Source organism: Pinus tabuliformis, chromosome 5_2, assembly GCF_031772625.1.
Source record: "Pinus tabuliformis cultivar Carrire ecotype Pingquan chromosome 5_2, CPIR1, whole genome shotgun sequence".
NCBI lineage: Eukaryota > Viridiplantae > Streptophyta > Pinopsida > Pinales > Pinaceae > Pinus > Pinus tabuliformis.
This window is the reverse complement of record NC_142306.1, coordinates 886521907-886593995: the sequence shown is the minus strand read 5'-3', so window position 1 is coordinate 886593995 and position 72089 is coordinate 886521907.

Below are 72089 nucleotides of genomic sequence, written 5' to 3'. Positions count from 1 at the left end.
GTAGTACACAAGTCGACGTTTAATCCCCACGCTAGAGTGGCACAACATTATAATATAGTGGAAGATTTGGCCCAATCGCCATCCGCTATGTCGACTCTTCAAGTATTGCAGAATTTCCCATCCCAAAGGTAGGCTTTGTTATCAGCCATTAGTGGGATTGACCCAAAGGATTCCAATCTTGTATCCTTCGACCATAAAGGATATGATCCTCAATTACCAGCTCAACTAGATTTCCTTGTTCAAGTGAAAACCCTCAACAAAACTGTTCATCGAACAATTATTGATGAGGGGGCATCTACATGCATTATGTCGATGAGTTGCTCGAAAACTTTAGGATCTCTAACCTTGTCGCGATCTTCGATGACATTAAAAGCATTCGACGGAAGGACATATACCCCATATGGTATTCTAAGTAACTTGAAAGTTGAACTAGGAGGGAAAACGGTAGAAATAGATGTTGAAGTCATCAATGGAAATCTTGATTACAACATACTACTAGGAAGACCATGGATATATGCTATGGCGGCTGTTGTGTCAACCTATTTTAGGAAGATTGCATTTCCCTTTCAAGGAGGGATTACAATCGTCGATCAACAAAACTTCTTCCCCAATGGTTCTCAAGTTACAGGAAGCATTCCCATGATCCATGGAAGCCCCCATTCACTTCAAAATATCAGAGTAGGCCTACTAAAAGATCCTATACTAATGGGAACATTCGCCCTTCCACCTCCAATCAACCTGGTGGAAGTAGCGTCGATAGGAACCTGCAATATGATATCTTCTAAAAATATCTCAGAAAACGATATCAACATGGATCATGCCATGGTTTTGCCCCCAAGTCCAACGGAAATATTGTAGCAATCAATGTTCCTAGCATGGGGAGCAAACCCAAATCAATGCTCATCAAGCGTTTGGATAGATAGGACTAAAGAATATGGTACTGTTATAGACATTTTTGTGCCTTACAACTCCAAGCATGAAATGTACATAAACCAAGGGCTCCTAAGTCCCTAGAAGTGTTGTTCTAACCCCTAAAGGAACAAGGTCAACAGATTATAGCTTCTCCCAGAAGTTCTCCACCAGAAACTGCTCAGAATAAGTCAAAACAGGATCATTTCAGCTGCTCCACTAGCTAGGTGCGTTGCATTGCACCTAAATACACTGTGAGGGTGCGTTGCATTTCAAAAGTCCCTTCTGTGGGGTGCGATGGGCGAGAAATGACAAATGGCAGTGTCATTCCACGAGGTGGAGAGATAATGGAAGCTTCCAGAATCTTCTCTTGTGACACTTGCCTCACTGAATTCGACCAAGGATGAGTAAGAGGCCTTCAGTCTCTAAGTGGAAGCAAGAACTGACAGAGAGAAGACACTAATCAAATCACAAGCTGACTCATCCTCCTTACACATATCTATATATGGATCCCTCATCTCAGAGATCCAGAGGCTGGAATTTTGCATATTGTAAGGAATTGCTGTTGGTTTTTGAGACAAAACATCAGAGTATTGGGTGATCTATGCTTTGTTTGAGGTGAAGAGGGGCTTCTTTGCTGGGAGGTTGATGCTGGGTCAGGAACCACCGGTTGTAACTCCTCCTGGATCTTTTCTTATTTATCAATAAAAACTATTTGAGTTTTTCCTCCATGCTTTTGTATCATTGATGCTAGTTACATTTGTATGGTTAACTTAAATCTGATCCTAAGTTGTTTATGAATATAGATCCATGTCTTTGTATAGTGTTCTTCTTCTGTGATCTTACAGGTACTTGGTGAAGCTGGGCAAGTAAGGGAACAGGTAGCTGGAGACTGTCAAAGAAGAGAGGGATTAGATCAAAGGATTAGCGCAAGACACAGGTTGGTTCTTTCTATTCCTCTCTATCTATAGTTCATAAAAGAAATACAAAAGTAGTTTTTCTCTATTTGTTTCTAAGGCAGCTGTCACACCTTAGTGGGATAGAGCAGTTCTAAATAGACACTTTTCCCTGTAACAAAATGGCGACTCCGCTGGGGAATGTCTAATTAGTTTGTTTGTGTATCATTCTTTGTTGTTTGTTTCATAAACTTATAAGTAGCATTCGAACTGCATTTGCCATAACAAATGCAAAGTAGACATCTGCTGCTTCAATCCATTCACTGGATCTATTTATGATTTAAACAGCTGATTCACAAACTATCTAATTGCCCTTGTGATAGCTCTTAGACCCTCCTTAGATCTACCCCTGATTGTGCATTACTGATTGCTTTTACTCGGCCAAAAACCAAAGACTGAACTGCAAACTGTGACCCAGAACCCGGACAGATTCTCATTTCTGGCCCAACGCAGGTACTGTTAAGAGATCCTAAATTTCAGCGCACTCCCCGAAAGGGCAACCTGCGCTGCATTTCAGATTCTCTGTGTTACAGGTGCGCTGATCAGACTAGCCTTGTGCAGCTGTGGTTCTTGTGCTTCATTCTTTCCAGTTCTATCTCTGAATTTTGCTGTCTGTGATCAGTATATGTCTGTTTAAAACCCCTTTTCCTTTCTGTTATTCTACCTCCTTTGTACAAAAGAACTGTAGATGTTTTTGTGTGTTTGTTGAGTCGTTTACAGTTTTCCATTGCACAATTAGAATAGTCGTACTGTCGTCCTTTGATTTGAATCTGTCGCAAGTGTCGATTTCAATCATAGGAGAAAGTTTGATTGCTATTGATGGTCGATTATACTGTTGCTATTGCCTTTGGTCTGAATTTGTGATTTTCTAGTGTCAAGAACAAGTGTTCATTTCAAAATCGCAAGGTGTCGTAATCATCTCTGTTTTTGATTTCGAAAAAGAGCTTGTTTATATTTGTCGCTTGAAAAGAAATTCAGATTTGTACATCAACTTTCTTTTTAGCATCAATACTAAGAAAGTGAAAACAAATACATGCATGTGCATTTGCATATAGACAGTCTGTTTGGCTTGATTTAGGAAAGTGCATTTACGGTGTACTCTTTGCTCTTTGTGAAAAGATTGTGTCTTTCTTTTTCCCTAGTAGCTAGGATTTTTATTGCACAAAAGAGATAAAAGTTTGTTTATCATCTTTAGATTGCATTTTAGGAATTAAATCTACATCTCGTGGTGAACCCAAAAGGAAAACTTCATAAGCAAGATCAACTTAAAATAAATTCAATGAATCTAACAACGCTTTGGAACTTAACGCACAACATTTACAGGTCTAGGCTAGAGACATATTCCGGCGTCATAAAGCTTGGTAACTGTTGTCCTCACTGATGGTTGGGTGATTCCTCCACATTGAGACGATAAGTGCCAGTATGAACTTGTGCTCCCACGTACCGTCGAGTATATTTTGGGAGACCCCTATAGGCTTAAATCCTTTATCCTTAGGAAGTCGTGTCTGCCACCTTATCGATCGCAATGCATTGAACACAGCATTCGGGAAGATTGACTGCCGTACCGTAAAAAGTATTCTGTAGTTTTGCGATTGGTTTGGTACTCCCTCTACCTAGATCTCCAGAGTAGTCCCTTTTGTTCCTTTTCAGACTCCTTAACAGAAAGGTCCATCTGAGCACTTATCACTTCAGGCTCATTAAAAATCGAAGGAGACTAGAGTCATCTTTTGTTTTTTCTCGACTCTTAAAAACTGAAAAAACAAGTTGTGTCAAAGCGTCTAAAATTCATTTAATTCGGAAACATACCTTCCCTTTATTTTAGTTGATCGAGTAATCCGCAATCGTGGAAGAAAGTCAATTGAAACCCTGTTGTTCGCGGAGGCTTACCAGTCAATCGTCTTTGTCTCCGGAATTGAAACCAGTACGGACAAAGCGAACTCGTTTAACCGGTTCCAAATCTCCTATCAAAGTTAGAACACGTGTTCCAACGACATCAGAGACCCCGGTTACTCCAAACATTTCTAGAATCCCTGCCTCTACAGAAGAAGTTCAACAGCCACAGAATGACAGTGATACTGATCCTAGTTTGAGAATAAACACTTGTGTTATCGAACCAGTTCCATCTACAACCGATTCGGAGAGTCTTACTCTTCAAACATCTGTCGCTGCCACACCTTCTTCGGCACCAGAAATATTCTACGGACCTGACGGTCTTCCCCTTCCACCTGGTCTGATTGCAATAGAAGAAATTGTAGAAGATCCTCAAACAAGTACTCCAACGCACTTTGGAGTCGGGATCACTCTATATCCTTCTTCATCAGAAGTTAGTCTACCACCAGCGGAAGCTCCTGTAGAATCGCTAGGTAATCTTTTGGATAGACTACAAATGTCTGAACAACCATCAACATCTAGGACTGTGTCATCTGACACAGCAATGGCAGAATTCCCTGCTATCACTCCGATAATGTTCGTCGGTATACCATCTGTCCCGACTAGCTCTCAGCCGCTAGAAGGAGCCCACTCAGGGGCTATTTCGACAGTATGGTCCGTTCCTGTTTGTTCATCCGGAATAATATCCGGAAACTCTTATGTTGAGTCTCAACAAATTGATCCATTTGGAGGTCAATTTGGGCAGTCCGGTCCCCAAGGGCAAACAATTCCCTTGAGTTCGGGATTACCACCGTATGGGGGCAGTATACCCTTTCATTATCCCCTCCGGGAGGATATCCATACGAGAGTTCACAACAACATTCAGGTTATACTGGAATTACCTTAAGTGGTTGGGTACCTATACTACCTCAACAACCAAGAGTTGTGTACTCAATGCAACAATGCATACCTATGTCGAATATCCCGACTACGCCGGCTATTGTGACGGTGTCGCAAGTTCAAGCGCTACCTGTTGTATGCCAACCTCAGGTTTCTCAGGTTGTAATGAAACAGCCCCTTGACCCTGTAACTCAACCACAATCGCCAACTGGTGGAGCGACATAGGTTCAAACGAGTACAATTACCCCTCATCTTGGTCAAACTGTTAGTATCGGGCAACAACACATGGCTTCACAACCATGGCTGGTGCAATACCAACAACCGCAATTCCAACAAGTATACCAAGGTTCTGAGCAGCAAATCTTTGCTAACAGTGGACAGTCGTACATTCAAAACGGTCAAAATCAACCATTTTACAATGGTCATGTCCACCAACCTTACCAAACATACCAGCAGCATATGCATTATGCCGGTATGCAAAGACCAACTGCTCAGGCAATCCCATCTTACCCTGGGTATGCTTCACCTAACCTGAACCAACAGTTACCCTTTGTGGCAACTTTAGAGTTACCTGATTTAAATCGATTAACGAACGATCCAATTGCTTATGCCCCTTGGTGGCCAGCGATTCCGCATAAACTTCCATCAGATATTCCTAAATTTAATGGAAATCTGGGTGAAGATCCATCGAATCACGTGATGACCTTTCATCTATGGTGTTCATCAAACACCTTAAATGATGATTCGATAAGACTTCGCCTCTTTCAGAGGACGTTAACGGGTCCGGCGGCAAAATGGTACATCGAATTGCCTATAGCTTCGTTCGACAACTTCAGTACCTTAGCCACAACCTTTTTAACCCATTTTCAGTTACCAATAAGGTACGAAACGGGAACAAAACTTCTTACCAACTTCAAACAGACAACGGCCACTCACATATCTGATCATATACATGAGTGGCGACGTCGTCGTAGGATGGTAAAAACGTACATCCCCGATCAACTCTTAGCTGAATGGTTTATCAAGTCATTACTGCCTTCCATCACGGAAGATGTGGCAAAGGGGGGAGTCATAATAGAAGAGCAAGTTATCGCTCGTGCGCAATATCTGGACTTGATTTACACTCAGTCCGGCACGCTCTACGATAAAATACCTGATAGCCCTAGATCGGAATTCTCAATTCCTCCTCCCCCTAAATCAAACAATGACTCTCATGCCGGCGATGGCGTGATTGGCACGACAGACACGAAATCGACAAAGGCTACATCCAAAAAGGCCCATAAGATTTCAGGTCAAAATGCAAAAGACGAACTTCTTGCTTCGGAAGTAAATGCCGTATCGACAAACAAAGGCAAAGAAACCAAACAACGAGGGAGCAAGAAAAAGGGCAAAGGGAAGAAGAAGAAACAGGAGGAATCATCACCTGAAAAATCTTCTTCAAACCCTCCTGGAAATAGGAAACAAAAAAATCCATGCTTTATATGCGATGAGGATCATTGGACCGCAGATTGTCCACACAGGGCTGAGCTTAAGAAATTCTTCAAGAATTCGAAAACCTCCGCAGTGTTAACTGATCCGTTTCCAAATCCAGGAACGAATCTGGTTGAAAGTGAAGATGCTTCCGGGTGTCAAGTGCTAATGTTTTCGGTTTCAAAACAGCAAAATGATGCTTTGATATCGACAAGGAACAAAGATTATGGGAATCCACAGCTGTCGAACAACAAGGATAAAGATCAACCAAGTAGTTCGACAACGACTTCGACAGAATTTGTGCCACCCACCATCCCTGAATTGACGATAAAACCACCAAAGGGAGTAGTACATAAGTCGACATTTAATCCCCGCGCTAGAGCGGCACATCATTATAACATAGTGGAAGATTTGGCCCAATCTCCATCCGCTATGTCGACTCTTGAAGTACTACAAAATTGCCCATCCCAAAGGCAGGCTTTATTATCAGCCATTGATGGGATTGACCCAAAGGATTCCAATCTTGTATCCTTCGATCATAAAGGATACGATCCTCAATTACCAGCTTAACTAGCTTTCCTTGTAATAGTGAAAGCCCTCAACAAAACTGTTCATCGAACGATTATTGATGAGGGGGCATCTACATGCATTATGTTGATGAGTTGCTGGAAAACTTTAGGATCTCCAACCTTGTCGCGATCTTCGACGACATTAAAAGCATTCGACGGAAGGACATATACCCCATATGGTATCCTAAGTAACTTGAAAGTTGAACTAGGAGGGAAAACGGTAGAAATAGATGTTGAAGTCATCAATGGGAATCTTGATTACAACATCCTACTAGGAAGACCATGGATATATGCCATGGCAGCTGTTGTGTCGACCTATTTTAGAAAGATTGCATTTCCCTTTCAGGGAGGGATTACAATCGTCGATCAACAAAACTTCCTCCCCAATGGTTCTCAAATTACTGGAAGCATTCCCATGATCCACGGAAGCCCCCATTCGCTTCAGAATATTGGAGTAGGCCTACTAAAAGATCCTATACTAATGGGAACTTTCTCTCTTCCACCTCCAATCAATCTGGCGGAAGTAGCGTTGATAGGAACCTGCAACATGATATCCTCTAAAAAGATCTCAGAAAACGATATCGACATGGATCATGCAGTGGTTTTTCCCCCAAGCCCAACGGAAATATTAGCAATCAATGTTCCTAGCATGGGAGGAAAACCCAAATCAACGCTCATCAAGCATTTGGATAGATAGGTCTAGAGAATATGGTACTCCTTTAGATCCTTGGTCGCGAGTGCATGTCACCGACGAAGGAATTGTCCAATCTATGGTAATTGAAGGAGCACCATGGAATGATTCCCACCATCGTTCTCTTCTTCTGGATTGTGGAGAAGATACTCAAAATGACCTTTATCATCCTTCAGTATTTGATTTTCTGTGAAATACTGTAAATACGGTGGATTCCGAGCGAAACTTGTCCAGCATTGAAGAGACTATAGCCATAAATATCTCGACCAAAACAGGTGTTGTAGATTATTTATGTTGGCAAATGTTGTTCTCCTTCAGAACTGGAAATATATAACGCTCTTTTTCGCGAATTCAGAGATGTCTTTGCTTGGTCATACAGTGAAATGCCAGGCATTGACTCGTGTATCGTTGAACACGAAATTAAGATGTATCTAGATGTCAAACCAGTACGACAACGGCTAAGACAGGTGCACCCCAAGAAAGCCGCTGCCATTAAGGCAGAAGTTGAAAAACTTCTCCATGCTGGTTTCATCTACCCGGTTCCTCTAACCGATTGGGTATCGAATATTGTCCCTGTTATGAAAAAACAAGGGACAATTAGAGTGTGCGTCGATTATAGGGACGTAAATCAAGCTTGTCCAAAAGACAACTACCCTACACCCTTCATTGACCAGATAATTGATGAATGCGTCGGATGCGAAATCTTTTCACTCATGGATGGATTCTCCGGGTATAATCAAATAAATATCCGCCCACAGGACCAGTCAAAGACTGCATTTATTTGTCCGTGGGGCACATTCGCATATCGAAAATTACCCTTTGGTTTAAAGAACGCAGGGGCGACGTTTCAGAGGGCAATGAATTATGCCTTCCATGACATCAAAAACATCGTTCAACCATACCTCGACGACCTTCCGGCTCATTCGTGAAAGTGGACGGGATTCGTCTCGACCCATGTAAGGTCCAGGCAATCATAAATTTGCCTCCACCTTCGCATTTGCTTCAGATTCAGAAACTCCAAGGGAAAGCAAACTTTCTGAGGAGGTTCATTCCAAATTACGCCGAACTTGCTAAAGGTTATACACGTCTTTTGAAAAAGGAAGTACCCTTTGTCTGGGATCAGGTTGCGCAAGCTTCCTTTGATGCTTTAAAAGAATCCCTAATGAAAGCATCATTAATGTACGCTACTGATTATCAAAAAGACTTTAACCTGTATTTGGCTGCAGCAGATACAACCATCGCAATGGTTTTAGTTCAAGAAGTCGATGGAATTGAGCATCCTATATATTATTTAAGTAAAAACTTAAATGATACAGAAAGCAAATATTCTTACGTTGAAAAGCTGGCGCTTGCAGCTGTTCAAGCGATACAAAGATTTCGACACTATGTCCTCTTTCGGAAAACTACCATTCTGTCAGATTGCAACCCCATGACATATATATTGTCGCGACAGTTGCTGGGGGGAAAATACTCAAAATGGATAGCAATCCTACAAGAGTTTGATATGGAATTTGTAAAATCCAAATCAAAGAAAGCTCTAGTTTTTGTAGAATTATTGTGCGATCTCCCATCGTCGTCCAACGATGACACATCCGAAGAAACAATCGTGGACGAAAATTTGTTTATGATATCTACAAGCAATGAGTGGTATGGGGATATAATCATTTATCTCCAAACCCAAAAATATAGGCCAAACACCTCCCACTCTGAACAAAAACGTATTCGATACCAAGCAAAAGACTAGATATCGTCGGTGATACACTTTACCGTCGTGGTATTGATACAGTTCTGAGAAGGTGCCTCCCCCATGAGGAGGCCGAAAAAATCTTGAATGATTGTCATTCAGGCGTGTGTGGGGGGCATCAATCTGGATATGCTACAGCACAAAAATTTTTACGAGCAGGATACTTCTGGCCAACAATGTTCAAAGATTGCATAACCGCAGTCAGAAGTTGCCATGCTTATCAAATTTTTGATAGCAAAACCAGAAGACCACCCGCACCTCTGCAGCCAATAGTTGCTGTTGGGCCATTCGCCAAATGGGGCATTGATTTCATGACATGTAACCCCACCTCGACCGGGGGGCATGGGTATATCATAGTCGCAGTTGACTATTTTACCAAATGGGCCGAGGCGATGCCTACATTAGATAATACTGGTGAAACAACTGCCCTCTTCTTTTTCAATCATGTAGTTGCCAGATTCGGCGTACCACAGGCTATAGTCACAGATCATGGATCGCATTTTCGCAATCACATGATGGTCAAATTAGCTGCCAAACTAGGGTTGTCTCACGACAGTTCTACTCCATATTATCCGCAAGCCAACGGACAAGTTGAAGCAATCAACAAAGTCCTGAAACGCATGATGCAAAGGATGATCGGAGTTCACAAAAGAAGATGGCACCTAATCCTGTACTCAGCTTTGTGGGTTTACCGAACATCGGTAAGGAATGCAACCAGGTTCACACCCTTCCAACTGGTATATGGCTTGGAAGCAGTCTTACCAATCCAGTGTGAAATCTCGTCTCTCAAACTCGGAATTGATCTCCTCCCTGGAACTTCAGAAGAAGAGGCTCGTTTCTTGGAATTAATCCAATTGGATGAAACCCGTCGTGATGCCACTTTGGCTAATGAAGCCCATAAGAAACGAGTCAAGGCGCAGTTCGACAAAAATGTCAAACCCCGTGTCTTCTCAGAAGGTGACTTGGTCTTTCTTTACGACCAAGAATCCGATAAATTGGGAGTAGGTAAATTTAAGTCTCTATGGATGGGCCCCTATATTGTTAAACGAGTGTTAGCAAAAGGAGCCTACGAGTTAATGGATTATGACGGAATTCCACTGGCGCAACCTCGTAATGGGTTGTACCTCAAGCGTTACTATGCGTAATGGTAACCAGTATGCTTTTGTTATGTTTTTGTTTTCGCTAAAGTGTTTATTTTGGTCAAGTAATCCACTTTTTACATTTATTGCAGATGTCAAACCTATTGGAGTCATGTGTTGGATATGCCGATGGAGCGAGTCGTAGTTCGCGGAACCTGTCCTCCGCAGCCTGGGCCATTTTTGATCCAAGCGGCGAGTTAGTAAGTTTCAGAGGTGTATGTATTGGTCAATCAACGAATAACATCGCTGAGTATAGCGCGTTGATAGAACTTCTCTCTGATGCCATCACTCATGGTATACGCCGACTAATTGTCAGGCTAGACTCACAACTCGTAATACTACAACTCAATGGTATATATTCCGTCCGAAACCCAACTATTTATCGCATGTTCCTAAGGGTTAAGATTTTGGAAAGACAATTTGATCTTATTCAATATCAACATATTTCCAGAAACTTAAAAACATTAACTGACTCATTAGCAAACTATGTGTTAGATAGACATTTGCAACATTTATAAAAAGAAACACATCATCAATGTTTTGCATGTGGATCATGAAGCTCAACCAAAATAAAACTCCGAAAATCAAAAATATATATAACTGTTTATGTTTTACACATAATGTTCTGTAACCAAGTGTCGTGGCGGAAAAAGTCGTTTGTGCGGACACAACTGACCTCCCTAGGAGTCTAAACTCTCTAGCGACAAACAAGACAAAATGGAGCGATCTTTCTCTAAATACACCTTTTAAAACATGAAAACTACAAGTGTTTAGGCTTACCTTATTCCAAAACGCTGTTGTTGTAGTCCGTCTTTGCCGATCCGGATGAGCTCCTCCTTCACATCAATTCCTGCAACCACAAACAATCAAACAATTACCAAGCACTTGCATCTCATATAATAAAACATATATTCAACATGCAGACCAAGGAACACATGAAATAACTCATTAACACAAGTTGTTGAGAAAAATGAACCAGTTTGTATTAATAACGAAACAAAGAAACTCTTACAACCTGGCCTTGGTTTTGTGCAAGTTCCTCCCAGGGTCCATCAAGGGTTTTCCTCTACTTTGACAAAGCTCACCCACTTCCAAGTAGAATCAAGCAAAGACAATCTCTCCTCACAAGGTTCTAAATGGGAGTCCTAATTCCTGCAACATTTACCCAAAGAAAATGTATAGCTTCAACCTCTTCTCCCTCTGGCTCAATGCCTTTATTTATAGTGCTGTAAAGAGGTTATTCAGGTCCACCATCAATGGGATAATCCCCCTCTTTGGGTGGGATAGCTCCCTTATTGATGGGATAAGTTCCTCCTTAATAGGGATACATGAACCAACTGGAGGCGTATCCATTTCATCAAACCGACCTCTAGAAAGTTCTAGAAGTAACCACAAGTAACTTTTTTTAAGATGAAACTTGCGCATTTTGCCTTTTACAGAAGGACGCACCTGTCCCTTAACATACAGAGCGTCCAAGGACGCAGTCTTTGTGAACATTGTGAGCGTCTCCGCAGGTAAGGCTTGAGAGAATCTGCGTCCCCAGAGATAAACACATTTTTTACAAGACTTTCTCTCTTTTTTGAGTTTGAGATGGATAGCAGAGGCATAAGACTTGCCTAAGAGGGTAGCATGACTGTTGATTGAGCCATACTAACTGTAAATAGTCATGGTGACATTTTTTAGTGTAACAGATTGCCCCCTAAAGTGCGAAGCCTGGAATAGATTAGGGTTTTGTAATTCTAGGAAGGGTGAAGTGCTTTATCATTTCAAGGATTGTCTTGTGGACGACCTGGTTGGAACCTGCAATTTTCAACACAAAATACATGTATAAGATTATATCATCACTGAGGTAGGCATTCCCATACTCAGATTCAAAACTTTAACTAATGGACTAACTACTATGATACAGGAATGATCTTGCAGTACATCATTTTATAGACTTTTGTAGACACAGTATGGATGCAGCCATCTGTTTATGATTAGTCTACATAGATAATGAATACAAAACTCCTCGCAGCCTGGATGGTAGAAACTAGATCCAGGGTCTTCACTTCTACTTCCCGAATTGGTACGATTCTAGCCATGTGATTAAATGATTTGATGTCGAACATGTTAGAAACCACTTGATTACCAGTCGATGATGTAAACTGTTAACAAGCGTGAGAGAGACCACCAGTAATGTTAATGGTTCTCAAAGTACCAAGCACAACCCGTGAAATGTGAATAGATGTTTTGATGTCGAACACTTCACGGAATCCTTTGATCGAAAGTCAATGATGTAAACTGACGTCAAAGGCGAGAAACCTGCCATTGATGCATGCAGACTTCAAGGTACTGTCGATTCCTAAGTCATATTTCTAGATAATGTGTCGATGTCGATAGAAAGCGACCCGTTGCAGGCAAGCCCGCAACACGAAATCATTGTTCAAGTTGAAGAAATGTTGCTGTAAGGACTGACTCAGGGATGGTCAAATGGATGACAAGTATTTTGCAGATGAAAGTTTTGCTTGCAGACCTCTTGAACACATAACGACACGACAGATGGCTTGGTGACGAATAACTCAAAGTTAATCCCCGGAACCCGGTTAAAGACTTTCAAAGTGGTTTGATCAACTGTGAGGTAAAAGATTTCCCAACCCAGGTGAATGAAAAAGTGTCGTGTTCAAGAGTGGTAATAAAGTTTCTTTTGAGACAAAAGGTAACAAACAGGTTCATTCTTCTCTCTTTTCCCCCACCATTTCTGGCAAGTACCTCTTTATTTTTAACAAGCTTGAGGAGGATAACATATGCTTGATTATAAGCTCATCCTTCGGACGAGTCCAACCTAGTTTAAATTCGAACCCTAGGAAGGAGTGGTTCGTTCCTGTTTGTAATTGAACAGGTCCTCTACTGTAAAAGTTTAACGAGCCCAGTATAGGAGAAACTCGGCGTTTTTCAATTTTAGAGAGTCTGAAAAAACAAAAGGAGACTCCACGTTGAACTTTTTCGTATATTTGTGTCCCTCAAGCCCGAAAAAGTATAAAATAATACCTGGGGGAACCGCTTGATCTTGCGACCAAGGAGTACTTTCATAATAGTGTCGTTGACCTAAAAAGTAAAAAGCGATCAAGGACACGTCGTTTTATTTCCTTATCGAGTTTGAAACGACAAAAACCTGGCAATCTTTTCCTGATTTCGCGGTCAGAAAAGAGCTAAAAGGGGACCGTCTTTTAATTCCGTTTTAACGAGTGTAAAAGAAACGCTCGGCGATCTTTTCATGTTTTAGGAGTCAGAAAAGGGCTTAAAATATGACTCTGATATTTTTGTTTGTGAAAAATGACAATTTCCCTCGAAATCCCTTTGTCCTGCACAAAAGCAACACATTACTCATACCTGTTTAAAATAGGCAAAAATACATCGAAAAATATCTTTTCATGGTAAAAAATGAACTAATTCATCCAAAAAACCTATAAAAAGACCTTTTACCATGTCATTTTTACCGTTTGACTGTTGAGGCTGAAAAAGGAGCTTTTGACAAGAAACTTCCCGTGGTCGCTGCGGAAAATCCGACCGTCGGAATCGAACGCCGTCTTATCCAGGTATTTTACACATCCTACTCTGCATTTCTATCCGTTTAGAATTAATTTTTAGGTCTTAGTTTCATTTTTTGGGGGGGTTTTGGTTTTGGAATGCGCCTCTCGGCGGACGCGGGTGCCATTCGGGTGACCCGCGTCCCCCGACTTTTTCCTATACAGGAAAATGGTCGGAAGACGCAGTCCGCCTTCAGGCCAGCCGCGTCCGGGCGCCCTGTGCTGTAAAGGCGGGGTGCGTCTTCCGTGAAACGCGCATTTCAAAACCCCAACCCCCTCAAATAACTATCTAAAAATCCCCAAATCAATTTCTAATGACTATTTCTGGTGTGCAGGGCATTAACCATGTTAGATTGGAGAGAAAGAGAGCATGTAGAGGATGATGAAGTTGCAATAAATCATCAACCTTCCCTGGATGCCCTAAGAGCATGCGGGTTATACAAATACTGGACCATACCGGGCATGAGGGGCCAGGTAAGATTCTTGGAATGGCTGGTTGAGCGATGGAACGTTCAAGAACAATGCTTTTACATAGGAGGGCACCAGCTCGAGATAGAGCCCTCGGATGTATACTTTCTCACTGGCTTGCCGAACAGAGGCGAGCAACTCAGTCTTGCGGGGACTAGGCCGGGTGGCCAATCCCTTGATAGTCTCCGCGACGAGTGGTGCACACCTGGGGCTCACCATTCGAAAGGCATAGAGATAAAACACATCACTCTACGTGAACTCAAAGTCATAGCGTTCACGGTTACCAGAATTTGCGGCGCGGCCGCTTTACACATTGCTTCCGGATCCCAAATGCGGATGGCAATTGACTGTTACCAAGGCACCATTTTCAACTGGTGTGAAGCTGTGTCGGCTCATATGAAGAGCCAACTGACCAAGGCAAAGAACGGACGACTAAAGACTTTTGGATATGGGCCTCTAGTCGTGAGCTTTGCCTTGGAGAGAGTTCCAATGCTGATCCCTCAGCAACTCACTGTTGATATCTTGGGTCCTCGGGAGCCAAAGCTGATACGATGGGTTGCGGTGATGGCCCGGCATCCTGACGAGGGTGCGACAGTGGTTCGATTCTCAGATAGTTACTTTCACTGGTTAGAGGACCAGGTTTTTTCGATACAGGACTTTCCGTATGCCGGAGTGGATTTTAGAGGTGATCCGGACATGGTTCTTCCACCGGGAGAACAATGGGATGACAGAGGTACTTTTATTTTCACAAGTTTTCTAATTATGTATTTTTTTTATTTTTCATATATATCGTCTCAAAACTAACAGTAAAACTTTCAAAATGCAGATGTTGGTCCACAGCGTCCAGCCAACCTCCGGCCTTTTGATAGACTACATCCAGCTGCACCGGTACCGGCCCCACAGGACGCGGCTGCAGAAGTACTAGCTGAGTTGGAGCATGATCTAGAGCGTCTCACGGCAGATATACCTGAGACTACTATGGACGACATTCCTACCAGGCTTCAGCGCTTCGTAGTCGCGGTCCCTGGACCGTTTAGGAGATTTTTGCGTAAGGTAGCCCGCACAGTGGTGTCATACAGAGAGCACCACCAGTGATTGACTAGTCACTTTTGTAGTCACATGTGACATTTTGACTTTTTGTACTATCATTTTGCCGATCATAAGGTGTTTTCAACCTATGATCGAAGACGATGTATATATTTTTTGACACACTTCTATCTATATATATCACTATTACCGGCTTATCCTGTTTAACATATGTGATGAAATGTTTTTTAAATTTACTTGCATGATTATCGTAAATGTCTGTCCAACATTCGAGAAGCAATTGCATCTGCTAATGTATTCAAAGACCTTGGAATATGTTGATATTCAATGTAATCAAATTCACGTTCCAAGAGACGCACTCTCAAAAACAACCTTAATAACACAGGATTTCTAATGGCATAAACTCTATTAAGCTGTAATACAACAAGTTCAGAATCTAACCTCACTATCAAACGTCGAATTCCAAATGAAATAGATTCGGATAATAATTCGATCACTGCACTGTATTCTGCAATGTTGTTCGTTGTTTGACCGAGGCTTACCCCATGCATAGAAACTAACTCGTCAGAGGGCGAATAGATAACCCAAGCTGCGGAAGAGATATTCCGTGTACTACGACAAGCACCATCAGCAAATCCAATGTATGTTTGGAGAGGCGTCGACATCTGCAATATCAAGAGTAAAACCAAGATAAGCCAGAATAACGACGAAAAACCACACTCTCTAAGCTAAGCACACTGACTAAACTAACACACTTGCTAGCTAGAAAGAAAATCTAACCTATCTAAAAATTTCTCCATACCCATCATTTAAGCATAATACCTCTTTAGGTAAAGTCCATTTCTGGGTTTACCCAAAGAGTCCCCATCAAAGTTAACTAGCTCATAAGCCCCTTTTGCTAGCTTTCGCTTTACAATGTAGGGCCCATGCCACATGGGAACGAATTTTCCGGCACCTAGCTTATCGTTAGCTTGATCATATAATAGTACTAGGTCTCCTTCCGAAAAACTTCGAGGGGTTACATTTCTATCATACTGAGCTTTCATTCGTTTCGCGTGAGTCTCGATTGCCAATGTAGCGTCACGTCGAGTCTCATCTAATTTAGCCAAGTACAATAAACGTTTCTCCTCTTCGGAAGTAGCTGGAAGTAATTCGACAGCCATTTGAAGTGATGGGATTTCGCATTCAATGGGTAACACAGCTTCTAAGCCATAAACTAGCTGGAAAGGAGTGAACCCTGTTGAATTTTTCACTGAGGTTTGGTATGCCCATAGCGCTGAAAATAACATGTTGTGCCAATTCGACCGATGAACACCAATGGTTCGTCGGATCATGATAACTAGAACTTTGTTGATAGACTCAACCAAACCGTTGGCTTGCGGATAATAAGGAGTAGAGCTATCGTGGCGCAAACCAAGCTGGCTTGTAAGCTCAGTCATCATGACGTTTCAAAAATGGCTCCCATGGTCAGTAATGATTGCTTGTGGGACACCAAACCTAGTTATGATATGATTGAATACGAAAACTGCAGCTGTTTTGCCGCTTGCGTCGAATGTAGGCATCGCCTCGGCCCACTTAGTAAAATAATCAACCGCAAGGATGATATACGCATGCCCCCCGGCCGAGTGAGGGTTACAAGTAATAAAGTCGATACCCCATTTGGCGAATGGACCAACGGCAATTATAGGGTGGAGAGGAGCAGGTGGAGTGCGCATCTTGCGATCAAACACTTGACAGTTGTGGCACTTCCTGACTGCAATGATACAATCCTTAAACATAGACGGCCAGAAATTGCCAGCGCGCAACACCTTCTGAGCTGTGGCATACCCAGACATATGACCGCCACATGCTCCAGAGTGACAATCATTCAAAACCCTCTCAACCTCTTCGTGAGTTAAACAACGTCGAAAAACTAAGTCTGCCCCCCGGCGATAAAGTGTATCTCCAATAATTTTGTATGGCTGGGATTGAAACCGAATTTTTCGACGTTCCGCTTTGGAAGCTTCAGGCCGAAAGGTTTGGGTTTGGAGATAAATGATTATATCCCCGTACCACGGATCTACAGTACTGATAAGAAACAAAGATTCGTCCGCAATGGACTCTTCTGCCACAGTCTCTGTGTCAGCACTCGGGAAATCACACATCAATTCCGCGAAAACTAAGGATTTCTTAGACTTGGACTTCTCGAACTCCAAGTCGAACTCTTGCAGGATAACGATCCATTTAGAGTACTTGCCCCCTAGCAATTGTTTTGTCAAAATGTAAATCATAGGGTTGCAATCCGAAATAACTGTAGTTTTACGGAGAAGAATGTAGTGACGAAAACGCTGGACAGCTTGAACGGCTGCCAGGGCCAATTTCTCCACATGCGAATATTTTAGCTCAGTGGGATTCAAGGTCCTACTAAGATAATATATCACATGCTCCGCTCCGAATTCATCTTCTTGAACTAACACCATTCCAATGGTGGAATGCGAAGCTGCGAGGTATAAGAAGTAGTCCTGGTTGTAGTTGGGAGGATGCAATAACGGTGCATGGGTCAACGCGTGTTTAAGTGCATCAAAAGATTGTTGGGCAATCTCGTCCCAAAAGAATTGTGCATTCTGTTTCAACAACCGTGTAAAACCTTTAGTGACCTCGGCGTAGTTTGGGATGAATCGGCGTAAAAAGTTCGCTTTCCCTTGCAAACTTTGGAGTTGGCGCAAACTCGAAGGAGGAGGCAATTTGATGATAGCCTCGACTTTCGAGGGATCGACGCGAATGCCGGCTTTTGAAACAACAAATCCCAGCAATCGACCTGTTTCTATACAGAAAACACACTTGTGGGGATTCAACCGAATTCGATAATGCCTACACCTCATAAAGATTGCTCGTAGGTGGACAAGGTGATCAGCTCGATGTAAAGAATGAGCAGGCAAATCATCGAGATAGGGTTGCACAATGTGCTTGATGTCATGAAATGCATAAGACATCGCCCGTTGAAAAGTAGCCCCGGCATTCTTAAGCCCAAAAGGTAATTTGCAATAAGCAAATGTCCCCCATGGACAAATGAATGCCGTTTTTGGTTGGTCGGCAGGTAGAATATTGATTTGATTATAGCCCGAGAAACCATCCATGAAGGAAAACATTTCACTTCCGGCACAATCATCAATAATTTGATCGATATAAGGCGTAGGATAGTTGTCTTTTGGACAAGCTCGATTTATATCCCTATAGTCGATACAGATTCTTATTGTTCCTTGTTTCTTATTGACCGGAACAATATTCGATACCCAATCCGTTAACGGGATCGGATAAATGAAACCTGCTTTCAACAGCTTTTCGACTTCTGCTTTAATCGCAGCCGCTTTTCGAGGGTGAATTTGACGCAACCATTGCCGGACGGGTTTAGCATCCAGGTAGGTCTTTATTTCATGAACAACAATGGCAGGATCAATTCCCGGCATTTCCTCGTAAGACCAGGCAAACACGTCGCGGAATTCTTGGAATAGGGCCTTGTAAGTTTGGATTTCTTCTTCAGTACATGCGGCACCTATATGAATGTTTTCCTCGATTCCGGGCTTCACTGAAATATCAATGGGAATAGTACGAGAAATATTCCCTAAATTCAACTCTGAATCAGAATGTTTCGTTGGATCCTGAGCGTCTTTGACATATTCAGCGGTAAAGATAGATGAAAAATCATTTTCAAATGCATCATCCTTAGGTAAAAACGAAGATCTGTGATGGAGATCCTCCCATGGTAGATCGTCTACACTTAGGATTTCGCGAAGTTGTTCGTCAGATGACACGACTTCGGGAAACGTTATCCGTTCTAAGGGTGAGGTGAAAAGTGACTCTTCACTGACCACATTCATTTGGTCAACTTCGGTTGAATGAAAGTCGGTAAAAGACATGAGAGCTTCATAAGCAATTTCATACGGACTCAAAGGCATAGCAGTACCGAGTGAGTCTATCTCAGAGTCAGATGGGACGAACCAAGGATCATCATAAATAATGTTTTCTGATGTAATCATATGAATTGTTGCAAACGAAGGATCTGCGCTGAGTGGAGGGAGAGGAAAAGTTCCCAGTAAACCGGAATCCTTAACTAAACCTACACCAACGTCCCTATAAGGGATTGTCGTCTTACCGACATGCTGGATACTCTCTGAAGAGGCTGGGTCGGATGAAAAGTATGTCAGCTGATCAATAGTCACGATCTTACCGTTGTGTGGAAACTTAATTACTCTGAAGACCGATGAAACGACTGCTGTCATAGCATATGACCAACTTCGACCCAAAAGAAGGTTGTAGTCTAGAGGGGCATCAACCACTTCCACATCCAGACTAACGGTTTTACCTTCAACCCCTATAGGCAATTCTTGTAGAATACCAAACGGACGGAACCCACGGCCATCAAAGGCCTTAAGGATGGTGGGGGATTGGTTCAACGAAGGAGAACCAAGTGATCTCCAACATTGAATCGACATAATACACGTAGAAGCTCCCTCATCAATCACAGTCCGATGAATAGGCCTGTTTTTGACTATCACTGGAATTTGGAAAGCCATTTGATGGGGGAGACGTGGCGTACTATTTTCTAGATCAAAGATCATTAGGTTCGGGTCCTGAACATCGACAGCTCCGATAGCCGACAAAAGCAATTTCCGTTGTGCTGGGCATGATTGCAGCACTTCGAGTGCCGACATTGCTGAAGGTGAAACAGCTAAGTCCTCAACAATGTTGTAATTCTGGGCTGCTCTCGCATGTGGATTGAAAGCAGACCTTCGAAGTACACCCTTGGCGGGCGGCTTAATCACTAAGTCTGGGTTAGGTTTTTCGATCTGTAGTGGATCGGAACCAGGAGCTGAGGTTGATGGGTTAGAGTGAGAAGATTCTGCTTCCTTACCATCAACAGGAGCCTTACTACCATAATCTTGCGATCGAGTCGCAATCCTCACATGAGACATCATCAAAATGGGTTCTTCACTGGCATTCGAAGAAGAACCTATCATCTTATTCTCCTGCTCTGGAAATGGATTCTTTAACACAGCAGGAGTGGGAGAACCTTTGACTATTTTCACAACCTCGGCCCGATGAGGGCAATCTCTCGTAAAATGATCCTCTTCACAAATAAGACAAGGATATCGATGTTTGCGTTTTTCGTCATTGGTTTCCGACTTTTCAGTTTTCTCCTTTGGAGCCTTGTCTGCTTTAGCCTTCTTCTTTCCTTTCTTCTTTCCACCGTTTTTTGATTTGGCCGTAGATGACTCTACAGCGTGAATGTCGGCGGTGAGTTCAGGAGAAGACTCTCCTGTCGGAGAATCAGGCAAAGTGATAATTGGAGTAGTTGAAGCCTTGGAAGACTTCTTCTTGCTCTTCGTAGTCACGATACCAATCATACCATCAGCGGCATGAGATCCCGAAGGAGCAGTAGCGATTTGATTCGACTTTGGAAGATCCGGAATCTTCTCGTGTAACGTACCCGACTGAGTGTAAACTAAGTCAAGGTATTGTGCCTGAGCAATGACTTGCTCCTCAGTAACTACTCCGGCCTTAGCTACATCTTCAGTAATCTTCGGTAATAATGATTTGACAAACCATTCAGCTAAGATTTGGTCCGGGATAAAAACTTTCACTAATCTCCTTCGACGTCTCCACTCATGAATGTGATCAGAAATATACGTGGACGTCGATTGTTTTAGTGAAGTTAATAACTCCGTGCCGTTATCGTATCTGACCGGCAACTGAAAGTGAGTTAAGAACGAGGTAGCTAACTGGCTAAAGTTGTAAAAAGAGGCCCGTGGTAACTCAATGTACCACTTGGCCGCGAGACCAATGAGTGTACGCTGGAAAAGACGTAAGCGGATGGAATCATCTGAGATATAATTCGAAGCACACCAGAGGTGGTAAGTCATCACATGATTGGACGGATCCTCTCCAGACTTACCTTCGAACTTGGGTATGTCGCTGGGCAACTTATTTGGCATTGGCGGCCAGAACTGAAGATATTGAATTGGATCATTAGTTAGGCGCGTCAAGTCGGGTAAATCCAAAGTTGCAATAAACGGTAACTGCCGGTTAGGATCTCTAAAACTCTGGGTCACAATACCAGCCCCAGGAGGAGGATATCCAGGATAACTAGGAACAGGAGTCGCATTTGGGATATTATATCCTCCTGGAAAACCAGGATTAACCGGACCGTACTGGGGTTGTTGAGGTTGTTGATAAGTGTACCCAGGATACGGTTGATACTGGTAAACCAATTGTTGGACAGCTTGCCCATGTTGGTACTGTCCCTGGTACGGAGGTTGAACAAATTGAGGTTGAGTAGTGACAACCGTACTTATACCAGGCTGACCTACAGGCATCTGGACCGTGGTTTGAATCGTAGATCCAGACAACGGTAAAGATGTCTGAGGTGTGGTAACAGGGACAGTAGAAACTGGAGCCGTCGATACTCCAGAAGTAAGTATGGTAGATGTAGCGGTAGTTGCAGCAGCCGTTTGAGATGGAGTACTAGGTGCAATTGACGGCTGAGTAACTACCGAAGCTACAGAAGTTTGAACATTTGGCTGGACAGGTTGCGGTTGTTGGGTTGGACCAAAAACTACGGGTTGTCCAGCTTGAGGAACCATCTGTACACTTGGCTGCAACACCTGTTGACCCTGTGATGGATCCCACACTAACATTCCAGGGTATTGACCCGTAACAGGTTGAGGATACTGAGATCCATAACCAGATTGAGGGTAGGATTGATAATTGTAAGGTGCAGTTCCCATACTTGGAACATATGACTGACCTTGAGGCGGTTGATAACCTTGACTTGAGTATTGACCTTGAAGTTGATAACCTTGAGGTAAATACTGATACTGGGGTTGACCTTGACCTTGAGGTTGGTACCCTTGAGGTTGATAACCTTGGGGTTGATACCCTTGAGGTTGCCATCCTTGGGGTTGCCATCCTTGAGGTTGATATTGATACTGAGGTTGAGCTTGGGGTACATATTGAGGCTGAGGTTGACCTTGAGGCACGTATTGCACCATAGGTACATACTGACTTTGAGGTTGCCCCCCAGACACGATTTGTGTACCTTGAGGTTGCCCCCCAGGCGTTAACTGCGGTTGCTCCCCAGGCGGTAATTGGCCACCTTGAGGTTGGGAAACGGGAACTGAACCTGACATCATGTAAATGTCTCCTACACCCAATGGTATATTACCACTGTTTCCAGCAAATAACCCATGATCAACGGGTTGAGGAGATGCCCCCGCAAAGGTACCAGAAAGTGACTGATACCCAGTGGGAACAGAAGGACCGCCGTGTAAAAAAGATTCAGGACTTTGAGTAAACACGGACGACTGACCAGACATATTTACAGGAGTATAAATACCTCCAGGTGGAAAAGGAGTACGAGGTGTAGAAAAACCTACTGAGTTGTCTAAAAAATTGGTTAACGCAAGGTACCAAGAAGTACTTCTAGGAGGACTGTAAAAGATGGATTCACGCTCCCTTAGATCAATAGTAAGTTGACCTTCAAGGTGAGAGACACCTATATCTTCTTCTGGAGCAAGTTCTTCTATAGCAATCAAACCAGAAGGTAGATTTTCAGTGATAATTCTTTCTATTCTTGGTGAATCTGGAACACTAGAAGTTGGAGTAACAGGTTCAGATATTTCTGGTTCTTCGCCTGTATCACTAGCAGACGAAAAACTACCAACAAGCTCAGAAACTGAAACAGCTTCGGGATTATAACCTGTCTCTAAACTTTGGTAATCTGGATGGACTACCAAGGAAGATTCTCCTTCTTCAGGTGAACCTACTCTACTGTCACTAGGAGGAGTTACAAGGACCTTTAACCCTTCGTACTGACCCGGAATGTCTTCAGGAGATTCACCCCGCGATTTACGGAGTTTTCTTAACAAATCTATTCCGGTAACAATCTCAGGAGACTTGCCCCGAAGTCGACGGGACTGTCTCGGTAATTCCGCCACAATTAAAGATTTTTAACTACAACACACGAAAACAAAGTAAAAATTTCAAATCAAACCACCTAAAGTCTTCTAAAGAAGCAAACAAATTTGAAGCACATGCCTAAAGAATCTAGACCGTCAAACCAAACACAAACAGTAGTCTTCCGGACCAAAAGCGCTAGTTGGTGATTAGGCCCAACCTCGCAGGATTCAGTACAGAAATGGCGGGTGGAACAGTTACCCCGGCAACCTGCTTAATGAATAGACCGGCACAAGTTCCTCCACTTTAACCGTCTCGAAGTGAAGTGAACCCCCCGGAAAATCCAAGTGAGTATAACCGACGTCTGCTCCAGGTACAGTGGGACCTTCCCTCCACCGTCACCTCGGTAGAACCCTAAAGATTATGGTCACTAAAGTTACCAATCACAACAATTACACCTGGGGGAACAGTCTAAACTCCGACAGCACGCAAGGGCAGAGTAACAAGCTCAATCCCCTTACCGGCTCCTTGACAGTAATCCAAGGTTTACCGATAAGTGACCCCTGGCTCCTCGACAATGGTTAATCTGAGGTTTACCGTTTGTAATACGTACTGTCTGGCGTCGTTCCCAACGAGGGGGGAATGATCCCCTCACTGGTTCGGACACGAGCTCGTGCTTCTCCTTTAAGAGGAGCTTTCCCAGAGTGCAATTGAAACAATTGGATTTAATCTACTCAAGATAAACTATCTGTTTGGTTTTGTAGTCTTGGAGAGTTAAGTACTCACCTACTCCAAGACCCTAGCCTAAGCTATGTTGGTGTTTCAGAGCCCTAGAAAAATAAAAATTACTAGATTGATTTTAATTTAAGCGTTACTTTTAAGGTTGTTTCTTAAGTCAAAAGGTGATGGAAGTGAAACCAGTGGTGTGTTGACTCGACTCGAAACCACTACAAAATGCACCTAGGATGATTTACCCACTACTTTACTTTTTCGATGAATTGCTTAACTAAAAAGTTGAGAGAATGCAATTTTTATAAAAGCAACTTCTTAATTAAAGACAATCAAAGAAACAATTCGTTTGTCTTTTCCAAACATAAAAACATGACCGCTCTTTACTTGCACGAAAAAACTCTTTTTCTTCCAAAAACTTTAAATGCTACTTGAAACAAAACTTTTAAAAGGAGATATTTTTGTATTTTTCTTATTTAACGAAAAACATAAATCTATTTTAATAAAAATCAATTGCAAACTATGAAATCTATGAAAATTCACTCAAAAAAAAAAAAAAAAAAAAATCAAAAGGAAATTACCTTAGTTAATCCTAATGAGGCAAAGCCAACAATGATTATTCTAAGATGTTTTACTTGATCACAATCAAATCAAGGACTAGCTTATTGCAGAACCAAAAACTAGTCAAAACAAAACTCTAATCTTTTTGTTCTTTTGTAAAATGGAAATCAACACTTTATAAACAAGTAATTCGAAACTTGACCCAAAAGATAACTTAAATGGCAAGCTGCTCACACAAGGAGACTTTACGACAGGCCCGACTTCTAAGAAGGCTGACAAACCAGAGAGATCTAAGGCTGGACAACTTTCTACCGTCAAAGTCACTACAGGACCTATTCAAAAATCAAACCCTAGGCCTAAACTTCGTTGAAATCCACTAAAACACTCAAAGCTCACAAAACAAGTTCAGGTGAAAATTTTTGACAGGGTACTAAAGGATCTGGGCAGAAAATACTAAGAAAAAACAAAATCTAAAAGAAATTAAAGCAAAAATGGAATTTTCCTAAATTTTTACAGGAAGACGCAGGCAACCCGTTAGAACAGGCGCGGGCCCGCTCTGTGCAAACGGCAACAGCGCGTCCAAAGACGCATTGTGCAGTACTCAGAGGGTGCGTCCTTCTGGAAAAGTTAAGAAAAACCAAATCTAACTAAATCTAAAGCTAAGCCACCCAAATACTAATTCTCACAGTCAAAAACCAGAAAATAAAAATGATTTTCTCAGAGCAAAGTTCACACAAAGGAAAAGACTTTCACATTAATGGCTCCCCAGCGGAGTCGCCAATTTGTCGTGGCGGAAAAAGTCGTTTGTGCGGACACAACTGACCTCCCTAGGAGTCTAAACTCTCTAGCGACAAACAAGACAAAATGGAGCGATCTTTCTCTAAATACACCTTTTAAAACATGAAAACTACAAGTGTTTAGGCTTACCTTATTCCAAAACGTTGTTGTTGTAGTCCGTCTTTGCCGATCCGGATGAGCTCCTCCTTCACATCAATTCCTGCAACCACAAACAATCAAACAATTACCAAGCACTTGCATCTCATATAATAAAACATATATTCAACATGCAGACCAAGGAACACATGAAATAACTCATTAACACAAGCTATTGAGAAAAATGAACCAGTTTGTATTAATAACGAAACAAAGAAACTCTTACAACCTGGCCTTGGTGTTGTGCAAGTTCCTCCCAGGGTCCATCAAGGGTTTTCCTCTACTTTGACAAAGCTCACCCACTTCCAAGTAGAATCAAGCAAAGACAATCTCTCCTCACAAGGTTCTAAATGGGAGTCCTAATTCCTGCAGCATTTACCCAAAGAAAATGTATAGCTTCAACCTCTTCTCCCTCTGGCTCAATGCCTTTATTTATAGTTCTGTAAAGAGGTTATTCAGGTCCACCATCAATGGGATAATCCCCCTCTTTGGGTGGGATAGCTCCCTTATTGATGGGATAAGTTCCTCCTTAATAGGGATACATGAACCAACTGGAGGCGTATCCATTTCATCAAACCGACCTCTAGAAAGTTCTAGAAGTAACCACAAGTAACTTTTTTTAAGATGAAACTTGCGCATTTTGCCTTTTACAGAAGGACGCACCTGTCCCTTAACATACAGAGCGTTTAAGGACGCAGTCTTTGTGAACATTGTGAGCGTCCCCGAAGGTAAGGCTTGAGAGAACCTGCATCCCCAGAGATAAACACATTTTTTACAAGACTTTCTCTCTTTTTTGAGTTTGAGATGGATAGCAGAGGCATAAGACTTGCCTAAGAGGGTAGCATGACTGTTGATTGAGCCATACTAACTGTAAATAGTCATGGTGACATTTTTTAGTGTAACACCAAGACAAAATCGGTCAAAGGACCCAAAAACTCAAAATGCTAGGGGGCACCCTAGTCTAATGATGCTCGTGATAGCAAGTCATAGCCTGTGCAATCATGCGTAAGAGACGAGTCCATCGTCTGGGCACACTAGTAGTATGCCGCTGTAACTGCAAAGGTAGCTCGTCGGTCCTCACATCTGGAATACCAAGAGTGAGGCCCTCAACCTGCTCCTGCAATGCTGTGAGAGTCTCGGCCACATCGAGGTCACGAAGAATAGCCCTTCCGATGGCCTCTCCTACTGGGGCAGCAGCTGGTACTCTCAGGCGAACTATTGGACGAATGGGACCAAGATTTGCATGTACACATGAGTTTGATTAAAGTCTTGATAGAGTAAAAGGACATTATAAGAAAAAACGATAAACAGGAATATGGTCAGACATTTTACCAATGGCGCCCCACTGTTCGCCATCCGGCAGTACCAAATCTGGATCACCCCGGAAGTCCATGCCAGCGTATGGATACTCAGAATAAACCATCTCCTGACGATCAAACCACCTGAAGAAGGTATCAAAAAATGAAATCTGAGACTGGCCAGCATGCCTAGACATATGGTCAACCCATCTCTGCATGCGTGGTTTAGTAGGAGAAGGTAAATTGAGTGCAATGTACTGCGGTTGCATCAGTGGTATCTTCTCCAAGGCAAAGGCGGTCAAAATAGAACCATACCCAAAGTTCTTCAACCTTCCGCTCTTTATCTTGGTCAACTGTTCTTTCATCACAAGAAGTACTGCATCACACCAGTTGAATACCTTCGGTTGGAGGCATTCCAAGGCATACTGCATATAAGATCGGTTGGCGACATGAAGAGCCGCACCACCGGCCATCCTACCAAAAGTAAAAAAAATAGTCTTGAGGGAACTGTCAGTAACATCACAGATGATGATCTTGTCGTCTTTACTCGGCTGAGATCCTTCTCTGCAGTACCGGCGAACATAATCTCTCACCGAGTCACCTCCTCGGGCCGAACCTGATAAAGAGATGGGGGCACCCCGCCTCAACAAACCGGTCAAGAAATAGATGTCTACCACAATCAAGGGGATGGATTTTCCCCTGATCTGGAAAACCTGGTTGGTAGGATCCCAAGCATTGAGCAAATACTGCAGTAAGTTGATCTGTTGTCTCATGCTAGAAATACGGAAAAACTTCAGCAAGCCATAGTTTCGCAGTGCGTTTACTGTAACTGGATCATGTAGGGCAAGCATGTCCTCTTCTTCATGCTCACATTCTCGCCATGTAATGGTCATCTTACTCCAAAGATCTCTGAAAAACAAACAAGAGAGGAGTTAGGTCCTAATTTTCATGAGAAACAGGCAAAAAATTCCATCAAAAATTGTGCATCAAATTCCCTTTTTGCTCCCAATGCACCTGCAGCAGTGTTCTAGGTGCGTTGGATGTCAGATTGCCTTTAGACAGGCCAACATTCAACGCAGTTTTCGATACAATGAGGGTGCGCTGATGGCAGAACGAGTTCTTCAAAACCCAAGAACTCAGAAAAGCTAAGAATCGAGCTCAAAATGCAAAATGGAAACCATGAAATGAAAGAGCTCAGGTTTAGCTCCTACCTGGTCCAGACGGCGCCGAGAATCGTCCACAGAATCTCCCAAAATCAGCTGATGAAAATCGAGGGGGAAAAGCACCTCCAAAGCTCCAACAAATCAAGTTCAAATGAAATGGTAAAATGAGAGGTAAAAAACACTTTTTCATTACTTTTACGTAGTTCAAAGTAAAATATTAGTGTTCTAACTCGTTTTCAAGAAAATATTGTTCATTTCTGACTAGTTTGATGAAGCAGTTGAAGATACAGTACGATCTTTGAAAGGACAAAGCTATTTATGGTAAGATCAAAACAAGACCATCTAATCGAGCAGTGTTACCGCAAGGTTCAAGCTCGTTAAAAAAGAAACCCGCATCGAGCAGTGTTACCGCAAGGTTCAAGCTCGTTAAAAAATAAACCTGCATCGAGCAGTTTTAGCACATAGTTCAAGCTCGTTAAAAAATAAACATAAGACATGAGCAAATGTTTCCACCCGTGTTTAAGCTCGTTAAAAAATGAACTATTCCCCAGTAAATAACCACCGTGAATGTAGTACTTCAGCCATTAAAGCCTTGGTCGTGTTTACACCGTCACCTCCACTTTTTCATTGGCCGATCATTCACCTCCATTTGATTGTTTACCCATTTTGAGGAACAGCTGCGAAGAGTGATTTCACTAGCCATCCTTGTGACACTGCCGTGATTGGAAAATTCCAAACCTTACCTGGAATCAGCTGCTACCCATTTTATCACTCATTCCTCAAAAGACGAGTCTCCTTTAAGCTCTTTTCAACTGACTCGTAAAATATGAAAAGATTGCCGAGTCCTTGGCCTTCCAGCTCGTTAAAGGGACAGGAAGTGCTATCCCTCATCTAGATTTTAATCTTTTTGGACCTGAGGGATTATTACTCAAAAAGATCGAGCGCTTGTTTTGTTCGGCTCGTTAAAACTATCGAAAATTCATCCCTTTTGTATTGTTTTATACTTTTTCGGACTTAAGGGATTAGATGACGAAAAAGGAATTTTTGGAGTTACCTTTACGTTCCTTTTCAGACTCTCTAAAATTGAAAAGGACCAAGTTATCTTTGTCATTAAACTCGTTAAAAAGATTAATAGCGACAAACTTGTCTTTAGACGAGAACGAGTTTCACTATCGCTAGGCTCGTTAAAACATAGCGATGGGTTTGCCCGAAGGGAAAATTATAGAAAAAGCATATGTTATCCTCCTCAAGCTTGACAAAAATAAAGAGGTACTGGTCAGCAATGACTGGGGAAAATTGGGAAGAAATCTCAAAGAATCTTTATTGGTAGCAAGTCGTTCTTGAACATTACACTTCCACTCCGTGTCCGAGTCGGGTTGGGTTGTTTCATTCATCGGTCACATCGCCATGGTCATGCCATACCATCCACATTTGGGGTTAATGCTACCAATCCATCACATCAGTGTCGCCGATATGTTCAAGAGAAGTCATCCAGAGAAGTCACCTGTGTCTCACCCACTACCATACATTATACTCCATTCTTTCATGACCGCCACCCTGAACATTATATCATCAGATCGTTTTCACCTCCATCAAAATCATTTGCTCTGTTCCATGTCATTGATGTGGGATTCATTAAGGCCCTCCTGTGACGGATCACTTCTTGTCGACATCAGCTCATTATCCAAGAAGTTGATCTAGGAACACCCCATTCAGTACTTTGAAGCTTGCATGCCTCAATGGCAAGTTTCTCACTTCCGGCGACAGGTTTACATCAATGACCTTCGACCGAAAGAATTTGCGTGGTGTTCGACGCCAAGTCCTTTATTCACACCACGTGGATTGTACTGCAGTACCTTGAGGATCATTATCATTATCGGTGATTCCTCTCGCTCTTGTTAACATTTTACATCACTGACTGGTAATCAAGCGATGTCTTTCCATGTTCGACTTCAAAACATTTCTCACATGGATCGACTTGTACTTCGAGTAAAGATCAGACTAGATTGAAGACCCGGATCTAGTTTCATCCATCCGGGCTGCGATATATATTCAGGGAAATAAAGACATCAAATGTACAACATTGCAGCACAGATAATCATCCTACCAAAAGGATGATGGCTCTATCAGAATCATCAGTCTACACTCAAACGATTGTCTGTCCTATGTACATGAAAATGAACTTATAAAGCTGAGTATGGGAATGCCCGCCTCAGCTAGATCATGAAAACAGTATGAAGATAATGTATTGTATTGTATCTTATTACAGGTCTCCTCCCAGCATTGAAAGAACTTCGGATCCTCATAATAAAGCATTTCACCCGACACCAAAAGGTTAACGGCCTCATACTTTAGGGGGCAACTGTTATAGACATTTTTGTGCCTTACAACTCCAAGCATGAAATATCCATAAACCAAGGGCTCCTAAGTCCCTAAAAGTGTTGTTCTAACCCCTAAAGGAACAAGGTCAACAGATTACAGCTTCTCCCAGAAGTTCTCCACCAGAAACTGCTCAGAATAAGTCAAAACAGGATCATTTCAGCTGCTCCACTAGCTAGGTGCGTTGCATTGCACCTAAATACACTGTGAGGGTGCGTTGCATTTCAAAAGTCCCTTCTGTGGGGTACGATGGGCGAGAAATGACAAATGGCAGTGTCATTCCGTGAGGTGGAGAGACAATGGAAGCTTCCAGAATCTTCTCCTGTGACACTTGCCTCACTGAATTCGACCAAGGATGAGTAAGAGGCCTTCAGTCTCCAAGTGAAAGCAAGAACTGACAGAGAGAAGACACTAATCAAATCACAAGCTGACTCATCCTCCTTACACATATCTATATATGGATCCCTCATCTCAGAGATCCAGAGGCTGGAATTTTGCATATTGTAAGGAATTGCAACTGGTTTTTGAGACAAAACATCAGAGTATTGGGTGATCTATTCTTTGTTTGAGGTGAAGAGGGGCTTCTTTACTGGGAGGTTGATGCTGGGTCAGGAACCACCAGTTGTAACTCCTCTTGGATCTTTTCTTATTTATCAATAAAAACTATTTGAGTTTTTCCTCCATGATTTTGTATCATTGATGCTTGTTACATTTGTATGGTTAACTTAAATCTGATCCTAAGTTGTTTATGAATATAGATCCATATCTTTGTATAGTGTTCTTCTTCTGTGATCTTACAGGTACTTGGTGAAGCTAGGCAAGTAAGGGAACAGGTAGCTGGAGATTGTCAAAAAAGAGAGGGATTAGATCAAACGATTAGCGCAAGACACAGGTTGGTTCTTTCTATTCCTCTCTATCTATAGTTCATAAAGGAAATACAAAAGTAGTTTTTCTCTGTTTGTTTCTAAGGCAGCTGTCACACCTTAGTGGGATAGAGCAGTTCTAAATAGACACTTTTCCCTGTAACAGGTACCCCTTCGGATCCTTGGTCGCGAGTGCATGTCACCGACGAAGGAATTGTCCAATCAATGGTAATCGAAGGGGCACCTTGGAATGATTCCCACCATCGTTCCCTTCTCCCGGATTGTGGAGAAGATACTCAAGATTACCTTTATCATCCTTCAGTCTTTGATTTCCTATCAAATACTGTAAACACAGTGGATTCTGAGAGAAACTTGTCCAATATTGAAGAGACTATCGCCATAAATATCTCAACCAAAACAGATGTTGTAGAGAATATTTATGTTGGAAAATGTTGTTCTCCCTCAGAACTGGAAATATATAACGCTCTTTTTCGCGAATTCAGAGATGTCTTTGCTTGGTCATATAGTGAAATGCTAGGCATTGACTCGAGTATCGTTGAACACGAAATTAAGATGTATCCAGATGTCAAACCAGTACGACAACGGCTAAGGCAGGTGCACCCCAAAAAGGTCGCTGCCATTAAGGCAGAAGTTGAAAAACTTCTCCATGCTGGTTTCATCTACCCGGTTCCTCTAACCGATTGGGTATCGAATATTGTCCCTGTTATGAAAAAACAAGGAACAATTAGAGTGTGCGTCGATTATAGGGATGTAAATCAAGCTTGTCCGAAAGACAACTACCCTACACCCTTCACTGACTAGATAATTGATGAATGCGCCGGATGCGAAAACTTTTCTTTCATGGATGGATTCTGGGTATAATCAAATAAATATCCGGCCACAGGACTAGTCAAAGACTGCATTTATTTGTCCATGGGGCACATTCGCATATTGAAAATTACCCTTTGGTTTAAAGAACGCAGGGGCGACGTTTCAGAGGGCAATGAATTATGCCTTCCATGACATCAAAAACATCGTTCAACCATACCTCGACGACCTTCCGGCTCATTCGCGAAAGCGGACTGATCATCCGCAGCATTTAAGAGAGATATTTCTACGTTTCCGACACTACAAGATATGACTCAATCCACACAAATGTGTATTTTGCATCAGTTCTGGTCGTTTACTTGGCTTTGTAGTCTCGAAGGAAGGGATTTGTCTCGACCCATGTAAGGTCCAGGCAATCATAAATTTGCCTCCACCTTCGAATTTGCTTCAAATTTAGAAACTCCAAGGGAAAGCAAAGTTTCTGAGGAGGTTCATTCCAAATTACGCCAAACTTGCTAAAGGTTATACACGTCTTTTGAAGAAGGAAGTACCCTTTGTCTGGGATCAGGTTGTGCAAGATTCCTTTGATGCTTTAAAAGAATCACTAATGAAAGCATCATTAATGTACACTCCTGATTATCAAAAAGATTTTAACCTGTATCTGGCTGCAGCGGATACGACCATCGCAATGGTTTTAGTTCAAGAAGTCGATGGAATTGAACATCCTATATATTATTTAAGTAAAAACTTAAATGATACAGAAAACAAATATTCTTATGTTGAGAAGCTAGCACTTGCAGCTGTTCAAGCGATACAGAGATTTCGACACTATGTCCTCTGTCAGAAAACTACCATTCTATCAGATTGCAACCCCATGACTTATATATTGTCGCGACAGTTGCTGGGGGGAAAATATTCAAAATGGATAACAATCCTACAAGAGTTTGATCTAGAATTTGTAAAATCCAAGTCAAAGAAAGCTCTAGTTTTCGCAAAATTATTGTGCGATCTCCCATCGTCGTCCAACGATGACACATCCGAAGAAACAATCGTGGACAAAAATTTGTTTCTGATATCTGCAAGCAATGAGTGGTATGGAGATATAATCATTTATCTCCAAACCCAAAAATACAGGCCAAAGCGCATGCTACAAAGGATGATTGGAGTTCACAAAAGAAGATGGCACCTAATCCTGTACTCAGCTTTATGGGCTTACTGAACATCGGTAAGGAATGCAACTGGGTTTACACCTTTCCAACTGGTGTATGGCCTGGAAGTAGTCTTACCAATCCAGTGTGAAATCTCGTCTCTCAAACTCGCAATTGATCTCCTCCCCGGAACTTCAGAAGAAGAAGCTCGTTTCTTGGAATTAATCCAATTGGATGAAACCTGTCGTGATGCCGCTTTGGCTAACGAAGCCCATAAGAAACGAGTCAAGGCGCAATTTGACAAAAATGTCAAACCCCGTGTCTTCTCAGAAGGTGACTTGGTCTTGCTTTACGACCAAGAATCTGATAAATTCAGAGCAAGTAAATTTAAGTCTTTATGGATGGGCCCCTATATTGTTAAACGAGTGTTAGCAAAAGGAGCCTACGAGTTAATGGATTATGACGGAATTCCACTGGCGCAACCTCGTAATGGGTTGTACCTCAAGCGTTACTATGCGTAATGGTAACCTGTATGCTTTTGTTATGTTTTTTCTTCGCTAAAGTGTTTATTTTGGTCAAGTAATCCACTTTTTATATTTATTGCAGATGTCGAACCTATTGGAGTCATGTGTTGGATATGCCGACGGAGCAATTCGTAGTTCGCGAAACCTATCTTCCACAGCCTGGGCTATTTTTGATCCAAGCGGTGAGTTAGTAAGCTTCAGAGGGGTATGTATTGGTCGATCAACAAATAACATCGTTGAATATAGCGCGTTGATAGAACTTCTCTCTGATGCCATCACACATGGTATACGCCGATTAATTGTCAGGCTAGACTCACAACTCGTAATACTACAACTCAATGGTATATATTCCGTCCGAAACCCAGCTATTTATTGCATGTTCCTAAGGGTTAAGATTTTGGAAAAACAATTTGATTTTATTCAATATCAACACATTTCTAGAAACTTAAACACATTAACTGACTCATTAGCGAATTGTGTGTTAGATAGACATTTGCAACATTTATAAAAAGAAACATATCATCAATGTTTGCATTTGGATCATGTAACTTAACCAAAATAAAACTTCGAAAATCAAAAATATATATAACTGTTTATGGTTTACACATAATGTTCTGTAACCAAAACAAAATCGGTCAAATGGCCAAAAAACTCAAAATGCTAGGGTGCACCCTAGTCTAATGATGCTCGTGATAGCAAGTCACAGCCTGTGCGATCATGCGTAAGAGACGAGTCCATCGTCTGGGCACACCAGTAGCATGCCACTGTAACCTCAAAGGTAGCTTGTTAGTCCTCACATCTGGAATGCCAAGAGTGAGGCCCTCAACCTGCTCTTGTAACACTGTGAGAGTCTCGACCACGTCGAGGTCGCGAAGCATAGCCCTTCCAACGGCCTCTCCTGCTAGGGCAGCAGTTGGTACTCTCAGGCGAACTACTGGATGAACAGGACCAACATCTGCATGTACACATGATTTTGATTAAAGTCTTGATAGAATAAAGCACAAGGACATTATAAAAAAAAAAAAAAAAAATGATAAACAGGGATATGGTTAAAGATTTTACCAATGGCACCCCACTTCTCGCCATCAGGCAGTACTAAATCTGGATCACCCCAGAAGTCCATGCCAGCGTATGGATACTCGGAATAAACCATCTCCTGATGATCAAACCACCTGAAGAAGGTATCAAAAAATGAAATTTGAGACTGGCCAACATGCCTAGACATATGGTCAACCCATCTCTGCATGCGTGGTTCAGTAGGAGAAGGTAAATCGAGTGAAATATACTGCGGTTGCATCAGTGGTATCTTCTCCAAGGCAAAGGCGGTCAAAATAGAACCGTACCCAAAGTTCTTCAACCTCCCGCTCTTTATCTTGGTCAACTGTTCTTTCATCACAAGAAGTACTGCGTCGCACCAGTTGAACACCTTCGGTTGGAGGCATTCCAAGGCATACTGCATGTAAGATCGGTTGGCTACATGAAGAGCCGCACCACCAGCCATCCTACCAAAAGTAAATAGAATAGTCCTGAGGGACCTATCAGTGACATCACGGATGATGATCTTGTCGTCTTTACTCGGCTGAGATCCTTCTCTGCAGTACCGGCGAACATAATCTCTCACAGAGTCGCCTCCTCGGGCCGAACCTGATAAAGAGATGGGGGCACCCCGCCTCGACAAGCCAGTCAAGAAATAGATATCTACTACAATCAAGGAGATAGATTTGCCCTTGATCTGGAAAACCTGATTGGTAGGATCCCAAGCATCGAGCAAATACTGCAGTAAGTTGATCTACTGTCTCATGCTAGAAATGTGGAAGAACTTCAGCAAGCCACAGTTCCGTAGTACGTTCACTGTAACCGGATCATGTAGGGCAAGCATGTCCTCTTCTTCATGCTCACGTTCTCGCCATGTAATGGTCATCTTACTCCAAAGATCTCTGAAAAACAAACAAGAGAAGAGTTAGATCCTGATTTTGGTAAGAAACAGGCAAAATTTCCATCAAAAATTGTGCATTAAATTCCTTTTCTGCGCCCAATGCACCTGTAGCAGTGTTCTAGGTGCGTTGAATGTCAGATAGCCTTTAGACAGGTCAACATTCAATGCACCTTTCGATACACAGAGGGTGCGCTGAAGGCAGAACGAGTTCTTCAAACCCCAGGGGCTCAGAAAAGCTAGGAATCAAGCTCAAAATGCAAAATGGAAACCATGAAATGAAAGAGCTCAGGTTTAGCTCCTACCTAGTCCAGACAGTGCCGAGAATCGTCCACAGAATCTCCCGAAATCAGCTGATGAAAATCAAGGGGGAAAAGCACCTCCAAAGCTCCAACAAACCAAAGTTCAAATGAAATGGTAAAATGAGAGGTAAAAACGCTTTTTCATTACTTTTTACATAGTTCAAAGTAAAATATTAGTGTTCTAACTCGTTTTCAAGCATATATTGTTCGTTTCTGACTAGTTTGATGAAGCAGTTAAAGATACAGTACAATCTTTGAAAGAACAGAGCTATTTATTGTAAAATCAAAAAGGGACCATTCAATCGAGCAGTTTTAGCACATAGTTCAAGCTCGTTAAAAAATAAACATAAGACATGAGCAAATGTTTCCCCCTACGTTTAAGCTCGTTAAAAAATGAACTATTCCCCAGTAAATAACCATCGTGAATGTAGTACTTCAACCGTTAAAGCCTTGGTCGTGTTTGCACCGTCACCTCCACTTTTTCATTGGCCGATCATTCACCTCCATTTGATTGTTTACCCATTTTGAGGAACAGCTGTGAAGAGTGATTTAACTAGCCATCCTTGTGACACTGCCGTGATTGGAAAATTCCAAACCTTACCTAGAATCAGCTGCTACCTGTTTTATCACTCGTTCCTCAAAAGACGAGTCTCCTTTAAGCTCTTTTCAACTGACTCGTAAAATATGAAAATATTGTTGAGCCATTGGCCTCTCCAGCTCGTTAAAGGGATAGGAAGTGCTATCCCTCCTCTAGATTTTAATCTTTTTGGACCTGAGGGATTATTACGCAAAAAGATCGAGCGCTTGTTTTGTTCAGCTCGTTAAAAGTATCGAAAATTCATCCCTTCCGTATTGTTTTATACTTTTTCAGACTTAAGGGATTAGATGACGAAAAAGGAATTTTGGAGTTACCTTTACGTTCCTTTTCAAAATCTCTAAAATTGAAAAGGACCGAGTTATCTTTGTCGTTAAACTCATTAAAAAGATTAATAGCGACAAACTTGTCTATAGACGAGAATGAGTTTCACTATCGCTAGGCTCGTTAAAACATAGCGATGGGTTTGCCCGAAGGGAAAATTATAGAATAAGCATATGTTATCCTCCTCAAGCTTGACAAAAATAAAGAGGTACTAGTCAGCAATGACTAGGGAAAAATTGGGAAGAAAAATCAAAGAAACTTTGTTGGTAGCAAGTCACTCTTGAACATGACACTTCCACTCCGTGTCCAAGTCGGGTTGGGTTGTTTCATTCACCGGTCACATCACCATGGTCATGCCATACCATCCACATTTGGGGTTAATGCTACCAATCCATCACATCAGTGTCACCAATATGTTCAAGAGAAGTCATTCAGAGATTCACGTGTGTCTCACCCACTACCATACATTATACTCCATTCTTTCATGACCACCACCCTGAACCTTATATCACCAGATCGTTTTCACCTCCATTAAAATCATTTGCTCCGTTCCGTGTCATTGATGTGGGATTCATTAAGGCTCTCCTGTGACGGATCACTTCTTGTCGACATCAGCTCATTATCCAAGAAGTTGATCTAGGAACACCCCATTCAGTACTTTGAAGCTTGCATGCCTCAATGTCAAGTTTCTCACTTCCGGCGACAGGTTTACATCAATGGCCTTCGACCGAAAGAATTTGCGTGGTGTTCGACGCCAAGTCCTTTATTCACACCACGTGAATTGTACTGCAGTACCTTGAGGGTCATTATCATTATCGGTGATTCCTCTCGCGCTTGTTAACAGTTTACATCATTGACTGGTAATCAAGCAATGTCTTTCCATGTTCGACTTTAGAACACTTCTCACATGGATCGACTTGTACTTTGAGTGAAGATCGGACGAGATTGAAGACCCCAGATCTAGTTTCATCCATCCGGGCTGCGATATATAATCAGGGAAATAAAGACATTAAATGTACATCATTGCTGCACAGATAATCATCCACTCAAAAGGATGATGGCTCTATCAGAATCATCAGTCTACACTCAGACGATTGTCTGTCCTATGTACATGAAAATGAATTTATAAAGCTGAGCATGGGAATGCCCGCCTCAGCTAGATCATGAAAATATTATGAAGATAATGTATTGTATTGTATCTTATTACAGGTTTCCTCCCAACATTGAAAGAACTTCGGACCCTCATAATAAAGCATTTCACCTGATACCAAAAGGTTAACGGCCTCATACTTTAGGGGGCAATTGTTATAGACATTTTTGTGCCCTACAACCCCAAGCATGAAATGTCCATAAACCAAGGGCTCATAAGTCCCTAAAAGTGTTGTTCTAACCCCTAAAGGAACAAGGTCAATGGATTACAGCTTCTCCCAGAAGTTCTCCATGAGAAACTACTCAGAATTGGTCAAAACAGGATCATTGCAGCTGCTCCACTGGTTAAGTGCGTTGCATCTCACCTAAATACACTGTGAGGGTGCGTTGCATTTCAAAAGTCCCTTCTGTGGGGTGCGATGGGCGAGAAATGACAAATGACAGTGTCATTCCGCGAGGTGGAGAGGCAATGGAAGCTTCCAGAATCTTCTCCTGTGACACTTGCCTCACTGAATTCAACCAAGGATGAGTAAGAGGCCCTCAGTCTCCAAGTGGAAGCAAGAACTGTCAGAGAAAAGACACTAATCAAATCACAAGCTGACTCATTCCCCTTACAGATATCTATATATGGATCCCTCATCCCAGAGATCCAGAGGCTGGAATTTTGGATATTGTAAGGAATTGTTGTTGGTTTCTAGAGACAAACATCAGATTGTTGGGTGATCTAAGCTTTGTTTGAGGTGAAGAGGGGCTTCTTTGCTGGGAGGTTGATGCTGGGTCGGAACAACTGGTTGTAACTCCTCCTGGATCTTTTCTTGTTTATCAATAAAAGTTATTTGAGTTTTCCTCCATGCTTTTGTATCATTGATGCTTGTTACATTTGTATGGTCAATTTACATCTGATCCTAGATTGTTTATGATTATAGATCCATGTCTTTGTATAGTGCTATGATTCTATGATCTTACAGGTACTTTGTGAAGCTGGGCATGCAAGGGAGCAGGTAGCTGGGGACTATCAAAGAAGAGAGGGATCGAATCAAAGGATTAGCGCAAGACAGAGGTTGGTCTTTCTGTTCCTCTCTATCTATAATTCATAAAGGAAAAACAAAAGTAGTTTTTCTCTGTTTGTTTCTAAGGCAGCTATCACACCTTAGTGGGATAGAGCAGTTCTAAATAGACACTTTTCCCTGTAACAACAGTCCCTCAACTTGACTCCCATGCCTTTTTCCCATTTTTATAACATCTTCTAGGCCTTGGACAAAAGCTAGAAAGAGATTAGATACCTCTTGGAAACCCTCTTTTTATCACTGCAGTTTGAGTTTTGTTTTCATGGTGAATGCTTGATTTCCTTATGTTGTCTTCTTCTTCTCTCTTGTGGCCTAGATGATTGCCTAATGACCTTGGATTTTTCTGTTTTGATTAGGTCTCTCTTAAGCTTTGTCATCTTTGGATTTAGCATAATTTGTTCACTTCTTCCTTCTTGTAGCAACATTTTGCCTTGCTATAGTAGTCATTCCTCCTCTTTCAGAGTCTTCTAATTGTATGAGAGTGATGAGAAATGATGAAGAGAGACTGGATGATGATGCTAGGGCTCAAAGTGAGTAGTGTAAGTTTGCAAAAATGGAGAGGATGCTCTGTTTGTTTTTCTTCAACAATGAAATGGGATGGATGAATGATGAATAGATAGCGAATGTGAAGTGAATGGAGGGCTTGGAGTGCTATGGTGACTTGGCATTTGCAAAAAGAATCTTCTTTTAGATTTGTCCTCATTTCTTAAAATCATCACCTTTCCTAATTTGACTTTTCAACATTGCATGAGTGAAGGAGTGAGCTGCAATTAACTAGTTGAAGGCGGCTAAGACTACTGACCCATCCTTTGCTTATAAAGCCTCATCTATCATGCATTGAAAAAGAAAATTCTAAGTATAATATGCTCAAGAGAAGAGGTCAAGAATATTGCATACCTGTACCTACATGATGGCCTTCCTGTAGATGTTGTTTGTTGGAGAGAGAAATCCTTGCTTGTATTTGCTGCATGTGTTTTCTTCTTTCTTCTCTGATGTTGTTCCTTGATGTGTAGATATTAGATGGTGATGCTGATGAATCCTCACTGTGATGATGGGTTCCCTTTTATCATACCCCCCTGTCATTTTCTTTGATGGATGGAGGGTTGTATAGGTCTTCTTACTAAATTTAATGAATGAGGAATTTTAAATGAAAATTATGTATATACAATTCCTTTATGGTACAATCTTTTTCAACAAACTAGAAGGTTTTTTTATATCCTTTTCAGTTGGAAAAATGTGGGAAAGTTCACCTCCTACCTCCTTATCACACTCTGATGAAGTCAACCTCTACTTTTTCCCTTTAAAATTGCTCACTTCCAATCCTATAGGTGTTGTTCTATATCCTATAGGATTTCAGGGAATCCTGTACGTTTATAGGATAGCAACTTGTTTTTTCCATATCTCCCAAATGGTAGACTGGATTGACTTGAAACTTTCTCAGCATCTTGCCATCATCGTTATGCACCTCCCCATAGAAAACTATTTGTCAATGGATGCACAGATCTCGAGAAAAACTAAAAATGGATAAAGGTGATGAAGGAAAATTTCTTGGAAACCATGCACTATAATTTTCTTAAATTGCTTGGGCATGTTACCATAATCCATATGCATCTCCCCATAAAACAAATTTTTAAATGGATGTACGAAAATCGAGAAAATGCAAAAATGGATGAAGGTGATGGAGATCAATTTATTGGAAACCATGCACTGGAATTTACTGAAATTTCTTGAGCATCTTACCATCATCAATATGCATCTCCCCCTGAAACAACTTGGCAAATGGATTCATGGTTTTCAAGTTATGGCAAAAACAAATTTCTGCTCTATGTATTTTTGTATCTTGTAGTAAAATAGAGCATCTTGTAGTTTTTTAGGACAACAAAGAAAATGAGTGGTAGAAGCTTGACAATGATGGGTGGATGATGGAAATAGATGAGGGGGATGGATTGGAATGGCCTTGGACTTGTTGGAGCATTTGAGCAAAGGAGGTGAAAGTCAAAATTTGACTTCTTTTGATTAGGTTGACCAATTTTTTCATTTGGTACCAACTTGTTTTTTTTTTTTTTTTTTTCTTGCAGATGTTGGAGAGTACATGAGATATACATGGAGCAATTTTTTTTTTTTTTTTTCTCTTTTTTTCTTCTAGGTCTACTATCTGCCTCAATGAGGTTTTCAACTAGTAGGTTTGCCCAGGTGCTTCAAAGGAGGTTTTCACCTAGGATCTTTTCTTTTTTCTCTTTTTCTTTTTCTTTTTTCCATCCCATTGACCACCTCATGGATGTTTTCAATCAATGAGCCAATCTGAGGTGCCTCCAAGGAGGTTTTCCCTTGAGATTTTTTCTCTCTCTTTTTTTTTTCTACCCTGCCGTACTTGAAAAATAAAATCACTTTCAAGTATAAGAATAATTCCAATGGAGCCATGTGCACATCAAGATGATAGACAAAATGGTGTGGAGGCTTGAAAGGTATGTTTTGACATATACCTGGATTTCAGAGACCAAATGATTTGACTTTGAAAGGATCAAGCATAGTTGAGGAAGAGAGTGATGTTGCAACTTAGTGACTCTCTGGAACCATATTTCAATATAGTTGTGATGTCCCTGGTCCTTTTGCTAATCTGGATCATTTTTCATGTCTTCTTCTACCATGACCTTCAAATTTTCCTCTTTTTGCTGATTGTTCTCTTGAATAAATGGAGGATTTGATGGTAACCATGAGGGAGCTCTCTTGATCTCTGATTTTGATGTTTGTTCTTTGTCAATTATAGCCCATGGTTCTGTGGTATTCTCATTTGAATCTTCTTCTTCTAGATGTGGTCCTTCAATGATATCAAGATAATCTCTTTTTTGAAACACTCTTCCTGAGCTATGGTGAATACCATTGATCTCAAGAGGAGATGTTTGGAAATGTTATACCTCGTCACTGTAAGTGGGTTGAGCTACTTCAATGTGTGGTTTTAGAAATGGCGGTATAGGTAGTTGAGTGGGAATGGATATTTGAGATGGATGTGGTTGGGGTTGTGGTTGTGGTGGATATGAATGGTAGGGATAACATGGAGTTGGGTATGGAGGATATTAAGGAAAATGCTGAGGATATTGTGGATGGATTCCATAGGTTACTTGCCAACCTTGTTGCCAAGATTGGTTTTGGGGTTGACATGGCCAATGTTTCCAATGAAAGGGTGTGTTCCAATTACTTTAAGGTGGATATGCATAAGCTTGAAATTGTGAATTAGGTTCCTGCATCATATCAGGCTGAATAGGTTACCATGGTCTTCTTAGAGCTACATAACATAGCTTCATTGGAAATTGACTTGCTTTGTTGTCCTCTTGGTGAACTTCCTTCAACCTTCGTAATAGGAGCAACATTTTACATCATGTGATTCTACATGGACAACAAAAACATCTTATTTTTGCTCATTTTGTATTCTTAAAATTTCTACTTGTTTGGTTAGATTGCTAAGAATTTCTGTTTTAAAGTCATCAAACAAATTTCTGAGTTTAGCTTGACTTACCGATCTTGATGCTGATTGACTTACTCTTTCCCTTCATCTTGATATGTGTTTGCATGTTTTACAAATTTCTACAAATGTTAATTGGTATACATCATCTCTACTCATGAGATTAAGGAGATCAATCCACTCATCCCTAATTATTCTAAGTAAGAGGGTTTTTAGTTTGTCAGATCCTAAATGATCTAGTTTTCCTCTCTTAACATTGTACATGAACATATCTATTAGATCCTCAAGGATCTCATATTCTCTTTGATTTATTCTAAATATTTCCTCTTTAAGATCATGATCTTTATATTTTTCTATAAATATCTTTTGCATATCATTCCATGATCTTATTGAATTAGTCTCTGAACTCATGAACCATTTAAGAGCTCTATCCTTCAACGTTGTCAGAAACAATATCAATTTTTGAGTTTTTAATAAGTAACCATAAGACCTACAAACAATTTCAAATTCAAAGAGAAAGGTTTCTGGATCCTCTGACCTTAGACTATGAAATTTTGGAAGAAAAGATGGAGGGATGTTCTTCATGTGTACACTACCATCAGTATCTTGAATGAGAGATCTGAGAGGATCTTCCTCATTGTCATCATCTCCATCCATTTCTTCTACTTTCTTTGCCATCTTCTTCTTCTACTGGAAAACATGAATGGTGATATGGCTCTTACTGCACCATGTGATCAAATGCGGGGGTGGGTTGGTGTTGGAGAATTTTTTTTTATGTTTTTACGATTACATGAAAACTATAATGCAATGCAATTTTCTACTTTCGAAATTAAATATGCCTAATGAAAATTTTTTGTTTTTGGAAAAAGTGAAAAGAAATGAATCAACTAGGGAAGAAACCAATGCATACTTTGACATCTCCCTGGAAACGACACTAAAAAGTGATGAGCCTCGATATTGCAACAAGAATGTTGCAACTCCCAAGGCTACCTACTTTAATTATCAACCCAGGGTTCGTACAAACTTAAGAGGTATTGGCACTGTTAGCTTTGCTATATTCTTCAACGTTTGATGGATAAAAATAGGTTGGGCAGTGCTGGTTATGCTTACAAAGAGCCCGCAGCAGTCCTTTTCCTCCTCCTCCTTCAATTTTCTACACTCCCATAACCCCCCCTATCCGTGTTTTACTCCAAATTTCTGTATAAACCCATTTTCCCCAAGCCCCCAGGTGCTGAGTCTAAACATCATATAACCCTGACAACCCGACCAAGCGCCTTTTGCAAGCCTTTTTCACATCATATCAGTCATAAATGTGTGCTTTTAATCCTCGCCATCGATCGCATCCACCGCGAGATCCAACGGTATTCGCTTTCCCCCAACGCTGTAACTTAACCGAACGTTAGCTCACAGGGAAAGCAGTATTGACTTGGTCATATCTGCCACGTGTCGGTTGCTAATTGTGATTGGGCCCCCGCGTATGAATACCACCCGACCCCCGTAGGAGGTGTGATAAATAACGCTCGCCGCGCAAAACCATTCCCCCGCTCATTATCTCCCCTGCAACTTCCACCCCCGATCACCGTCGGATCTACCCGTATATGATCCGACGGCCCTCATTTATTCCGATTCCACATCTCCCTATTCCTCTTATAAAATAGATCTCCACCGTTCGTTTGTTTGATCTAACGCTTGATGTTTATTCTCGTCCCGCCCATGCATCTGCGATGCAATCTTCACGTCCATAACCACCCTGTACACCCGAAGGATGAAGCGATTAGCTACCTAGTACTCGGCGCAGTAACTCCCCAACCACTACATTCAAGAGATAGAATGGCCAAGAAGAAAAGGACAGCCTCGAGCAGTTAAACGCCTTCAGCAGTTATGGAAATTTATTCATACAACACTCCACCTACTAGAGGAGTACACCAAAGTACCAGAGAATGTCAAATTTTGTTCATTAAAGCAGTAGATCGTAGCAGAGGCCTATTTTAGACAGTTAATGTGGTTGGTGGTCCATTATGACCCCTCCACACATAGGATAGCAGATATTTTTGTAATCAACCTCTATATATACTGAGAGCACAGATGTAATGAGGGATGATGATTGTTGTTTTGATGTAAGGTTCAACTTCTAGAGACTGTAACTACTGTGATACCTGCAGCATCCGGTCTTCATTTTCAGCTAATACAAGCTTCTTTTGCTATTAATTTCTCACTTTCCACTTCTATTCTGTTCTAGGCTGTTCCTGTTATGTATTTTTAATGTGCTCTTGATGTTTAGCATTAAAGGGGCTGTCATCCCACCTTTGTGTTAGAATCTAGTATGTATCATTGAATGTGTTATGCAGGTTTCTATTTTCTTAATGCCAGAGAGTTGTCATCCTATCTATGAATTAGGAAATAGATTTGCAGACCTCTTTACTAGTTGCAGCTGGCCATCACATGGTCTTGTGCATCTGCTGGTGTGGTCAGTATTTTCCATGTCCACTTAATCCTCAAACTGTGAGTAATTGGTGGTCTAAAGCCTTGTAGTCTGGGGCTGTTCACCCATGTCTGGGGTTAAGCATAGTAGAAGTGGTTATCTGGATTGAATATGCATCATTCCTTCCATTCATCCATTTCCAACATTTTGTTGAGTTTGTAATGTTCTCGAGCATCTCTAAGATACAACCTAGGAGAGTTTCTTGCTGTCCAAACATTAATTGGCGCCATTTCCGGGGATCGAGATTGAAGCTCCGCTTCCCTGGGAGATGACACAGTTCCAAATTTTAATGATAGACAAGGTCTGGGCACATTTCTAGTTGTAGTCCTCTATCTGGTGACTCCATTGGAGGAAGACCAACCTTTGGCGATTCCACATTGAAGTTTTGGCTCAGTTTTTGAGGCATACTCGAAGAAATCCTTAGAAATCACCAGCTGAATCAGTGTCTGACCCTGAGAGGATTGTCAAATCAAAGAAAACATCACAGAAAGGAGTGCCAGGATCAGATAAGCCCAAGAAATCTTATTTGTCTCTGCATGAGGAGTTTTTAGTTGAGAATACACAATTTGAAGACTTAGAGCCTAGTGTTGTTAGTGAACAAACACCTGCAGAGATTCATAAAGCTCCTTGTCCATCTAGTTCCCATTTGAATCTTAGTACAAAGAAAATCTCCCCTACAGTCCATCATATCCCTGTGTCTTTGTCATCTATTTCATTGTTTCCCATTGTGCAATCTGCTAGTATTCTCCCACATATCCCAGTCATGGCAGGACAACATGCACCTACGAAGATAGAAAGAGTTGTAGCTGCCAGATATAGACCTTTGGTCTTGCTTGTTCCTTTGAATCCCATGCCTGTGGGAGAATACCAGAAATATATGCCCAAATTCACTAGTACAGAGGGAGTGATAGTAGAAGAACACCTTGAATCTTTTTATAGTTATGCTGATAATTTAGACATAAGTGAAAATGATGTGTGGATGAGATTTTTTGTCGAGAGCCTTGATGGAGAGGCCAGAAATTGGTTCAGAGAACTAGCCCCTAGATCTATTGCTAATATTGAAGCCTTAGATGTTGCATTTTTAAAGCACTGGGGAGATAAAAAGGATTTGCTATATTATCATACTGAGTTTGGTAACCTGAAGAGGGAAAATGGGGAATCATTGCCTGATAGAGAATAACTTTATTATTATTATTGGACCCCGAGTGTTATTATTTATTGGGGAAAATTATTGTTAATAACTTATTCATTTATTATTCAATAAATTATGTGAGAATTTTATTTAATGGATTGAAAGTTACTCATATATTATTCAATGAATTGTGTGTTCCCCATTAATTTGCAAAAGGAGTCAAGATATATGAAGTATCAATTTCATATGCACAATTAATATCTTTGGATGCAACATTCAAAACAAAGCTCACAACCCACTGTTAATATCTTACAAGGAAACATTAATAATCTTTGGAGTCAACGTTCAAAACAATACTCAAAATTCAGTGTTATTATCTTTGGAGGCAGTGTTAATATCTACAAGAGAATTATAATATGGTTGTTGAACGAGCCTTGAGGAGGGAGAGCGATGGAGGTTAGGGTTTCGAAACCAGGGCCCCGTTCGGAACCGCGCACAGGTCACGGGTAGACAGTAGGAATGTCAGGATCCATGAACAGCCGCAGGCGCAGGGTCAGCTTTTCGGTCTAAGTAACGGGCAGGCGGAGGTGGCCCTTCCTCGGCGAATGTTTTTACCCAGCTTTTGCTTATAGTCTTTCTACTACAGGTGTTTTTCTGTTTACCCTTGCCTTTTTCCGTTCCCCTAACAGTCGCGAAAGAAGGGAGCGGTTGGCTGTCGATTGTTTAGCTTCGGAACGGACCTTAACCATGGTTAATCCCGCTGACTTCGTTGACCTGGAGCCGGAGGTGGAAGACATCCTCTCCATGTGGGGGAAGGATACCACTGCACAAAATGTTGAACATTACTTTGGAGCTATCGAACTGTCCAGACTGGAAGCACTATCTCAGGCGGGGGAAAAACCTTCTTTTCTTTTTCAAGGTGAAGATCTGAGTAGCGGGGATCTCACATCTAGTTTTTCGGCTTTTCCCAAGCAGGTGGGAAGAGATAATGCGGTGGTTGGAACAAATGAGGAGGGTTTACATCTGGACCCAAAAGGAAAAGCTGTTCCAGGTCGGTTTGCGCCCTCTAAAGGTTTTGAAGAGTTAGCACTTTTAGGGCTTTCGTCTGGTTCTGGCTTTTCTGGGGCTCCAAGGGGTCTTCCTACACTATCTAGGGTCTCTCTGCCAAGGGATTCCCCATTACAGAAAGGAGTTCCCACTAGAGGTCATGGTGAATGCTCGGTGGGGGAGCGTGAGGGTTTCAACTTTCCGACAGCTGGGTTAACACCATTTGGCTTTCAAGGCACGGGCATCGCTGGTCAGCATCAGACATTGCCGGAGATTGAGCCCCTTGTGGGCTCTGTGCAGACGAACCCAGCTCGAAATGAAATGCGCAGGAGAGCTAGGGCATCGGAGGAAGATTTAAGAAGCAAAGGGGCAAAGAGAAGGCCGCAAAGACCTATTGGATCTCAGGTGATTGACGGCAACCTGATCCTGGGAATGGAGGTATCCATCGAGGAATCACTAGCTGTGGCAGAATGTACTTTGGTCGGAAGAGCTCGTGGTAAGAGATTCTCCTCGGAATTTCTTCAAGCATGGGGAGAAAATTGTTTTGTTTCGGAAAGACCATTACAGTTTGAAGCACAATGTCTGGCAAAAGGATGGTTTAAGCTAAGTTTTATAGATAAGGCCTCGGCAGATTGGGTTTTCCAACGAAACTGGCACATTGGACACATTCCTGTCCTGATGAAGAAATGGTCCCCCTTTTCGATGCCATTAAAGAAAGAATGGATGAGTTCCCGGTGTGGGTGAGAGCGCCGGGGTTCCCATCTTTTCTTTGGACAGAAGCGGTCTTCAAATCTATTGGGGACAGATTGGGGGTGTTCATGGAAGCTGATATGACTTTCCTGGAGACTAAAAATAGAGCGATGGCTCGTATGTTGGTCCTTCTCAATCCGAGCGGTGGCCTGGCACAAAAAATCAATCTATAGTATAAAGATTATGTTTTCGAGCAATTACTTGACTATGAGCACCTGCCGTTTAGGTGCAACCGCTGTCATGTATACGGGCACCTGGCCCAGGACTGCCCTCACCTCAGACGAAGGAGACGTTTCAGGAGGACTGCTGCATACAGAGATCCTACAACTATCCCTTCACCGAGACCGCAGGAGCAAGAAAATCCGGAAAGGGGAGGCACAGAGCAGATGGAGATGGGCGAGACCCTTTTGGATCCTCTGTCGGTTCCTGTCAATCACCAAGAGGCGGCTCAGACCGAGGTCCCCCATCAGGCGGAAGCTGTGGAAGAGAACGAGAAAGGAACAGAAGCCCTGGTGGAGACTGCTAAGGGAATCCCTACAGAACATCACTCTCCTGGCGAAAATGATATGGGTATGTGCTCAGGGATCCCTGTCTCTTCCTGTTTTTCTCCTGAGCATAAATTATCTACCTTGCATGTCTCTTCTCCTTTATCTCCTTCGCATCAAAATAACAATATTAATAAAAAGGAACTTGAGATGATAACTCCAGATGTAGACTCTATCTCTGAGGCTCTCCCGTCCCTTGATATAAACTGTGAAGAGAACTGGCCACCCCTCTCCCATCCCGCATCTCGCACCCCTTGCCCTTACAACCTGAGATCCTTGGGGGGGAAGATCGACTTTCCAGGGGCTGTTGGTGGTCTGGGGCAGTCTTCCCTACAGAGCTGCTCAAAAAACAAGAGAGGTAGGAAATCGGACATGTCCAAGGCCAAACTTAAAGCAAAATTGGATGTTGCAGATGGCAAACAGTATTCCATCCCCGGGGTCCTTAGAGCAGCGCAACCCCCTGTTGATGTTTTGAAATGATCCTGACATCCTGGAACTGCAGAGGTTTAGCCAGTAAACCTAAAAAACTGGCCTTGAAGGAGTGGGTCCTTAATTCAAAAGCTGATGTTATTTTTTTGCAAGAGACCCTGGGAAAAGCCCCTGAGATTGAATCTATGCTCAAAAACCTCTTGCCAGGTTGGATCTTCTCGGCTATTGACTCATCTGGTCACTCGGGGGGTATTGCTATTGGAGTCAAAGAAGGTCGGGTGAAGGTCATAAATCATTGGGGGATGAAACAGGTTATGGGGATGGAGGTTATTTCTTACGACTTCCCCTCTCCCATCAATATTGTCAATATCTATGGGCCATGTCAGGATAGGGAATCCTTTTGGGCTGAACTGATGTCAAAATCGGTATTGAAATCTTCCTTGCTGATTATGGGGGGTGACTTCAACTTCTCCTTGGGTAGGGCGGAAGCATGGGGCCCATCAGCAAGGGAAGATCCCCTCACAACGTTCTTCTCTAATCTCTTAACGGACAATAATTTCATAGATCCAACCCCGATCAAACTAAAGCCCACTTGGAGGAACCGAAGGTCAGGGGAGGACCGGATTGCCAAAAGACTAGATCGTTTTCTGTTATCTGAGTCCTTAGCAGATAAAGCTCCTCTCCTCAAGCAGTGGGTCGAGGAAGTAGGGAACTCAGACCACTTTCCTGTTTTTCTTGAACTCTCTTCTCCTCCCCCAAAGCCGCCTGCTCCCTTTAAGTTCAATTCATCCTGGCTCCAAGATCCCTCATATAGTAACCTGTTTAAAGAGACCTGGATCCATCCTGCTCACAACTCAGGAGAGGATAAGAGTTTCTTGTTTATGGAGAATCTCAAAAGATTGAAGAAAGCGACAATCTCCTGGGCAAAGGACAGGAAACTGAAACAAAATGAGGATTTGAATAAAATCCGGGAGGAGTTGAAGCAGTTGGAAAGCACTGAGGAAGATGGTTATTCAACGCAGGCCTCTAAGGACAGAATTCTTCATTTAGAGAAACAGCAAAACAAAATCCTCCTGGATAAAGAAGAAGAATGGAGGCTTAAGAGTAGGGCTATTTGGCTTAAATCAGGGGATGAAAACACAAGGTTTTTTCACAATTATGCTAAAGGAAGGAAATCAGTTAATACCATTTGGAGTCTCAAAGACGAAGAAGGGAGGGAAGTCAAATCTTTCCCCGAGCTATCTGGCTTAGGACAGAGACATTTCCTGAAAATCTTCTCTGATCCTGGAGAGGCTACCATTGCAGAAGTCATAAGAACAACTCAATGTTTCCCCAGATTCATTGAGGAGGATGAAGCAGAAGACCTTACAATTCCGGTGTCCAAGGAGGAGGTGGAAGCAGCGATGAAGCTTATGGGTAAGGATAAAAGTCCTGGCCCTGATGGGTGGACTGTTGAACTCTTTCTCCACTTTTTTGATCTTATAGGCTCTGAGATTACCGAGGTAGTTGAAGAGTCAAGACAGAAAGGAGAAGTTTACAATCCCTTCAACTCTACTTTTATAGCTCTCATTCCTAAGAAGGATGATCCGGAGAGTTTTGAAGATTTCAGACCAATTTCCCTGTGTAACTGTATCTATAAGATCATTGCAAAGGTCATTGCTCTCAGAATTGCCCCTATCCTGTCAAGGAATATATCAATGGAACAATTTGGTTTCCTGGATGGCAAACAAATCCATGAAGCAATTGGAGTAGCCCAGGAGGTTACTCATAGTGTCAGATTGAAGAAAAAAAAGGGTGCAGTTATCAAAATTGATCTCTCAAAAGCATATGATAGAATTAGGAAATAGATTTGCAGACCTCTTTACTAGTTGCAGCCGGCCATCACATGGTCTTGTGCATCTGCTGGTGTGGTCAGTATTTTCCATGTCCACTTAATCCTCAAACTGTGAGTAATTGGTGGTCTAAAGCCTTGTAGTCTGGGGCTGTTCACCCATGTCTGGGGTTAAGCATAGTAGAAGTGGTTATCTGGCTTGAATATGCATCATTCCTTCCATTCATCCATTTCCAACATTTTGTTGAGTTTGTAATGTTCTCGAGCATCTCTAAGATACAACCTAGGAGAGTTTCTTGCTGTCCAAACATTAATTGGCGCCATTTCCGGGGATCGAGATTGAAGCTCCGCTTCCCTGGGAGATGACACAGTTCCAAATTTTAATGATAGACAAGGTCTGGGCACATTTCTAGTTGTAGTCCTCTATCTGGTGACTCCATTGGAGGAAGACCAACCTTTGGCGATTCCACATTGAAGTTTTGGCTCAGTTTTTGAGGCATACTCGAAGAAATCCTTAGAAATCACCAGCTGAATCAGTGTCTGACCCTGAGAGGATTGTCAAATCAAAGAAAACATCACAGAAAGGAGTGCCAGGATCAGATAAGCCCAAGAAATCTTATTTGTCTCTGCATGAGGAGTTTTTAGTTGAGAATACACAATTTGAAGACTTAGAGCCTAGTGTTGTTAGTGAACATACACCTGCAGAGATTCATAAAGCTCCTTGTCCATCTAGTTCCCATTTGAATCTTAGTACAAATAAAATCTCCCCTACAGTCCATCATATCCCTGTGTCTTTGTCATCTATTTCATTGTTTCCCATTGTGCAATCTGCTAGTATTCTCCCACATATCCCAGTCATGGTAGGACAACAGGCACCTACGAAGATAGAAAGAGTTGTAGCTGCCAGATATAGGCCTTTGGTCTTGCTTGTTCCTTTGAATCCCATGCCTGTGGGAGAATACCAGAAATATATGCCCAAATTCACTAGTACAGAGGGAGTGATAGCAGAAGAACACCTTGAATCTTTTTATAGTTATGCTGATAATTTAGACATAAGTGAAAATGATGTGTGGATGAGAGTTTTTGTCGAGAGCCTTGATGGAGAGGCCAGAAATTGGTTCAGAGAACTAGCCCCTAGATCTATTGCTAATATTGAAGCCTTAGATGTTGCATTTTTAAAGCACTGGGGAGATAAAAAGGATTTGCTATATTATCATACTGAGTTTGGTAACCTGAAGAGGGAAAATGGGGAATCATTGCCTGATTTTAATAAAAGATTCAACTGTATGTATAGCAAGATACCAGCTGAGGTAAAGCCTACCCCCACCTCTGCCAAACTCACTTATGCCAATGCTTTTGACTCTGATTTCTGCTTGTTATTGAGAGAAAGAAGATGTGCCACTCTAGCTGACATGCAGGATGCAACCCTAGAAGTAGAGTCAAATATCATGGCTGCAGAAAAGTTAAAAAGTCATACTGATAGAAGGAGGCAGAGAGGTGAGGCTTATTCTTCTTCTACCTCATCTTCAGAGCCTAAATTAGACAAAATGACTAAGATGATAGAGTCATTAGCTGTTGAAATATCTAAGCTGAAGGTTGAGCAGAATTCAGGAAAGACAAGGCAGCAAAAGACATTTGCTCCAAGAAATCCCAATCCATTCAAAAGAGCAAATGAATAGTTACAAATAATTCAGAGGGGTGAAGAACCAAAAGAGGAACAAAAAGTTAAAGCTCCCTTCCAGAATGTAGTCATGGAGGAGGAACAATTTGAAGATGAGGATGAGATTCACTCCATGGAAGATAAAGGCAGTGCTGCATTTCTGACATTGGCTGCATATGAAGAATCATTGCTGCAGGAACAAATAAGTTAGGAGTGGGACAGAGAAGCTGTTCTAGAAACTGAGGAGCAGCGAAGATATAATCTGAGGTGAAATGCAAAAATTGTCAAAGAGAATCCTGCCCAAAGAGATATTGTCCAAACAGAGTCACAGAATATGAGACAAAGAAGACCAGCAACTGATCCAGTCACCTTCAAAGCTCCAGTTCAAGAGGTAAGAGGTTCTGACAAGCTACCTTCCTCTTTCAGCTTAGAGTCATAAGTCTAGAAATTAAAAATATCTGTGCTTCTGGTAGAGTTGGTAAAGAGTGAAGTATTTAGAAAGCCTATCCTTGAAGCCCTTGAGCTGGAAACCACACAAACCTCCACTGACTTTGTCAATTTTCAAGATGATAAACCTGTTGTTGTGCTTAGCCCTATGATTGAACCTGCTGATAATAATTCTCCATCATTTTATGTCTCCTTGACCATTCATGACAAAATCCTCCACAATTGCCTACTAGACACAGGGGCCAGTCGCAATTTGATGCCTAAAGCTATCATGGAAGAGTTAGGCCTTGATATCGCTAGACCATATCATGATTTATTCTAATTTGATTCAAGGAAGGTGAAATGCCTAGGATTAATCAAAGACCTGGCCATTACCCTAACTCAGTTGCCCATGAAGAGTATGATGATGGATATTGTGGTAGCAGATGCCCCTCCTAAGTTTGGCATGTTGTTGTCCAGAGGATGGATTAAGAGACTAGGTGGGACATTACAGAATGATCTATCTTATGCCACTGTCCTAGTTTTTGGAGGAGAAATCAGGAGATTGTACAGAGAAGCACAGCTGGCATACATAATCAGTGACGAGAAGAATCCTACTAATCATCCCATATATGCTGTGGACACTGATTTTGGAGCATGCATTCTCCAAATAGAAGAATCTCAGAAGGCCTCAATGTAGATTAGCAAACCAGTGAATCAGGCTGAGGGAGAGCAAGGAAGTCAGGTTTGGGAGATGTTCTTCGATGGAGCATGTTCTAGGGAAACTGCAGGAGCAGGGGTGGTGCTGCTATCTCTAGAACAAAAAAGCACACAACTATCTTTCAAGCTGGCTTTTCAAGTCACAAACAATATAGAAAAATATGAAACTCTGCTATTGGGCCTTAACGTAACAAAAGACAGAGGAATCAAGAACATAAAGGTGTTTGGAGATGTTGATTTGATCATTCAGCAAGTAAACAGAACATTTAAAGCAAAGCACCCAAGGCTGAAAGCATACAGAGATGAGGTATGGAGACTCAAAGATTACTTTGAAAATTTCTGTATTTCATATATTCCTAGAGCCAAAAATCAGCTTGCTGATTCCCTTGCTATGTCTGCCAGCATGTTTATCCCTCCCATGCCTCCCAGACTAGTTTATGAAGTCCAAATGAACTACAGACCATCCTTGCCTGACAATGTCCAGCATTGGAAAGTTTTTGATGATGATAATGAAATAAATAGGTTTTGTAAGTCATTGATGAGTTTTTCGAAATGCAGTTTGACCAAGAAAATGAAGCCTTGGAAGAAAACCCCCAATCCCAACTTAGAAACAAAATTGGCAAAGATAGCATTGTCCAGCTTCCCAACAATCATATACCTAAAGGTTTAATTCCTCTAGAAAGATTGTTTGACCAGAATGATGTGCCTTACAAGGCTGCCCAAAAAGAATACCAATCTGCAGTCTATAAGAATGATATAGGGAGTCCAAGTCAGCCTAGATACATAAATCTGTCCACTCGTCTATCTGCTGACCAAAGTGTTGAATACTGCAATTTAATGAAGTAATTTGCTGACGTGTTTTCTTAGGAATATAGTGATCTAAAAACGTATGATAAGAAGATAATTCAACATAAAATCCCTCTAGAGAAAAACACCATACCTTTCAAACAGAATCTGAGACCAATAAATCCTATGCTTCTTCCTCTGATTGAAAAAGAAATTAAAAAGTTTCTGGCTACCAAAATCATAGTCCCTCTCAAATATTCCAAGTGGGTAGCTAACCTAGTAGTGGAGAGGAAGAAAAGTGGAGAAATTAGACTGTGTGTTGATTTCATAAACTTAAAAGAATTCTCTAAGAAAGATAACTATCCTTTGCCCAAGATGGAGCATTTGCTACAAAAAGTCTCAGGAGCCAAAGGAGTGTCTTTCTTGGATGGATTTTTAGGCTTTAATCAGATTGTTGTGTATCCAGATGACCAAGAGAAGACTGCATTCACCACTCCTTGGGGCACATTTATGTATGCCAGGATTCCTTTCAGATTGATGAATGCTGGAGCAACTTTTCAGAGAGCTATGGACATAGCATTTGTGGGAGGGAAGTATAAATTTGTCCTTATCTACCTTGATGACATAACAGTATACTCCAGCAACCATCATGACCATTTGTTACATTTGAAGAAAGTGTTCCTGAAGTGCAGAAGGTTTGGAATTTCACTCAATCCTAAAAAATCACAATTTGCTTTAGAAGAAGGCAAGTTGTTAGGACATGTTGTTTCTACTGCAGGTGTTCAAATTGACCTAGAAAGAGTAAAAGCAATACAGACTTTGTCTGTCCCAAGATCAAAAAGGGATATCCAGTCCTTTCTGGGCAAAATAAATTTTGTAAGGAGGTTTATACCAAATTTTGCAGAGCTGGTGAAGCATATTACCTCCATGTTGAAGAAGGGCTCAGAGATCAAATGGGATGATATAACAAGATGATATTTTGAGTCCATTAATAAAGCCATTATGGAGGCTCCCACTTTAATAAGTCCAGATTACAGCAGGGAGTTCCATATATTCTCTTTTTCCTCTGAAGACACCATTGTAGCAATTTTATTGCAAGCAGATGAAGAAGGTTCAGAGCATCCGGTGGCATTTTTCAGTAAAAACTTAAGGTATGCTGAACTGAGGTATGACATTATTCAAAAACAGGCATATGCTCTTATCAAATCCTTAAAAGCTTTCAGAGTTTACATTCTGCACTCCAAGATAATTGCATATGTACCCTCTGCTGCAATAAAAGATGTCTTAACACAACCTAATGCTGATGGAAGAAAGGCGAAATGAATTGCAAAGTTGATTGAATTTAATATAGAATTAAAGCCCACCAAGCTTGTCAGAGGTCAGGGTCTTGCCAAGTTATTGGCTGAAGAAAATTGCAGATCATTGGATATTGATTTCCTGTGCACAATTACAGAATTGGTTAGATAGATGAAGAAAAGGAAGCAGCTGAACCAGAGAGAAAGCAGTCAGTGGCCGAAAATCTAGCTTCTTATGATTGGTATTATGCAATAGTTAAATTCTTGCTGAAACTAGAAATCCCTCCAAGCTTAAGCATAAGTCAAGTTAGAACTATAAAGCTTAGGGCAGCAAAATATTGCATTAATGAAATCCTGCTCTACTGGAGGGATCCATCTGGGGTGCTTTTGAGGTGTCTGGACAATGAACAGTCAATAAAAGTTATGCAGCAGTTTCATTCCAGCATGTGTGGAGGACACCATTATTGGAAGACTACAGCCCATAAAATCCTTAGAGCTGGATATTACTGGCCCTCCTTATTTTCTGATGTATTTTCATTTGTTAAATCTTGTGACAGGTGCCAAAGATTTGAAGGAAAACATAAACTAAAGTCCCTTCCCCTAAAACCAATACATACAAAAGGACCTTTTCAACAGTGGGGCTTGGATTTCATTGGAGAGATTAATCCACATTCCAGTGGCCAACACAGATGGATATTATTAGCCACTGATTATTTCACTAAGTGGATTGAAGCAATCTCTACTAGGAAGGCTGATCATAATGTGGTCATGAAGTTTTTGACAGAAAATATCTTCACCAGATTTGGTTGTCCACATAAATTATTCACAGATAATGCAGCAGCCTTCAGGGCAAAAGAATTGGTGGATATATGTGATTCAATGGGTATTAAACTGGTTCATTCCACCTCATATTATCCCCAAGGCAATGGTCTAGCAGAATTCTCTAATAAAAGCCTAATAAGGATAATTAAGAAGCTACTAGGCGACAATAAAAAGAATTGGGATTCTAAGCTCAAGTATGCACTATGGGCTAACAGAGTGACCATTAAGAAATCCACAGGGAATTCTCCATTCAAGCTGGTGTATGACACTGAGGCTGTGTTTCCAATTCAGTTAACTATCCCTGTGGAAAAATTCCTTCAAGAAGAGAAAAATGAGGAAGAAGACATGGCAATAAGGATCACAGACCTGGCAGAGGTACATCAGATTAGAGAGCAGCTGGTTGAAAAGGCTACAACACATCAGAAAAAGATCAAGGAAGTTTTTGACTAGGGGACAAAAGCAGATAATTTTCAGGTTGGAGACTTGGTACTGAAATGGGATGCACTTAAAGAAAAGAAAGGCAATCATGGAAAGTTTGATGCTTTCTGGACAGGGCCTTTCATCATTTCTCATATTCAAGGGAACAACACCTTCATATTGAAAAGTATGGGCGGAGAAGCAGTTTTTGATGGCCCAGTTAATGGGAATTTTCTCAAAATTTATGTGATTTAAGGTCTTTTGGCCTTAAAGTTGTAAATATTTTGTTTTATCAGTTTAGTGTAGGTTCAGTCAGACTCCATGCCCAATGGAATACTAGGAATTTTTGTTAATTTGTTTTCATCAGGAAGGCATTGATCTGCAGGTTCTTGAGACCTCACAGGGAGGATCTCATCCCTAGAAGGAGCCAGTGTTAGCTCTGCTATATTCTTCAACATTTGATGGATAAAAATAGGTTGGGCAGTGCTGGTTATGCTTACAAAGAGCCCGCAACAGTCCTTTTCCTCCTCCTCCTTCATTTTTCTACACTCCCATAACCCCCCTTATCCCTGTTTTACTCCAAATTTCTTTATAAACCCATATTCCCCAAGCCCCCGGGTGCTGAGTCTAAACATCATATAACCCTGATAACCTGACCGAGTGCCTTTCGCAAGCCTTTTTCATGTCATATCAATCATAAACGTGTGCTTTTAATCCCCGCCATCAATCACATCCACCGCGAGATCCAACGGTATTCGCTTTCCCCCAATGTTGTAACTTAACTAAACCTTAGCTCGCGGGGAAAGCGGTATTGACCCAGAAATATCTGCCACGTGTTGGGTTCTGATTGTGATCAGACCCCCACGTACGAATACTATGCGACCCCCGTAGGCGGTGCGATAAATACCGCCCGCTGCGCAAAACCATTCCCCCGCTCGTTATCTCCCGCGCAACTTCTGCCCCCGATCACCATCAGATCTGCCTGTATAAGATCTGATGGCCCTCATTTATTCCGATTCCACATCTCCCGATTCCTCTTATAAAATAGATCTTCATCGTTCGTTTGTTTGATCTAACAACTGATGTTTATTCTCGTCCCTCCCATGCATTTGCCATGAAATCTTCGCGTCCATAACCACTCTGTACACCTGAAGGATGAAGCGATCAGCTACCCAGTACTCGGCACAGTAACTCCCCAACCACTGCATTCAAGAGATAGAACAGCCAAGAAGAAAAGGACAGCCTCGAGCAGTTAAACGCCTTCAGCAGTTATGGAAATTTATTCATACAACACTCCACTTGCAAGAGGAGTACACCAAAGTACCAGTGAATGTCGAATTTTTTTCATTAAAGCAGCAGATCGTAGAAGAGGCCTATTTTAGACAGTTAATGTGGTTGGTGGTCCATTATGACCCCTCCACGCATAGGATAGCAAATATTTTTGTAATCAACCTCTATATATACTGAGAGCACAGATGTAATCAGGGATGATGGTTGTTGTTTTGATGTAAGGTTCAACTTCTAGAGACTGTAACTACTGTGATACTTGCAGCATCTGGTCTTCATTTTCAGCTAATACAAGCTTCTTTTGCTGTTAATTGCTCACTTTCCACTTCTATTATGTTCTAGGTTGTGCCTGTTATGTATTTTTAATGTGCTCTTGATGTTTAGAATTAGAGGGGTTGTCATCCCACCTCTGTGTTAGAATCTAGTATGTATCATAGAATGTGCTATGCAAGTTTCTGTTTGCTTAGTTCCAGAGAGTTGTCACCCTGTCTGTGCATTAGGAAATAGATTTGCAGACCTCTTTACTGGTTGTAGCCGGCCATCACATGGTCTTGTGCATCTGCTGGTGTGGTCAGTATTCTCCATGTTCACTTAATCCTCAAACTGTGAGTAATTGGTGGTCTAAAGCCTTGTAGTTTGGGGGTGTTCACCCATGTCTGGGGTTAAGCATAGTAGAAGTGGTTATCTGGCTTAAATATGCATCATTCCTTCCATTCATCCATTTCCAACATTTTGTTGAGTTTGTAATGTTCCCGAGCATCTCTGAGATACAACCTAGGAGAGTTTCTTGGGGTGATAGCAGGCACTGTATGGGTAGCATACAATGTGTCATTCCTTTGCTGTCATGATGTAATGGAGTGCATGTACTGAAATCAAATCCTAAACTAATTGCAGAAAATGAAATGTTCGAAATGGAACCTTAACCTATTGTAGGAAAGAAAATACAAGGAAAGAGACTGAAATCAAATGCTAAAACACACCATTTTCTAACTAACTGCTAAGAAGCTATTCTTCAAAAGAATGCTAGGTTAACATGTATGCAATCCTAATTTCCTAAGAATGCAGATTCAAACCATCAAACCTTCTATTGTTGTGCTTGTAAATGAATAAAATAAATATGTTTTTCTTTTTGTCTTTTTTTTCATGTGAGAGTGTGAAAGCTAATCTCTTTTGGTGATGTGGCAGGTGGCTTGGAGATGATGGTGGATAGTTGGAAGGCTTTGGATACCCTTAGATGTCCTTGTGTGGCTTCCTAGATGTTTTCCCTCCATTCGGCCTCAAAACAGGCCACTACAGGAAAACCTACAAGATGTACTAAAAACCTACAGGATCCCCTTAAAACCTACAGGGTATAGCTGAGAGAAGAATTATGGGTGCTGGAGGTGATGGAAGGCTTAGGAAAGGTTCTTGGTGGATGAAATGGAGTGATAAAATGCCTAGGATCACTCAGAACTCAAAACCAAATTTGGGAGATGGATGGATTTACTTAAAAAGCTTGGAGAAATTTCCTTGTGAAATGATGAAATTGGTGATATTTTAATGACCAAGCAAATCAAATCCAAATTGGATGGGACAATTTTTTTTATTAGTTAGGACGTCTTAGGTCCCTATTCCAAGTGGAATCACTCAAAAAGACCATTGTTAACCCATGCAAAAAAAATAAAAAACATTGCTAGTCGAAAATCTAGAAATCAGAGAACTAGTGAGCTAGTAAATCTAAAAATTGCCTAACCAAATCAAGAGAAAATGCAATGGGGTAATTTTTTTTATGAACTATAATTTTTTGTGATCTAATGCAAGTGGAAACAACGTGATTAAATCTTGTCAGCATGCTCTAAAAAATAGCAGAAATTTATTGTTCTTTGTTAAAAAGGAGGTCCAACAATCTAGATTTGGGAATAAGAAGACTAATCCAAGCAGCTCAATGATTACTATCAACTTCCAAATCTTTTTCAAGGATGAAATAATTATTTTTGTCCTGCAAAATAACTTTCATTAACCATTTAACTCAATCGTATAACAAGAAATCATTAATTCTAAATGCAGAAATAGAAAGAAATAAAAACTAGAGATGCATGTGAATAAGCAGTGAAAAGAAGGAAAGAAAATGATACAAAAGGGCTCTGAGGTTCCTGGGATAGCCAAGCCTAAGGAAAATTAGTGACCTATGAATGAGAACAAGATTTAGATGCTGAACATGACACCAATCTTCATTATTTTCATCGATAGAATTACATCCTAACAAGAAAATACAATGGAGCTACAAAAATACAAGCTCTCTCCACAATAACACTAATGAAAATATCTATCTAGAGGAAAATTAGGCTTGGTACTTATACAAAATGATTATGAATCATTCCCTGTGAATGGAGGAAGCTTTCCCCACCAAAATCCCATGATTAGTGGATTTCGCCCCCAATACTAGGAATCTGCATTAAATGGCTGGGAACACATTCCTAGATTTTCTCAGTCATTCCCTAGAGCCAAATTCGACTTGGTACTTATACAAAATGATTAGGAATCATTCTCCATCAATGGAGGAATCTTTCCCCACCAAAATCCCTTGATTAGTGCATATGGTTCCTTAATTAGTGGAACACATTCTTAGATTTTCTCAATCATTGGAGTTCCACAATCTATGCCATAATTCGATAATATCTTGTTGATTTATTATTTATTATTGATCCTCCTGTAGTAGGGAACAAGTCCCTAAATTATCTCCTCCTCCAAATCTTCATAATCTGCCAAATATTCTCATAATATTCCACAAAAATAAATAATATTAGGCACAAATATCCAATTATTCATAAACATTCCTAATGAATATATCAAAGTTAAAAATAAATTATCTAATACAAAAAGAGAGGTTTAATGTGCTGAAGGATGGTCATGGGCCTTAAATTATTGTTTAGTTTATATGCATGGGTCTTAATTTATGTCTAATTTAGAGGCCCATCAGCTTAGTACTGGAAACTTTCATGAATGGAGAGATAAGGTACAATCAGAATTGGTATCTTATGGATGTGTATATGGAAGCTTGTTGTGATGGATACAATAAAGATGATTCCCCTTCCATTGAAGAAAAACAGTGGAACACGAAGGCAAAATGTGTAATGTATAATAATCTTCATAATAATAATATTGAGATGGTTATATACCTTAAATATGAAAAAGAAATTTGGGAAAGATTACAACTCATGAATGAAGGAGACACCAATAACAACATTGTCGAAAAGGAGAAGAAAAAGAAAGGGAAGAAAAAGTTATATCAAAAGGAAAGTCTTCAATCAAACGAGACTTGTTCTACTATTGTAAGTGCATTTGATTCTCATGAAGAAAATTTAGTTGAAGAACAATTCAAGCTTAACTTAGTATTGGTTGAAATAGAAAGACTGAGGAATGAAAGAAGAGACCATAAGAAATTTTTACAAATATGTGATGAAAGGGAACATGAATTAAAGGAGGAAATTTTTAGTCTGAAGACCAAAATTGAAGAGGCAAGGAGAATATAAAAGATGATGAATATTCAACTAAATTAGAGAGAGGTACATTTTGAAAGATTATAGTTTGATATTATTTTAGCTAGAAGAGAGTTAGATGAAAATAACAGGTTGTGTAAGTAGTTAGAAGAGGAGGTTGTATCCATAAAGAATGCATAAAAGAAAACCATAAAGGATAATGAAGAAACCCTAAAAATACATACAAAAGAAGAAGGAAGCTACAACATTATTTGTAAAGAAGAAAAAAAAAAAGAAATAACAATAAGAGCTAAAGAATGAGATGAAGAAATGGTCCTTTACAAAAAACCCATTTGTTCCTAGAAAAGAATTGAGTAAATTTGGAAGATCACAAAGGATATTCTTAGCTCCTTTGAAATATTTCAAATGTTTTTCTTGCTATGAACCAAGACATGTTGCAGCAGAATGTAAGAGAGAGAAAATCAAACCTAATCAAAAACATATGCAACAAATACGAAGGCTTCCTCAAGCATGCAAAAAGAGAAGACAATCATCCATTGGGTACACAAATAATTTCCATGGCTATTGTTATTTGTGCAATGAATTTGGAAATAAAGTTGTTGAATGCAAAATGTATATAAATAATAACATTAACTCAAGAAAATACACATCATTTCCTCCATTTCTTGGTCAAAAAAAGTGTTATAGATGTAACAATATTGGTCACAAATCCAAGGATTACAAACTTCCATATACCCTAAAGAGTTCTAGAGAGAAAACAAAAGCAACTTCAAGTAGATTAGACAATGAGCCAAAAGGAAATGCAGACAACAACGTAAGGAAGATAACTAAGTTATGGAAGAGGAAAAAAAAGAAGCAGCATGATATTTCAATAGAAAAATGAAGTCATCATAGCCTCAGGAGGTGCTTCTAAATAATTCAAAAGAAGAATTCTTTTAGTGTTAGGGGAGAAACAACATCTCAGGGAGAGAGAAACCCCAAAATATCTTGAAAAATATCAAAATTTTGAGGAAGCAAACTCTTACAATGAAAAATACTATATATGTCAAGATTGACATTATTAATGAAGAGAACAAGGATGTATATGAAAATAAAAATGCATTAATTGATACTGTTAAAATATCCGCTCACAATTGTGATGGAATGAATATTTCGTCCAATTTATTTTCCTCTGAAGAAGATAAAGTAGATTACATGAGCATGGAAGTGCAAGGGAAAAGGAGTAGATGAGGTGATTTGTGACACAAAGGAAGTCAAATATAAGAAGGCTATGCAAAAAGAAGAGAAAAAGAGGAATGTTACAAAAAGGAAGAAACAAATATTAAAGGACAAAGAAGATAGTGTTAAAATGTTGAAGTAGGCACCAGTCACCAAATCCAAGCCCATGATTTTGTGCAAGTTTTACATGAAGTGATACACAATGTTATTTCTCAAATGATGCAAATATTCCAATTAAATATTAGGTATGAAATAATTATGTCAATCAATGTTGTTTGAAAATGGATATGAAATAAAAACATAAAATGAAATCTATGTAGTGAAATGCTAAAATGTGATTAGCATAGACCAATGAGAGAGTAAAGAATCATTCTAAACAGAATTAAAGGAAATATTGAGCACTAGAATTATTACATTAAAGGCATGTTGGCCACAGGAAAAGAACCATAGTGATATGAAGAAAACAATGCAACATCAAAGAAATATTTCTATTACAAAGACATTTCATTTGTAGAAGAAGAAATAACATAATGTGAAGAGACCATTATCCATATATCTAGAAGAGGACTATATTTACACAATGTTTTGCAAAGATCATTAAAAAAATGAAAAAGGTAAATAAGGGTCTAAATTGAAAAGACAGTTGATAAGCTAGTGCAAGAACTCAAAGCAAACAATGAAGCAAAATTCAAAGAAATATTTTTATTGCAAGGACATCTCACTAGCAAAGGAGAAACATGTAGTAGAAAATGAAAAAGGGGATAACACAAATTTCACCAACACATTCTATTAAAAGAGACATCACCAACATTGATATATTGAACAACTACATACATTGGAAAAGGAGGGGACCAAGAGTTTAACAGTTCATCACCAACATTGATATACTAAATAACTGTGTAGACTCAAAAGCTATAAACGAAAATGAAGCAAATGAAGTAGAATCCTAAAAATCAAGAATTGATCCAAATCCACTTTGTAATAATTGATCGCAAGAAAAGAATAAAGGAATAAGTGGGAATTTCAAGGAGGAAAATGGCAGTCCAAAGAGAAGTAAGCGCTCAAAACAGTTCCTATATGTAATGATAAGAAATGAATATTGACGGGGAAAGTAATGCAAGGAATAGTATCGACTATGTGGTCAGGAATATAATTATGGCTATTCAAAATAGCCAAGAACATAAATGGCCGCAAATATGAGAGGATATAGAGAGGAAAATAATGAGTATTGTGCATATGAATTCATTGGACAACCTTGTATCATATGCACTCATTACATTGTAATTAGGGTTCTCAACATATGGAAGAGTTGGAATAATTCACTACAAAAGGTCAGTGTCAATCCAAGAGAACGTTGGTCTCAATCCAACAAAAATGTTGGGTTCTTGAAACATTGGTTTTAGTCATTAGGCTCATTATAATTAAATCCAATGGAACGAATCAATTGGTGCAGGATTGTGATAGAGAATAACTTTATTATTATTATTGGACCCCGAGTGTTATTATTTATTGGGGAAAATTATTGTTAATAACTTATTCATTTATTATTCAATAAATTATGTGAGAATTTTATTTAATGGATTGAAAGTTACTCATATATTATTCAATGAATTGTGTGTTCCCCATTAATTTGCAAAAGGAGTCAAGATATATGAAGTATCAATTTCATATGCACAATTAATATCTTTGGATGCAACATTCAAAACAAAGCTCACAACCCACTGTTAATATCTTACAAGGAAACATTAATAATCTTTGGAGTCAACGTTCAAAACAATACTCAAAATTCAGTGTTATTATCTTTGGAGGCGGTGTTAATATCTACAAGAAAATGTTAATATCTTTGAAGGCAATGCTAATATCCTTGGAGGCAGTGTTAATATCTACAAGAAGTGTTGAATAATGGTATTAAATAACGTATACATGCATATATTTGCAGCTTTCTCCTTTGCATATTTATTGCATCTCTCCTTTGATATATTTCCAGTGCTATCAATGTTCTCCACTATTGCAGAAGATACATATCTATATCAATTGTGTTCATTTATTCATTGGAGCAATGTTCATTTATTCAATGAAGCAGCGTTCATTTATTCATTGGAGCAACATTCTTTTATTCATTGGAGTGACATTCTTGTGAGGCAACATTATTTTTTTTATTGAATGAAGGAGTGTTCACATGATGAATGAATGATCCAACCTTATTCTTTTTAATGAATGAGGCAACATTATTCACACTATTCACATTTATTAATGAGGAAGCATTCCAAACACTTTAAACAATATTATATATTAATTAGACTTGGTAATGCGATAGAATGTTACGGAACATTATGTAATACTACATAAATAATACAAGGAATGTGCATTGAAGATATAATGAGCCATTTCAAGATATAATGTACATGTGTTGGTAAAAGTACCATTAATATTTAATTGTTGGGAAACTTTTAATTATTGGGTAGCTTTTAAGGAGTGCATTGGTATAGTGTAAAACGTTATTTGCAATTTTTTAGAGCGTTAATGCATCTATACATTGGAAGAATTAATATTTAATTACTGGGCAATATTCATTGATATATTTATCATGGCAATCCTTGAATGGAGAGCATATTATTTGGATCTTATTGTTTATATATGTGTGTGTGTAATTGCAGCTTATATATGATTTGGAGCAACCTGTATTGTTTGTTATTTGGAGCAACATTAATATTCACATTCATTACCAACATTAATATTCATATTGACAACATTCTATCATTGCCAACATTTTTTCAATGTAATACCATGGGTTATTTTCAACAACTGGGAATCTAAAGGAGGCAATGTTATTTTCAATGGAATGCATCTATTACAAATACTGCATTACAAGGTATTTCAAATGGTGAATATTATAAGATAATTCAAATGATGCATATTACAAATTCTTGAGTACTTTGATAATTCAAATTATTGAGTACTTTTATCATTTAAATGCATTCAAAATTCATTAAACAACAACATTTGTAGGAATTTATAGGGTAAGCTTCTTAGATTGATCACCAAAGGACACCGCTCACAAACAGATCACAGATCAGTACACCAATATTATTGATGTGGTTAAAACCCTCAAAGAGGGAAACATTCCATGGCCTGAGCCAACACAGCCACTTCAAGAAATATTATTAATAGAAAGAAAATTTACATAAGCTTCTCTCATAAATGGTCATAGGACAAATGACCCTCCATGCTCTTTAAATAGAGATTATGGACTAATTAGGTGTTAAGCCATGGATCAAGTATCAGTAATACCAAGGAGAGAATGAATCTATGGATCACTTCATATCTAGAACATATCGCGATCGTCGGATTGTAAGTTACAAAAATTACATGCTAAAGAAACACACTTTACCTAACTATACACTAGACCAAGTTATACTTAATTATTTCAAATGTGTCAGAATATCCTAACATTTCCCCTTAAGAACAAATTGGGATAGGATTGAAGGATGTAAAAATATGATAGAAAAGGAGAAGGAAGGAGACATTAGAGTTTATCCCCCCTTAGTGACAACTTCCTGAACTCCAACCATAAATCGAATTTTAGTAAACTTTGCCTCTGTGAGAGCCTTTGTAAAGATGTCTGCAACTTGATCATCGATTGAACAATATTACACTTCAAGAACATGGTCATGAATGACCCTTTTGATGAAGTGCATGTGTAGTTGAATGGGTTTGTTTCACTGATGTTGAACTTGATATTTTCATAGTTGAATGTCACTTTGATTATCACACCAAAATGTAATTGAATGTTGCTGCTGAAAACTAAACTCTGACAGGATCTGACAAAGCCACAAGGCTTCCTTATTAGCTTCAACGGTGCCACAATATTATGTTTCTGCTAAAGAAAGAGAAATGGAACATTTTTTATTGAAAGCCCATATAATAGTGTTATCGGGAAAAGTGTCTATTCAGAATGACCCTATCCCACTGGGTTGTGACAGAGACCTCAGAAACAAACAGGGAAAACTACTCTTGTATTCTCCTTTATGAACTATAAACGAAGAGGAATAGGATGAACCAACCTGTGTCTTGCGCTAGTCTTTTGATCCAATCTCTATTCTCTTTGACAGCTTCCAGCTACCTGCTCCGTTACTCGCCCAGCGTCACCAAGTTCCTGCAAGATCACAGAAGAAGGAAACTACACAAAGACATGGATTTATGTTCATAAAAAGCTTAGGATCAGATTTAAGCTAAACATACAAATATAACAAACATCAGTGATATACAAGCATGTAGGAGAAACTCAAATAGTTTTATTGATAAGACAAGAAGATCCAGGAGGAGTTACAACCGATGATTCCTGATCCAGCATCAACCTCCCAGCACAGAATCCCCTCTTCACCTCCCACAAAGCATAAATCACCCAATACTCTGATATCTATCTCAAAACCAACAGCAATTCTCTGCAATGTACAAAATTCCAGCCTTTGGATCTCTTGGTGAAGGATCCATATGTAGATGTATGCAAAGAGGATGAGTCAGCTCATGAATTGATTAGTGGCCTCTCTCTGTCAGCTCTTGCTTCCACTTGGAGACTGAGAGCCTCTTACTCATCACTGGACGAATTCAGTGAGGCAAGTGTCATTGGAGAAGATTCTGGAAGCTTCCATTGTCTCTCCACCTCGTGGAATGACTCTGCCACTTGTCATTTCCCGATCAACGCACCCTGGTATTGCATTCAAGTGCATTGCAATGCACCTAGCCAATGTATTTGGGTGCTTTGCAATGCAGCTAGCTAGTGGAGCAGCTGAAATGATCCTGATTTGACTAGTTCTGAGCAGTTTCTGGTGGAGAACTTCTTGGAGAAGCTGTAATTTGTTGACCTTGTTTCTTTAGGAGCTGGAACAACACCTTTAGGGACTTAGGATCCCTTGGTTTATGGACATTTCATGCTTAGATCTGTAAGGCACAAAAATGTCTATAACAGTTGCCCCCTAAAGTATGAGGCCGTTTATCGGGTGAAATGCTTTATTAGGAGGATCCGAAGTTCTTCTAATGCTGGGGAGGAGACCTGTAATAAGATACAATACAATACATTATCTTCATACTGTTTTCATGATCTAGTTGAGGCGGGCATTCCCATGCTCAACTTTATAAATTCATTTTCATGTACATAGGACAGACAATTGTCTGATGGTAGACTGATGATTCTGATGAAGTCATCATCCTTTTGGTAGGATGATTATCTGTGCTGCAATGCTGTACATTTCAATGTCTTTATTTTTCCTGAATATATATCGTAGCCCGGATCGATGAAACTAGATCCGGGGTCTTCAATCTCGTCCGATCTTCACTCGAAGTACAAGTTGATCCATGTGAGAAATGTTTTTGAAGTCGAACATGGAAAGACATCGCTTGATTACCAGTCAATGATGTAAACTGTTAACAAGCGCGAGAGGAATCACCGATAATGATAATGACCCTCAAGGTACTGCAGTACAATTCACGTGGTGTGAATAAAGGACTTGGCGTCGAACACCACGCAAAATCTTTCGGTCGAAGGTCATTGATGTATACCTATCGCCGGAAGTGAGAAACTTGCCATTGAGGCATGCAAGCTTCAAAGTACTGAAGGGGTTGTTCCTAGATCAACTTCTTGGATAATGAGCTGATGTCGACAAGAAGTGATCCATCAAAGGAGGGCCTTAATGAATCCCACATCAATGACACGGAACGGAGAAAATGATTTTGATGGAGGTGAAAATGATCTGGTGATATACGGTTCAGGGTGGCGGTCATGAAAGAATGAAGTATAATGTATGGTAGTGGATGGGACACGGGTGACTTCTCTGGATGACTTCTCTTGAACATGTCGGCGAAACTTATGTGATGGATCGGTAGCATTTACCCCAAATGTGGATGGTATGGCGTGACCATGGTGATGTGACCGGTGAATGAAACAACCCAACCCGACTCTGGCACGGAGTGGAAGTGTCATGTTCAAGAGCGACTTGCTACCAACAAAGTTTCTTTGAGTTTTCTTCCCAATTTTTCCCCAGTCATTGCTGACCAGTACCTCTTTATTTTTGTCAAGCTTGAGGAGGATAACATATTCTTGTTCTATAATTTTCCCTTCGGGCAAACCTATCGCTATGTTTTAACGAGCCTAGCGATAGTGAAACTCGTTCTCGCCTAAAGACAAGTTTGTCGCTATTAATCTTTTTAACGAGTCTAACGACAAAGATAACTCGGTCCTTTTCATTTTTAGAGAGTCTGAAAAGGTACGTAAAGGTAACTCCAAAGTTCCTTTTTCGTCATCTAATCCCTTAAGTCCGAAAAAGTATAAAAAATTCAGAAGGGATGAGTTTTCGATAGTTTTAACGAGCCGAACAAAACAAGCGCTCGATCTTTTTGTGCAATAATCCCTTAGGTCCAAAAAGATTAAAATCTAGAGGAGGGATAGCACTTCCGGTCGCTTTAACAAGCTGGAAGGCCAAAACTCGGCAATCTTTTCATATTTTACGAGTCAGATGAAAAGAGCTTAAAGAAGACTCGTCTTTTGAGGAACAAGTGATAAAATGGGTAGCAGCTGATTCCAGGTAAGGTTTGGAATTTTCCAATCATGGCAGTGTCACAAGGATGGCTAGTGAAATCACTCTTCGCAGCTGTTCCTCAAAATGGGTAAACAATCAAATGGAGGTGAATGATCGGCCAATGAAAAAGTGGAGGTGACGGTGCAAACACGACCAAGGCTTTAATGGCTGAAAATTCTTCATTCACGGTGGTTATTTACCGGGGAATAGTTCATTTTTTAACGAGCTTAAACGCGGGTGGAAACATTTGCTCGGTCTTATGTTTATTTTTTAACGAGCTTGAACTATGTGCTAAAACTGCTCGATTAAGTGGTTTTGTTTTGATTTTTACCATAGATAGCTTTGTCCTTCCAACGATAGTACTGTATTTTTCAACTGCTTCATCAAACTAGTCAGAAATGAACAATATTTGCTTTGAAAAGGAGATTAAAACGCTAATACTTTACTTCGAACTACGTAAAAGTAATTAAAAGGTGTTTTTTACCTCTCATTTTACCATTTCATTTGAACTTGGTTTGTTGGAGCTTTGGAGGTGTTTTCCCCCTCGATTTTCATCAGCTGATTTCGGGAGATTCTGTGGACGATTCTCGGCGCCGTCTGGACCAGGTAGGAGCTAAACCTGAGCTCTTTCATTTCATGGTTTCCTTTTTGCATTCTGTGCTTTATTCCCTGCTTTTCTGAGTCCCTGGGGTTTGATGGGCTCGTTCTGCCATCAACGCACCCTGAGCACATCGAAACCTGCGTTGAATGTTGGCCTGTATGAAGGCAGTTTGACCTTCAACGCACCTGTAACACTGCTGCAGGTGCGTTGGGCGCAGAAAGAGGATTTGTTGCACAGTTTTTGGTGGAATTTTTGCCTGTTTCTCATCAAAATTAGGATCTAATCTCCTCTCTTGTTTGTTTTTGCAGAGATATTGGAGAAAAATGACCCTTACATGGCGAGAACGAGAACATGAAGAAGAGGACATGATTGCCCTACATGATCCTGTTACAGTGAACGCGCTGCAGAATTGTGGCTTGCTGAAGTTCTTTCGCATCTCTAGCATGAGACAACAGATTAACTTGCTGAAGTATTTTCTTGACTCTTGGGATCCTATCAACCAGGTTTTCCAGATCAGGGGCAAATCTGTCCCCTTGACTGCAGTAGACATCTATTTCTTGACTGGCTTGTCGAGGCGGGGTGCCCCCATCTCTTTGTCAGGTTCGGCCTGAGGAGGCGATTTTGTGAGAGATTATGTCTGCCAGTATTGCAGGGAAGGATCTCAGCCGAGTAAAGACGACAAGATCGTCATCCGTGATGTCACTGATAGGTCCCTTAGGACTATCCTATTTACTTTTGGTAGGATGGCTGGTAGCACGTCTCTTCATGTAGCCAACAGATCCTATATGCAGCATGCCTTGGAATGCCTCCAACCGAAGGTGTTCAACTGGTGTGACGCAGTACTTCTTGTAATGAAAGAACAGTTGACCAAGATAAAGAACAGGAAGTTGAAGAACTTTGGGTTTGGTTCTATTTTGACCGCCTTTGCCTTGGAGAAGATACCACTGATGCAGCCGCAGTACATTGCACTCGATTTACCTTCTCCTACTGAACCACATATGCAGAGATGGGTTGACCATATGTCTAGGCATGCTGGTCAATCTCAGATTTCATTTTCTGATACCTTCTTCAGGTGGTTTGATCGTCAGGAGATGGTTTATTCTGAGTATCCATATGCTGGCATGGACTTCCGGGGTGATCCGGATTTGGTACTGCCGGATGGCGAGCAGTGGGGTGCTATTGGTAAAATCTCTGACCATATTGCTGTTTTTTGTTTTTGTTTATAATGTCCTTGTGCTTTGTTCTATCAAGACTCTAATCAAACTCATGTGTACATGCAGATGTTGGTCATGTTCATCCAGTAGTTCGCCTGAGAGTACCAGTTGTTGCCCCAGCAGGAGAGGCCGCCGAAAGGGTTATTCTTCGCGACCTCGATGTGGCCGAGACTCTTACAGCTGTGCAGGAGCAGGTTGAGAGCCTTACTCTTGGTATTCCAGATGTGAGGATCGATGAGCTACCTTTGCAGCTACAACGACATACTACTGGTGTGCCCAGACGATGGACTCGCCTCTTACGCATGATCGCACAGGCTGTGACTTGCTATCACAAGCATCATTAGACTAGGGTGCCCCCTAGCATTTCGAGTTTTTGGGTCGTGTGACCGATTTTGTCTTGGTTACAGAACATTATATGTAAACCATAAACAGCTATATATGTATTTTTGATTTTCGGAGTTTTATTCTGGTTGAGTTATGTGATCCACATGTAAAACATTGATGATGTGTTTCTTTTTATAAATGTTGCAAATGTCTATCTAACACATAGTTTGCTAATGAGTCGGTTAATGTGTTTAAGTTTCTGGAAATATGTTGGTATTGAATAAGATCAAATTGTCTTTCCAAAATCTTAACCCTTAGGAACATGCGATAAATAGTTGGGTTTCGGACGGAATATATACCATTGAGCTGTAGTATTACGAGCTGTGAGTCTAGCCTGACGATTAGTCGGCATATACCATGAGTGATGGCATCAAAGAGAAGTTCTATCAACACGCTATATTCAGCGATATTGTTCGTTGATCGACCAATACATACACCTCTGAAACTTACTAACTCGCCGCTTGGATAAA